The following is a 62,412-nucleotide window of genomic DNA, read 5'->3' on the forward strand; positions in this document are numbered from 1 at the left end:
CACGCGAGTAACAACACCGGTTACCTCACAAAACAGCGGCTTATATAGATATCACTCTAAAAATGCAAGAAGATAGTTTAGAAAGTTTATCTTGAGCGGAAATAATATATTTTGCGAATTCTTCTGTCGTTCGCGTCTTTTTATTACATTCCTTTCCTTTTCGCCACTTTCATATCAAAGATATAGGAACACATTATGTTTTATGCGTATCTACGAAGCTATAGTTATAACACAGCCATTTTCATTCACTATATAAAATAAACAATTCAAGCTGATCTTGCTGTAGGTAAGTTTCGGCGTTTACGAAGCCTGATAAATCGGTCGACGGGGACCAGGTAAAGACACCATCAGCACTACTGCCACCGCCGCACCATTATCATATACATCGTCAATACCGCCATCATTCCCTTCATCACAATGATAACAATCATCATTGTCGTCGTCGTGGACTGCAATTTGAGTTCAAAACTAAATTTCGATCAACATGCAACTTCTCTCTTCCTCGTCACGTGGAGCCAGTTTCATACTTCACGGCCTCAAAAACTCCCTCGGTGTTTTTTGAAAGCGAAGGCATAACGGTGTCCCTAGGCTATACTCATCAAACACTTTTTTGCTGATAGATCGTGTTTGCGTTCCTTTCTTCGTTTTATTTTCTTCGTCTTATGGCGCCCCCCGCTACATTCTTTACCTGATCTTATCCGGAGTTGTTGGCGCATCTTTGCAGTCGAATGCGCTTAGTTGGTACAGAAACTGCCGGTTCACCCGACGTAGATCTTCCCATCACGAGACACGGTGGGAATTGGATAGGCTGAGTGGCGGAACTTCACGCCCCTCTTTTTCTAGAATGAGTGGCCTCCGTGGCTGGGGTGCGCCTATTCTCCTGACGTGCCGTCACGTGCACCTCCTACCTATTGGCTCCGCCATCACGTGACCCACGACGCATGCATTAGCAACCCTTTAGTCAGCCAGAAAAGTGGAGCCGCCGTGGCGTCGTGGTAGGGTGCTCCTCTCGCATCCCGTACCCGTGGCGGGTTTGGTTCTCACCCAGGCCAAAATGTGCCAAATTTTATTTTCAAAGCAACCACTTTGCTTTGTTTACAGGAACCTGTATGAGAAATTTGACTCCAATTCACGCTTTTTTGTCGTGTTTGGACTCATTGCGCCGCCGGCCATTTTCGTAACCATCTGCTGTGGAAGGTCCACCAAGGCGCAGAGTTGCTTGCTTATGAGGAATTTTTTTCTAGTTTGTCTTTGGTTCGTTTTCAATAATTCCGTACTAAAAACGAACTTTTAGTTGCTTTGTGAAGCGTTCTTTGCTTGACAGAACAAAAATGTGTAGCAAACACACCACCAACCTTGAGACAATGAAGGTTTCACGTCTCCTGTAAAGCGTGCTTTGTCTGTAAGGTACTTCTGTTATGCAAAAAAAAAAAAAAAAAACACAGATTATCATCCCAAGGTGATAGGATCTACTGCGTCGAGAGTACAGGTATAGTTATATGATTACGATGATTCTCCCGGGTAAGTGAGTGAGTGAAGACTTCATTAAGAAGAGCTTCAGGGCTGATGATTGGGCGCCCGCCCGGTGGGGGGCTTCCTCTAGTCCGGGAAGCCCTGGTCCGCGCTGGCTGCCCTGAGAACCTCTACCAGGCTACGCTGGATTTTGTGGTCGGCGCTGGTCAGCTGGCCCGCCAACTGCTCGTACGTTGGGTGAGTATTAGGGGTAAGGGATGGGGTTTTCTGTCACTTCCATACCATGTGGTTCAGGGTGCCAGGTTCGGTACACAAATTACAGGTAGCGTAGTAGAGGGTGGGTCATGTAAGAGAGTGGCGAGGGAATAGGAATTCATGTGAAGTCGGCGAAAGGCAGTCGCCTCGTCTCTGGATAGATGGGGATAGGGTGGCGGGAACTGTGGTCGTTCATTGCGGTATTGGGCGAGGATGCCCGTGTATGAAGTAAGAGTAGTAGGCTTGCGAGAGCGACGGGGCTGCGTGTCTTCGCCTTCATGAGAAACGGCCCGATGGGTATGAGCGTGAAAAGCGGTTTGTGCCGCCTATTTCCCTCGAAGGACTCATGTTTGGCGGTCCAGATGATGTGCATTTCCGGGAGCTGGCGCACACTTTGCAGAATTTTGAGGGCCGCGGGTGATGTGCGACTTAGCAGGAAGTTGCGGCAGTCAGTCATTACAGTAAGGTAGTCGTTCCCAGTGGTGGCAGCCAAAGCGATGTAAAGTTCTTCTGCTGCTCCAATAAATATCGTGGGCAGGATTTCCAGGTCTTCAGAAGGAAAAGACGCCGGGAAAATGCCAAAAGTAGCCAAAAAATCGCCACCTTAAAGTGAATGTTTAAAAACGCCAGAAAAGGCGCCATCTTCGGAAAGGCGATACTAGTAAGTACCTTTTGATTACCTTTGCAGAAAAAAATGCAGAAATTCCGAGACCTGGGAAACACTACTAGAATTTTTGTTTGTTTGCTTTGGAGCGGGAAAGCGACAGCGGTTGACTACTGTCTACAAAAAAGTTAAAATATGCAGGTTTAGGTGAAGCATTCAAAGAATAAGAATGACTTGGAATGGGCGTTTGCTTCACACTATGGTTTACCAGTTTTACTTGGTCTTTACATTCCAGTGTCTATACAACATGATACACGCTTCCCACCATACTGCATGACATCTTACGCTCCCGTAAAGTACTGAGGCATTATACTTGAAACCCATGGCGTTGCTTGAAGATTCGGACACTCTTCATACGACAGCAAGCGCAGGACATTAAAAAGAGCAAAGCAAATTTCGATCTATTTTGTTAAGTAGCGCTGTACGGTGGTGTGTTTTAGTGGCTGAATTGTTAAGACCTATTCTAGACTTTGCCAGATAACAGCCATATACCTAAAAGTTTGTTCTGTTCTCTTTGTTCAGTTTGTCTCAACGGCTGAAATGCAATGTCAGGTCGTATAAGACTTCCTTTGCGGAAAGTGGGGCATCCGAAGGACCCGGAAATATATAAAATCACCGATGCGGAGTCAAAGGAGCCAGAAAGTTGCCAAGTCACCACACTGAAATTTTGGTGCACGGGTCTCGAAAATTCAGCAGTCTGGCGACAAATCGCCCGACCTGGCAACTGTGGTCGTGGGAACTGTAGCGGCCGTCATTTCTGCACCGTTGGGGTCGGTAAACATTTTTTGCCGGTCGACTTGAAGATAGGCCGTTTATATCAAGAAAAAATTCTGACTGTGCGAATGTGCCCCATGTGTAAATGTAGGCAATGACGTCCTATATTTGGTTTGCTGAAATTCGTGCAATGTTGGCGAGAATGAATATGGTGTTGATATGATGCACCAGTCCATGAGGATAACTGATGCACTGAGGACAATGTTGCACCAAAAAACCAGAAATTCAGAGAATTGTCTACTAATGAATAAGCATTCTTATCTGCTTCTCTTCATAGTGAGTTTTTATACCAATATCTTGCCACGAGTAGCCAAATAAGTTGGGTTCTGGTAGTTTTGCAACGAAGCTGTATATAGGTAACCTGTAGCGGTGGCCGATGCCCCTTCCGTATACGTATCGCGTCGACCCCCCCCCCCCCCCCCAAAAAAAAAAAAAAATGTTTCCAGTTTCTCCCGAATGCAGGAAACGAAATTTTTCTCTATCTTGACCTCATACCGGCATCCTGAAAACAAATCTTAATGAATCGGCGCCAAGACGACTCTATCATTACGCCGAGTTTCATTTACTTGGCACAAATAGTTAGCTCACTGTGAAGTTGGAACCGTCAAAAATTAAAACAAAATTCCCGTCTGCTGTCAATACATGGCCGTCAACGCAGGGAGTATGGTTAGAGGAAACGGCCGTAACTGTTGTTTCAGTAAAAGTATCTAGAAATAAAATTTATGAAAAATAGCCACTAGGAAAACTCTAACTGTACGCAGAGTTTCATTTACTTGTGATAATTAGTTATTTCACAGGGAAGTTGTAAATATTAGCGCATCCCCGTCTGCTGTCAACACATGGACTTCTACGGGAAAGAACGGACGGCCCCATGTATGTCCCGCAGAACAAAATTCTAGTTCTTCCCTGTTTTATTCCGCTAGTTAACTAGGAAGTATGCTCAACCTCAAATTACAAACAAACGAATTTTGTTCTGTGCATAGATGCGTCGATTGAGGTACAACACACCACAGCTTAGCTGCTCGTCCTTCACAGAGTGAGAGGGCTTACAAAATTTTTCCAGGGTTTTTTATTTTTGTCTTTGTTTTTTAGGGTGTGTTATGATGCACGTTATCATTTCGATAGCTCATTCTTATCATTTTCAAGCTTTCATATTTTTGTATTTCTTGTTTTTTTTTAACAATCAGCTTATACCAGATATCTCCATTTACGCTGTGATACACGATTAAGTGGGTTAAATTTTCCAATTATATATGTTTGTGGAACTGGAGTAGGTTACAAGGTTGGCCCGTTTACAAGACTTTTTGTTCATATTTATGGCCTGTTTCTCTGGGCCTTTTGTTACTTTTTGAGTTCGTTTTGTTTTGTTAGGGTTTATGTATTTTTAGTTTTTTATTTTCGCACTTTCATGAATTAAAAGTTCACTTCGGCCAATTATCTTCACTTATGGTATTAGAGTTATTAAATGCGTTAGCGCCAATTGTGCATTTTTGTGCATATGCAAGCCGTTACACGGTTTGTCCCTTTTAGCAATTTTTATTCGTATTTCGTTGTTCGTTTCGGTGCTTTCTTTTTCTGATTTTTGACTCCGTTTTGTGTGGGTGGTGCATGCGGGGCATAGGTTTGATTTTGTTTGTTTATTCTTATAATTTGTTCAGTTTTTCTATTCTTTGTATTTTTGGTTTTTCGAAGTTTTCTTCGACCAAATATCTCTATTTACGCTATTATAACGATAAAATGTGTTAAGTTGCGCCAATTTATGCATTTTTGCGCAAATTCAGGGCATTACACGGTTGGTGCTGTGGGTGTACTTGGCAAAGAATGCTACGCATTGAAACCGCACCCAGCGCTTATGCCCCATCAGGATCAAGCATACGGCGCACCTTGGAAACAATTTCTTCTTCACATTGTTGGCTCCGCCGCTTCACGCCTTGTAGCTTCTACAGTGCAGCAGGAAATCAGTGGAAGAGGAAATAAAAGCGCATTGACCTAGCCATTTTTGCTCCGTCCCCCGCGAGGATGTCATGACTGCCTGGGCTATGATCTGGAGCACAAACGGCATGCGTTTTACATCTAAGGTACCGTAAATGTCTCAGATGAAACCATTTTATGTGTCGTGTGTCATGCAAGGACTATGTCGTGTCTACGTCTAGCTCGCCACATGCGCTCAGCTACGTTGTTCACCAGGGGAACGCCCCTTTCTCTTTTTTTCCGCGTCGTCTCCACTACAAAAAATAAGAGAAAATAAAGGGTAGAACAACACCCGCTGCTGCAAAACTACGGCAAGTTTACAGCCGATTAAAAAAATTCTCTACGCCTTAAGTCTGCTTACGTGGTTTGAAGGCCAAAGACTATCGATTATGAGACTTTCTTGCTGCTACATCGCGTTTCTGTCTCTTTCTCCGCTTTCGTTTCTTCGTCTTTTGACGGGAATTACTCCGATAGGCAGACTGGCTGCAATTCACGCGGCAGGTTCCTCAATAGTAAGAGCTCTCGTCCGCATTCGCATGTCCTACTGACGTACCGCCACGTTCACCTCTAACGCGGCACGCGTCCGGATAATTCGTGTTACCCCTCTGGCAAGGGGCCTAAGTTAGTGCAGTGCTAACGCACTGGGTTCCTGTTCCGAACACCCGCTTCAAATCGCACATAAACCCAAATGTGCATTTAAATTTATTTATTTATTTATTTATTTATTTATTTATTTATTTATTTATTTATTTATTTATTTATTTGTTTGTTTGTTTGTTTGTTTGTTTGTTTGTTTGTTTGTTTGTTTGTTTGTTTGTTTGTTTGTTTGTTTGTTTGTTTGTTTGGAGCTGCTGCCATTTTGGTAGCGCTTGTTTTGACGGCGACGGCGACTACGGTCACTTTTCGTGTTTGATGAGACATCTGAGGCTTTCGCCTTAATAAAGAAAAACAAACTAAATGCGGTACATATAAACGATACTTTACAACGGTGGCGGAACCAATGTGGAGGGGGGAAGGCTCTCAACATACGTCATGCGACTTCCTTCCCTTTTCCCGGTCATGCTTCGTGGTTTCCTTCTCTTTACTCTGCCATGATTTTTCCCCAAAAAAGATCAGTCTAGATCCTCCCTCTGGATGAGATGACTTTAAAGGAAGGATTCAGGAAAGATGAATGTGAATGCATTTGAAGTTTAGGCACACCGCCGAGCAGTTACATAGCCGTTTAACATTGAGACTGATAATACTAAAACAGATGGCAGAGTACGATTATCTTCGAGAAATAGTCATTGGGCATGCATCTTAACAATTAGAAAGAATATCTTATAGAATAAGCATAAATTTGAATGAACTTAGAATCACTCGCAATATGCCGTCTGTGCGTACTTCGTATTCTTACGTAGGGCCCAAAGGGGGTTGGTTCAAGAACAACCTCGAAAAGAAGCTCCGCACAAAATCTGCACAATCAGCACAAAAATCTCCGAACAGAAATTAGATTGCTGTTGTACTTGGTAGTGAGAAAAAAGACTTAACTCTATAGGGGTCATTCGAGCTGAAGTTTAAAGAAGGAAATGGAGCTGGGATGATAAGTGACGTGGGTCACAGGTAGCAGGTCGGCCATAAAAGTGAAAAACATGAGCCGGGAAGGAGTTAGAGGCAAAATGGGGGCAGAAAACCAAGTGTAGGAATGAGCTATAGAAGAGTGGACTCGTCCGACAAGGGATAAGATGGGTGGGAAGTAACTGGGAGAGGCCTTCGTAATGTGGTGTACGCAAAAACAAAAAGAAAGGGGAAATAGTTTTTATAGTTACAATGGTACTCATTTGTGTACTTTGAATGCTGTTATCTGCATAGTAATCTCATGTATTGGTATGCTGATTACAAGTGTGTGGTACGTTGATTAGTTGCTTTCTTACGTGGCGTTGCGCGTAGTACCAGCATGTCGGCACGTATTCACGCGATCCTGGACACATACCCATGCCCTGTGCGTGTTTTGTGGGTTCGCCAGGACATGCTTCCTGCCCATATTGCGGCGGATCGCGCCTCTCGCCGTATAGACCTTCCACGGCCGCTACCACTTCTTCCGGTGTCCACCCTAGAAGAACTGCTGGTGGAAAAGGAGAACCTCCGCCGCGCCACGCGTACTTTACTTCCACCGCGTGGAACTGACCTCCCCAGTGGGCTCGCTCGCTGGGAGGAGGTCCTGCTGCGGAGGCTTCGAGTTGGGGTGGCCTTATCCACAGCAGTGACCCACGTTTGGCCTCCCCCTATCACGCACCGTTTGTGGACACCTGTCCCTTTTGTACGGTTCCTGCGTCCGAAGCCGACACCAGCCACCTTCTATGGACCTTCCCTGCCCTTCAAACCTCTCGCCTGCAACACCTCCGGGGCACAGGGCTCCATCCTGGGAGACCCCCTGATCTACAGCGGTGGATATGGGGCCCTCAGCACCGGTCTCTGCTGACGATTTTCCGTGAAACCAATGTGATGTTGTATATATAACTGTTATGCCGTAAGGAAAACTCTCGCAAATATATATATATATATATATATATATATATATATATATATATATATATATATATATATATATATATATATATATATATATATATATATATATATATATATATATTTGTGTTCATGCATTGTCTTGATTTTGAAATTATGGTATTGGATTCAGGTGGCCTAATATACGATCGCGCAAATGAAAATGCGTTTGACGAGGCCACTTCCTGAAGACACCACCAAGCCCTCCTTGATCGAAAAAGGATAGCCATGGCAACAACCAGGCATGCTTATCAGCTACCCTCCGTGTGGCTGGTAACGTTCTTAGAAATCTGATTTACTGATTGCATGGTCGATTTCGAAGAAGTTACGTAAACGAGCAATTAACACCAACCTACGCATCCGATAACTTCATATCGCTTTCTTAACTCCTTGCTTCGCAACAGATGCGGCTATTGGGTTCGCGGATACACCTTTGCGAACAGGCAGTTGATTTGCTGGAATTATAACGAGCGATTTGGAGACAACAATTGTGGCCCGTAGTCAGACCGGCTGCTAAGACGCATTTGAAGGGCAATATTAAGAGCCACAGAGGGCTAAGAATAAAAAGATATGCTCTTATATATCGCGAAGCTCTCGAGAATGACCTTGGTACACAATCTGCCCTGCGGCAACAGCCACGCCAGCTTTCCAGTTAGTGAAAATGCTTGGAGAGGCCTTGAGCGGCAGAAAAGTTCCGAGAAGGGCACTATCAGTGCCGACGAAAAAGAAAGCGGAAAAAGTACGAACCACTTTCTTCGTGGTGCCGGAAAGATGTCTTTTATCATGTGGAGTTAAATTTCTTCTTCCCTCGCGAGAAAACTGTGCCAAGGACGATCTTCGCCGGCGTCCTTTTGCAATACGTCATAGAGCGGGCTTTTTAGGACTCGCTCTTGTACGTCCCATTCGCACTTCACCCGGCGCCTGCTGCCGCGAAGAAGACCGGGAGCTCGCTGCTACTCACACCAGCGCCGTGACAATGCTCGTGTCAGGACGAGTGGTCCTCTGGACCTTGCTCGTTGGCTTTGCCTCCGCCACTCCGCAATGCGTCGAGTCGGGTACCTCCCGGGTCACGTACACCTGTTCAGGCTTTACGAGGCACACCGACTTCGATATCGTTCGTCGTGAGTTCACCCCGGACCGCTACAGGAGGGTAGACTTTGTCCTCCAGAACAGCAACCTTGACTACCTTCCCCCGTCAGCGTTCGCCGGCACCATGCCATCGTCCCTGGAGTTTCAAAATGTACGGGTGCACGGCACTGCTCCGGCCACACTAGCAGGTCTCCCTTTCGATGGCGTCACGCAGTGGGTCAAGCACGTGACGTTCAGCGACGGCAGCACGGCGCCCCCATCCTGGTCTTTACTCGCTCCACTAACCAAGCTAGAGGACCTGAACATCAAGAACATGCACTACTTTAACCTCTCTAATGACTTCAACCACCTCCCACAAGGGCTGAAGCACCTGCGGGTCCTAGACTCCACCATCGCAAACGTGGAAGCTGAGTGGCTTTCAAACCTGCCGAATCTGGAGTCGCTTCAAGTCGAGAACAGCAATCTCAACTATATCCTCCGCTCGATGCTGCCGACTCCAGCCCTGAACCTGACTTCTTTGACGCTCAGGTACGAAGCCGAACGAATCGGTGATCTTAGCGGTATGAGCGAAGTTATGAAGTTATGCAGCATTAAGATTGTTTTTACCTTTTAGGATGTTCTGAGTTCACCAGAAACGTTGCTAGGATCTTCCCTTACTCTACACAAACAAGCAAACAACCAATATAATACGTAACAATTACATACGCAGGCGGACTACACCAGTAAAGCGCGAAAATATCCCTTTTATTATCGGAATCGCAAGACCAAGGCCCAAGAGGCAAATGATGAGGCAAATTACAATTAAAGAGCCATCATCACACGTGCACAGACATTGGCCATTTCAATCTCTAAGCCTCAGACCGCTAAAATCAGGATTTATATTATTTTTTTTCTCAGGGCGTATATGAGAGGAAAGGTCGAGACTAGTTAACCAGGCGAGGCCTAGACAGATTTGAGGGAAGGCCTGCCCCCAGCAGAGCGCATGCCCTCCAGGTTTAAAACCATATCTACTTCCACCTCAATGGTCTATGCGAAAACGTAATTGTGTGTTACTTTGACTTTTCTTGTTTTACCAGTACTTACACAAAGTCATGGTTGTATATATTAAATCTCATTTTCCCCCTATCGTCCCAATCCCTTTTCACAGTTTAATTGGAAACACTTGTAAATTACAGTACGTGTTGCGACACCTGACTTCCCTCAACTGGTGGTACTGGACACACTGTAATTGCGGAAAAGCTATTTTTTAAGCGGTCAATGCAGTTTACCGTTGGCTTCATCGCGTTGTGATTGGGACGATTGTGACTTAGGTTCGAATGTTCCTTCCAAGAAGCGCTGGCTTGTATTGCGAATGAACGCAATGTGGGGTCAGTGCAAGAATTAACGCAAATATATGGTAGCTTGGTACAGGGAAAAGGAGCGTGACTACCGGTTGGACGACGCCAGGAGGAAGTTCACTGCTAAAATCACGTTGCCATCGGTATCGTGAAGGAAAAAAAATGAGGTTTTCATGCAGCCGTTCACGCAATTCGCTTGTAACGCAGTATCCGAGTGCCGAAAAGGATGCGGTTGAAATGTTGTTTGTACTTTCTACCAGTGGTCCTGCTCGTAGGCTGCTGTATCAGCACCAAAAATTTCGACTAAATTTTTCACCCCATAAATATCTTTAAAAATAAACATACACCAAAATATATGCCATTTTCCAAAGCCCGGTATTTGAGCCAGTTTTGGTTTGCGGTTTCGTGTGGCTGCATACGGGTACTACAATTGCTATACGAATGAACCCACGAATGCGGGCTCTATCTAGATGTGATCATTTTTTTACGACCAGGCCGACAGTTTCGCCAACACAACTGTGCACGCGCTGTCTTTCTGGCATCTTATTGCGCGGGCGCAAACACATTGCGTCAGAACTCCTGCCACAGTCATGAAGCTGCGGGATTTTATAATGGTTTTTTAATGAGGGCCCCTATGATGTGCGTGCCCCCGCGCAGGAACGCAAACCTGACGTCTCTGCCGTTGGACCTCACGGACGAGCTGCCCCATCTGAGAGAGCTCAATCTTCAGAACAACTCTATCCATCACTTCCGAAACGAGAGCTTTGCCCCCCTGCTCGCCAATTTCCCAAACGCTGCTGTGCATTTGGAAGGTAAGGCCAGCGTTTTGACACGCCAGCATAGCTGAGGCGTGTCAAGGTAAACGAAGAAAATGAACTGCGTACAGCTTTGCATGGTCGGAGAAACGTTTTCTTATTTCACAATGCTTAAAAAATGAAACCACGACTGACCTGACTAAATTCTAAAACGATGGTTTCCCAACCCCGACCCAGGAGGGCATTCTAAGTGAGCTGGGGTCGGTTGCCGACGCAAACATGCCCACGTGATCCCTGGTACTCCATTCGCTACCCTTGTGGTCCGATCAAATTACAGCGTTAAAGGTTAGCATAGCTCGGAAGGCAGTACTGTGATTAGAAGACGTAGTTGCCTTACCACGTTCTTCAATCACAGAGCTACGTTTTCGAGCTCTCACACAAACTCACGAATGCTCAATCTGGATTAAGAATAAGGGAACACAAACCTTGCTTATAACAAGACAAAAATTTGTCGCCATCCCGTCGTGCGAAAGTGTATTACAAGTAAAGCTCTTGTAAACAACTACAAATGGTGATGGAGGAAGGTACGAAACGTTTCTCGTCGTTTCGGAGGGCTTGTCGCTTGCGCTCCGCTAGTGTCACTAAATAAGGGTACAGAGAATAGGCACTCTTTTCTCCTATTGTTCCGTGCCGCCGCCGTGATCATTGGTCAGTTCGCTTTACGTGACATTTGTTTATACTGCGACGGTTCAAGGACGGCGCCATTTTGTTATTTATGCGTGTTAGTTGGCCAACTCTGGCAGGCTTAGAACGTCGTCCCTGCTCCGCGGCTGCGCGCGACTGACGTCGTTCCGAACGCGAATAAATGAATGAGAATAAAAATAAAAAAGCGTGTAACAGCATTTCAGCAGCAGAAGTCTGTCCAAACAGGCTGTTTTGCTGCATCTTCGGTAGTGTTGTTAACAAACGACCCGGATGAAATTAATGGCGATGCCGTAGATTCGGCAATCTCGCAACACTGATAAACGCCAAAATGACCGCCGTCGCTGATTTGCGTGCTTCAGTGGCGGTGCTCTAATACCGTATCTACTGACACTACGCTCGGCTTCTCTGGCGGCAAATGCTGGGTCATGCCTAGCCTGACGCATGTGCCTGGCGTCTTGGGCAAGAACTGCTCTATTTAGTGATATTAGTCCTGCCTAGCCTTCAAGATAATCTGCAAACATAATCTTTACCAGGAACATATGGTGGAGGGGGGGGGGGATGTCCCATTGTTCACAGGCGCCTTATCACCCATAATGCGGTTTCGATGTTTGCTTTGTGGCTTTCTTAAACGAATTCTGAGCTTCATACTTGATGTATGAATAGCCTGACGCATGCGCTCAGCGTCTTAGGCCTTGGCGTTCTTGCCCACGGAGATGAAACTGTTGGGCAGTAGAGGTATACCGCTTTGCTGTAAAACTGATTTGTAATTAAAAAATGCTGAAACCGCAAGTCGCCAATGAGACTTAAAATATGTTCCTCGGCTGCGTTTATGTACACGAAAGGCTTTGTAGCAGTGTTGTACACGTTCCTCCAAAACAGGAACGAAAGCTCGTTCCTCGTTCCTTGCCAATTTTGAAACGAGTTCCCGTTAAAAGTTCCTTTATTACGAAAGGAACGCGTTCCAGTTCCACTTCGAAAATTGGAACGTGTCGTTACATTAACGTTACAATTAGGTTTTTAAATTAAAATATAGTGTCGGATAATCCTGGGTCGAAATTAAGAGAGACATTTAGAACTCACATCGAACTACGTATATTATACGAATATTAACACCACCGGCAGCAGATTATCTGGAGATAAAGATAATCAAAAGAAACGCTCCTAGGCGAATTTTTTCAGGAGCACCGGACAAACTCCAGACGGCTCGAGGGCATTTCGGTGCAGGATATTTCGGTGCGGAAATTTCGGTGTACGGACATATCGGTGTACGGACATATCGGTGTACGGACATATCGGTGTACGGGCGTTTCGGTGCACGCACATTTCGGTGTACGGACATTTTGGTGTACGGACATTTCGGCGACCAAATTATCCGGTGCTTGCCTGTTTGCGACAGCCGTTATATTTTTATTTCCGCTTAACGTGGGTTATATGGACAACAATCTGGAGCAGTGAATTTATTTTTTTGATTGATGCCATGTTCGATCTTTGCCAGTTATTTTTAGAAATTGTACATTTATATATTTTTGTTTAATACCTCTTCCTGGGGACACCTGTTATGCAGCCGATTGAATTCTTTAGCACACGTTTTTTTTTTTTCATTTATGACAGGTTGTTAATTTATATTCGCTCTTTTTTAGCTAAGACAATTACCCGTGTTTACAATGGTCTACCGCCTATTTTGTATTTTTTTTAAATTACACACCCTCAAATTACATAAATTACATGCACACTCTCAATATCCAAAAAGTAACAAACATTAGCTAGCCCCCCAGAATGAAGAAAACCTTATGAAGAGTATTACGTAGGCTGGGCTGCCTTGCTAAAATGAATTCGCGAACACTGGTCTAGGATATTGTCGGGGAGGAAAAACGGGCCTTTTGGAAAACAGCCGCAGGTTCTAATGTCCTAAATGCTGATTAAGCGCGTACCGGTTGTGCATACAAATTCCACCCATTGTGTTCGGAACAACCAACCTTCGTTTAATGTTTACAAGCCTACATTTACCACATTTTATTTCTTTGTTCTAGCGCCCCCACCCCTCCCACCTCCCTCCTGTACGCTCGAATCTAGATTTCTTTTTCAGCCATATTATTTTCGGTTTCCCCTGAAAATCTTACTGGCGTGGTGGAGTTCACGGTCTCCGAAGCGTCACCGCAGTGATTTTTTATTTTTTATTTAGAACATACTGCTAGCCTCTTAGTGGAAGCTTTTGAAGGAATTGGGTGATACATTCAGAACAATGGCATAGCACACTTCGCGTTTAAAACAGAGAAAAAGCTTTACATTCACCATGGGCGCACGAAACCTCTATAATGTGACACAAAAAGCTACCCAAAAAGCCGCTGAGAACTCAATGGCCACTATCGTTTGCTGGCTATGCCCTTCCGCGCGTCGCGGTCATATCGACGGCGCCCCCACTCCAGGATTCGCTCTTTCTGCGCCTTCAGTCGCCCCCTTGGGAATTAACTCATCAAGTCGCGCATATCATGGACACCCCACGTATACATCGCTTCCTCCCATTATAAGGAGCAAAAAAAAAGGAATAGGCTAGTGTGACGAGAGCGGCAACAGTCGTCTTCAAGTTTTCGAAGTCCAGTCGACGCAATGGTGAAGCACAAGTGGCACCCCTCTCTCTCTACTTAGGGGGATGATTGCCGGCGGGGCTCAGCTTTCCCCTCCCCTATGTAACGCCACCGTAAGTGCGATCGTTGGTTCGTTAGTTTTTAGTAGAACCGACACCGAATGCAACGAAGGCGAGATTGATTGAGAGAATAATTAAAACGAAATGCACACGCGCCTAATCGACCTCGTTTTTCTGTTGTTTTTTCGCGGAAGTTTTGCTGGGGGGGGAGTAATAGACTAAAAGCAGCAGCGTCTTGCACCGCTGGGTGAAGTGAAAGGAAAGCGCTTTGGTAACACTTAAAGTATTAGGGTTGTTCACATGAATGTTAAAATAACAAAAAATGATTGAGCGGATCCAAATTAACAACGTTAATTTTTACCATCTGCTACAGAAATTGGGTTTCACGTGGCAATGCTCCGCCAGGATTTAGCGTTTGTTTCCACGAACGGCGGCGCAAGCACAAGTCTCGAACGTAAAACCATATCAAGTCACGAAATTACAACATTAAAGCTATAATGTTCAAAGAATGCCTGGGACATCCCCTCACTCAAAATGTCTGGGCCAAGACGTCATGCACCAAAATGTCCGTGCACAGAAATGTCCACACCGAAACGTCCTGGACCGAAATATCCGACACCGAAATGTCCGGATCCCGTTTAGCAGTCCGTCCGTTTCGTTGGCTACGTTGTTACGGGGTTGACCGGGACATGTCTGCTCCTGAGCGCGCGGAAGGGCGAGTAGGAAGGGTGCGGAGGCAGGGACATGGCGAAGGCAGGCCCGCGGAACTAATCCCCCTACCGCGACGAATGCCCAAGTGCCTAGCCGGGTCCTGGTCAACCCAGTAACAACGCATACGACAGAACGGACGGACTGCTAAAACTCTCTATTCTTTCCCAGCCAGGGAACAATTCTATCGGCCAGACGCGCATCCTGGCCTCCCCAGACAAACGATGAAGGGTGAAAAGCATTCTCGCGGCTACGCTATTCACCCGTCGAACGCCGCGTAAGCAACCACCATGAAAGCAAGCACAAGCTGTGGCCTGCTGCGTGGTTATTCTTCTGCATTTCACTTTCGAGTAAGCACGTACGGCTGAAGGGCGGGCAAACTGACCATCTTATAGGAAGAGAAACGCAGTAGCGCTTTGTGGATTTTTGTACTCGAGCCTTGGCATCAAAAACAGCCAAATCCTGGCGATGTAACGGCAGGAACGCTGTTCCTGCCGTTCCTTCAAAAACGTAACGAGTTACCGTTACAGTTCCACCGACCCTTAATGAAACGGTGGCGTTCCTCCGTTCCTCCAAAAAGGAACTAGTTCCAGGAACGCCGTTCCGTACAACACTGCTTTGTAGTTTCCCTAGGTCTTAAACCCAGTCACAACAGCGAGGAATCTGAACTACACCACCGTGCATAGCAGTGGAAATAAGCAGCCCATATACACCAACCCTCTGGGTTCACGAAACACGTAAATTTCCACGAACGGTTAGACAGAAGACAGCAGTCGACACCCTAAACCAAATTGCACGGCTAAATCTTTATGAAAACTCTTCGCTTTGCCTGAAGGCAGACTAAAGAAGGGAAAAACACAGCGTTGAAGTTTGTGTCGTTCTTGCATCTACTTCTCCTTGTCGCTATTCCGCTGCCACAAGACCGAGCCCTGCTGTATGCATCGGGTTAGAAGGGCACGTGGCAAGGTTACTTTACACCGTTGAAGGTGCAACATCACTCTACCCTGCGGCCGCGTAATGTACGCAGGTGCGCTTTCCTCCTTGGGCAAGGGGTACAGCAGGGAAAGCCATCTGCTCCAAAGCACCAACGTTCGAAGTCACGTTTTGTCGCGTGGTAAGCGTGGCCCGTCTCTTCGCTGTCGGTTGTTGTCAAGAGGGGGAACGGGAGAGAGAAGGCAAAAGCCAAAAAAAAAGGCAAGGGCGAGATTAGATTGGATGGGTAAAGTTGCCCAACCCGTCCAATGCAATTTGGAATTAACTATTGGAATTAGCAATTTGGAATTAGCAATTTGGAAGTAAGCAATTTGGAATTAACTAAATAATGCCAAATTCCTTGCTACGAATTTGGGTTGCCGGAGAGTACTAAGCAAAAGTAAAACCAACACAAAAACGTTGCGTTGTTACCGACGCATCGCATATACAGCAATCTTTGCCAGCAAAGCATTCGACATTTTTTAAAGCGAAGCTTTTTACCTCTACCCCGCAAGGGTTCTGTCGGGACCGTTGGTGTCAACAGAAAACTCCCGCGAACAAATAAAAGAATTTACTGGCATCGCCAGGAATCGAACCTGGAACAAATACAGAAACAGAGAGAGAGCCCGTTGTCTTACCGATTGAGCTACAAGCCCAAGCTTGTAGCAAGGGGCTTCTCGCAAGGGGCTGAGCAGAATAAAAGTCTCTCTCTCTCTCTCTCTCTCTCTCTCTCTCTCTCTCTCTCTCTCTCTCTCTCTCTCTCTCTCTCTCTCTCTCTCTCTCTCTCTCTCTCTCTCTCTCTCTCTCTCTCTCTCTCTCTCTCTCTCTCTCTCTCTCTCTCTCTCTCTCTCTCTCTCCTCAAGCGGAGACGGGAAGACAGACGGTGCGCTCAGCGAGCACATCTGCGGGTTTACCTCCCGCGTTCTCACTGAATGCCACGTCATAGCGTCCCGTGACCTCTCACGTCCCTGAGCTGCACCCACGGCGCGTGTAGCAGCCGTGTGTGCGCCTTGCGGACATGCTAGGAGTTAGCAAAGATTAAAAGAAGCTCACACCAACGCATGGTGTTTCACTTCTCCGTCTGTGCCGCCAATCTCGTCGCCTTTGTCGGCGGCGGTAGAGCCGGAAGAGTAGTGAGATCGTCTAATACCGGGTTCAAGCATTCTTTCATTTTATAAAAAAAGAGTTTCCAGTCATGTGCTTCACCAATACAACTCAACTAACCACCATTAATGGATAATGCATTGATTTGACCTTAGCAAAGAATATCTCTTTGAAGTAATAAAGGCTGTGGCTAAGTGCATTTCCCTTGTCTCTGGTTTCACTCCTGTAGAGCCACGTGTGTGAATTCTAGTGACGTCGCATAAGTAATCGTTGTGGGTGTCATTTACAGCTTCGCTTTCCAACCACCTTCACAGAGTTGATTGGCGCGCATTTTTTTGTGCGTGTCCTCGGTAGCTCTTACTGTGAAACTAAGAAATCGTGTTTGGCAGTAAGACGAAAACGTGCAGGCTACCGTGTGCCGTGTGAGCATAACTTACCAGAAGGTGTACTATGGTGACAGAAAGAAGAGACATTTAGGACAATCTTTTTTTTATTGCTGCTACTTTTATGTCAGCAAGGCTTTTATGCATTAGGGGCAGTGGGCGTGGATTGAGCACAAAATGCAAGCAGGAACAAAAAATCGTATCATTGCACATATTTTATTCGTTTATTCAAAGCTTTAGCCGATTATAAATAGCGTTAAAGAACGCTATCTAGCGCTAAAGAACGCTACCTAACTACAGCCAAACGAAGATACGAATGCGAGGCAATAACACAAGCGCTGGGTTATTGCCTCGTATATGTCTTTTGATCAGCGCTGTCGTTCAATTTCTGTTTACCGACGCGCCCAAGAATATAGGTTGCTTAACTTTATTTCTAGTCCACTGGTCTTCAATTTTTTGCGAAAGCACGCATACTTCAGTACGTCAGCGCTAGTGTTGTTGCCTCGTCTTTGTCGTTTCGCTCGTGCTGAAGTATGTTTTACCTCGATAATATGTTTCATCAACCTGCTCAATAATGTACTTCGGCAACGTGGTGACAGCTTTCTAGGACGATATCTTTAATTCATTTATACGTGGGCACCAAGTATAACGATTAAAGACACGTTGGATGGAAACAACGTCATTGAGCATGCGAAAATAAGAGGCGACGTGCACAGCGGCTGGCACGTCGTTTCCTTCTTCTGTCACGTTTTTTTTTTTCCGCTGTTGCGTGATAGCACCTACAGTATTTGTCAAAATTTTGTAGGCCACGGAGACCATGACCGGAGCAGGCTGGCGGCCGAGCAGGGGCACTGCGCTTGCCGCTGTCGGCTGGATGCGCGGCTAAAGAGAGTTGAGGGGAACTTTCGCTTTTGCTTTTGTAGTGTGTCCGACGCGACAAGTGCTGCGCAAAATGTCTGCACTGAAGTGAAGTGCACCCGCTACGAGAAACCGGCCGCGCTGCACTTATCGCGCCAGCCATACCCCGAAAGCAAGAGTGAAAGTCCCCGCGGCTCTCTTTAGCCGCGAAACCAGCCGACAGCGGCAAGCGTAGCGCCCCTGCTTGGCCGCGTGCCTGCTCCGGCCACGGTGTCCGTGCCCTGCAAAATTTTGACAAAGACTGACTCATCTACTCGCCCAACTACAAACCAAATTGACGTAAAACATTGCAGCATTAAACAAGAAAAAGTCCCCCGCATTTCCCCGAGGGGGAGAATGTGAAAGTGCGAATATACGGTTGTCGGCCCGCTTGCGGCGCTTGCGCTCGGCACCCGCAGCCCACCGCCTCGCCGCCTTCTCTTCCATCTCTTCCATCGGGTTTGTAGTATCACGTGTACACCACGCAGTTATCAAGCCGCTATACGCCTCGAGCGCGGCCTGTAGGGGCGCCACTGAAATCCCCCTAGCGGCCCGTTTCGAAAGCAGGCGCGGGAGTCCCCGGCCCGCTCCCCCCTGTCGCCGTTGCTTTTGGGGCTCGTTCAAGACAGCGATTTATCGTTTGTCCGCGTTCGGAATACCGAATAACGAGGAGCAGGCACTCTGTTTGCAAGCGTGGTGTGTTCACGAGAGTATAAACGTTTATGACGATCTTAGTGAGATGTATATGAGCGCCGAGCGTGTGTCACAGGCCGGCGTCCCGAAGCCAGCATTTGCATGCAGCTGATTGCAATTCCGCTGCCCTGAAATTTAGTGGCAGTGTCTCCGTAAGCAGCGTTTCCTCCGATGGTCATGTAGCGGCCATACACACTATGATGTCAATCGACTTTGCGCACTTAGAAAATCCAGCGGAGCACTCATACCTGACAGCACGCAAATTACGCCTGCCAATATCACATATCAGATTGATCAGTACCATGAACAAGCCAATGCGGCATAGATTTCACAAACATTGTACCAAAGAAGTACGATGGATAATGCAAAATTACACTCCGGAGTCAGCACACGAGGACAAATGTAATGCTGTGTCGTCTTGTCCCGAGGTGAGCGCTCGCAAAGGTTCATGGGTTACATTTACCCTCTACAGAAGCGCGAAGATGAGCTTATAGAGTAATCCGCGTCCGTGACCAAACTCTTCGTCAAAACATCGTCATATGACACAGGGAGACTGCAGAATCTAGCATAAACCGAAATCAGAGACTCTTATCAGATACGAAACTCTTCCAACGAGCCTGTGAGTACGAGGTTTCGGCGCACGTTAAGGATCTCCAGGTGGTCAAAATTAATCCGAAGCCCTCCACTACGGCGTGCCTCATCGTCTCCGTTTCGTCGGCGCGTTAAACCCTGCAATCAATCAATCAACTCTTCCAACGACACCTCGTATCGCTTGTGAACTGCCTACCCTGTATTCTTCAAAAAATGCGTCCGCCGAGTGATCAGCCGTTCGTTGAAGGCGAAAAACAAACGAAAAGTGAACACGAAGCTTGTGTGTGTGATTACTAAAACGTTCATTCGTTGATTTCGCTCCACATTTGGAAACAACGATAGTTGAGCGTCCTCCTCCTCACCCCCCCCCCCCTATGTCTAGCGAAATAGTGCATTTCGCATCTAGTCGGTCTGGTGAATACTGCACTCGTTTTTTTGTTTTCATTCCCGTACGACTATTATATTTATTCCTGACTTGCAGACCATTAATTTTCCTGTGGTTTCATTTACATATACCTTGGTTCTTACTATAAGGCATGAGTGGGCATATATCTGACAATGCACAGCCTTTGAATGTACTTAACATTTTCGCGTGGCTTATACTCCCATAAAAGGCACAAGTTTTTGTCAGCTATTGGGTTATCACATCCCCGAAACATATTTTTCTACGACGTACATATTCGAAATTCGAAGCAAAGCCGCATTTGTTGTCTGCGCTGCAAAACGAACCAACCTCTTACAGTGCCAATATCAGGTCTAAACGAGGCGACAATAAATAGAATTCACTTGTTCTGAAGTGTTCGAAGGTGACAGCGGTGATATGCTGCTGCCGTCGCCGACGCCCGCAAGAGCGGCCAAGAAGCGCGCAGAACCGCCTCCCCGGGCAGCTCTTGTTGGCGTTCGAGCGCTCTACCAAGACGCAGCTGTTTTTTTTAAGTGCCTTAAACGTGCAGTTAACTTACAGACGTCTCCATAACAAGTTGTTTAATGCGCGGAAAGGCAAAGAGAAGCGAAAGAGAACCAAAACACTGCATGACCACCTATCAGCAACGCAGCGCTAATCCCGCAAACGCCGCGGAGAAGCGGCGGCAGGCGGCGCAGCGATCGCGAATCTCGAGGCGTATAACGCCGCTGAGTCGCCAACGCAACGCCGCTGACGACGTAGTTTGAATGCGTTAAAGATATAAGGAGCGTTCCTAACTCTGAAATCAGCTGGCTTCCGTGGATTAGTCGGTAGAGCGTTGCGCTCCGGATTGATCCTCGGATCGAAACCGGGCGCCGGATGCTGTTATTTTTTTATATAGTGTAGTGGCCTGGCTGGCGCGCCGAGAGAGGGTGTTGCGAGCTGGAGAGTAGGCGAGGGGGGAGAGGAGGCGCTACGCGAGCGCCCTCACGCGTCGGAAATCCGGCGCCGTTGCTAGGCACGCTAGCTAGCTCCGTTGCTAGGCTGCGGACGGACGGACGGCGGTGGACGCGTGATTCAGGGTCGCTTAAGAAGTGCATTCGCACTTAAAATACGTAACGTATACCACAGGCACTATTTTAGGGCACCGGCTTCGGGAACAACACATATTAAATTTTTAAAAATTGACCACGTAGCTGCTCACTTCACTGCAAACGTTGTCGAAAGACGTTTTCAGCACCCCCCCCCCCCCCTCTCCAATGTGTTCCTGGTGAAGATAATGGTTCGTAGATTATCAAGGAAGGCTAGGCAGGACTAGTGTCACTAAATAGAGCAGTTCTTGTCCAAGACGCCGAGCGCATGCGTTAGGTTAGACAGGACCTAGCATTCCTAGAGTTTCTTAGTATACTAGAGAGGAAACTGCGCCTGGTAATCCATGTCATCGTGGGGGTTTATGGGAAGACCCCCCTTTTTGGCTTAGGCTTGGCATGACAATTGGATTCTTAAGCGGTTTTGGGGATTTGCTTTCTTCACTATGCATTAACACGCCTACAAGCTACGAGGAAGCCGAAATCCTTCCTGTTCTGTGGTAGCCGTATTCGGTGAAACAACAGGCAGTGCGTGATCGCACCTGACGTTGGTCATGCCGCCATCGGGGACGTATGACTGAGCGGGTAATATGCCGACGCGAAATTTGTAGCCGACGAAAAAATTCCCCCGCATTTCCCCGAAGGGGAGTATGAGGAAGTGCGAAGCACGGGGTGATGCTATGAGGGGGAGTTTGTTGAAGTTTGGTGGCATTTTGCCCGTTAGTTACATTAACACCCCCTCGTGATCACGTTCGGCTTAACACGCCTCGTTTGTCCCTCTGCGGAAATCTTGGTGAATTAACGTGTATGTTCGAGAGGAGGAGCGCACCGCACCGCAGCGCACCGCAGCTGCGAAGCGCCGACCGAAGTGAAGGGAGAGGAGGCGCAGTCACGTGAGAGAATGCAGAACTAGCGGGTTTGTAGTATCACGTGTACACCACGCAGTTATCAAGCCGCTATAACGCCGCTGAGTCGCCAACGCACGCCGCTGACGACGTAGTTTGTATGCGTTAAAGATATAAGGCGCGTTACTAACACAGATATCAGCGTCGCGTCCGTGGCTTAGTCTGGCTTATGCGGATGACATTGCTGTGTTCTGTGAAAACAAAGAGAGCATTTATAGAGTAGTCCAGGTCACAAAACGGTTCAGTACCACAACCGGAAGCATAGTAAATTGGGGAAAATGTCTTGGTTTCTGGCATGGCGAATGGCAATCCACCCCCAGCGTTTTTGCCAACGTGGCCTGGTCGACAACCCCAGTTAGGTATCTGGGAGCCCCCCTACAGTTTTATAGGGATAGCGAACCATATTGGCGAGAACAGACAAAAGAAACTCGCGCGAAAGCGGACAAATGGAAAGGGGCTTATTTGTCCACGTTTGCTAGGGCGACTGTGTGTAATTTGTTCTTAGTATGCAAATTGTGGTATGTGATGCAGGTGTTGCACTGCTCACGCACAAACGTGCAAAAGTTGCATTGTGTGTTCGCTGTTTTTGTTTGGGCCTCGAATTGGGAGAGGTGCAGTCGTAACAACCATTTTAGGCGTGTGAAAGATGGAGGAGTGGGGCTAGCGCATTTATTTGTGCGACAACTAGTAAATAGATTTCTTTTTTTGAGAGAAGTAAGGAACCCTTTTCTTCGTACAGTGTGTCAATTAAGGCTAGGCAGGGTTCTCCCCGATTTTGTGATTACGACTGAATACATGACGGGAGGTATCTTTGGATATTTTAAGGAGGTCGTGCCCAGCGTAAAGTTTTTAAACGCAAGATTTTCAAAAGAGTATTTAAGTACGGTTGCGCGTAAGAAATTGTACCATGATATTGTCGATGTTGTGTTCCCTGTTCCCATGTACAGGGCTATGTACTTTGGAAGGCCCGGCAGCGATGCGCTTAAGAGGGTTAAAAGAATGCAGATTCAACCAGGGGTAAAATCCTTTATGTTTAGGTTACACACAAGAACATTATTAGTACGAACATTTATGGAAGAAAGGGGGTTATTCGTACCATGGGGGACAGATTGTTTTAGTTGTAAATCCCCCGAGACAATAGATCATGTATTTTTGCATTGTTGGGAGGGAGTATATTTTTGGGATGTGCTACAGAGGACATTACACAAAGATTTTCCACTAGATCCTCACGGTATACGTTTCCTTGCAATCGACAATGAGGAAGGAGTGCCTTACGATTTAGTCATGGCACTGGGTCTCCATAGTATATGGCGCTCTCGTACAACAAGGTTGTACAATGATGTTGATGCGCGATGTGCAAGGGAGTATTTCAAAGAGAGCATTGGGCGATTTGTTGAAGTTATTAAGTTCCACCAGGAACTACCTGATTGGCTGTCGCAAATAGAGCAACTAATCAATATGAGGGCATTTTAAATGGACAAAGTTAGCCCTGTAGTGGCTGGCAACTCCACCTCTTGTATGTGTACATATTTGCAATGTTGAGATGTAATCTGTTGTGAATTGTCAAAGACAGGCAATAAATACAAAAAAAAAGCGTCCGTGGCTTAGTCGGTAGAGCGTCGCGCTGCGGCCGCAAAGTCCTCGGATCGAAACCTGGCGCCGGATGCTGTTTTTTTTAACGACGATAGTCTTTCTTGGGCTCCTTAAACCCAGAAATTTTGGTCTGTCTGTATGTCTGTCCGTCTGTCTGTCTGTGACTCGATTCAGCCACCCGGCCAAAGCAAAACAATGCCTGCCCATTAGTCTTATATAGTCACAGCTAAATCTACCCGTCTATGTCCGGTGTAAGGTTCATACTTGTCAACATTGTTGAAGAAGAACAAGACATTACGCAAATATGAGACAGCAAATCAATACAGAAGTGATATTTGCAGTGTTCCTTTATAAAAAATTCAAGCATGCTTGCTTTTGCGAAATTAAATACTTCATCAACTGCAGAAAAAGAATTCACTTCGCCGTCGCCTACTGTCGCCCGCGCCACTATAGCTTCTTGCGCCATTTTAAGAAATCAACCGGCAACAGTTACGAAAGGTTCCACTATATAGGTTCCACGTTCTGCTTGCAACGCACGTGGAGTAGGGAAACGCGGTTCTATAAACGTTGAAGTAGGGCGCCTCGATTAACGCGCGTCTCCGCCGTACAGCAGCGTTCGCATCGAGACACCCGGTTTGGAGCAGTGGAACGCGGGAAATTTAAATGATTTAAGCAAACCTTTGGCGTCTTTACCTTGGGAGGAGCGCGACGCAAGAGGAACAACATGAGAGGTGAGCGGCAAAGCGAAGGGAGGCATTTACTTCGCAATAGCCGATAAAGACTATCGTCTTTTGACGACATTTGCAACGAAAGGAGCAAGTCCTCGGATCGAAACCTGGCGCCGGATGCTGTTTTTTTTTTTATATAGTGTAGTGGCCTGGCTGGCGCGCCGAGAGAGGGTGTTGCGAGCTGGAGAGTAGTAAAGGGGCTTTAGGAGAGTAGGCGAGGGGGGAGAGGAGGCGCTATGCGAGCGCCCTCACACGTCGGAAATCCGGCGCCGTTGCTAGGCACGGTAGCTAGCTCCGTTGCTAGGCTGCGGACGGAGGACGGCGGTGGAAGCAGGAGTAGGCCCGACTAAGAAGTGCTTCGCACTTAAAAAATAAACCAAAGGTACTTCGACGAAGACAAGATACGACAGATACGGGCGCTTGAATCCGTCCTATCTTGTCATCGTCCACGACTGTTTAACGCCACGTTTTCTTTTTTCTTGTTAAACTGCAGCTGACGGTCGGTGCACCGGTTCACTAGGAAGGTGCCGTTTTCATAGCTATGCTGAAAAACTTTCCAAACTCTTCCAACAACTTATTATTTGAAATAATGGTAACGTTAATAAAATAAGAGTCTATAATGAGTTTCCCCGCCAAATATTAAGACTCTTCGTAACTACCACCTTGGCCTGCAGAATAGCAGGAACAAACGTTCCGGCAAAAGACACTTTACCTCCTTTTTTCTTAGTTTTAAAACAGCACGTTTTATTCTCCACTTAGATAATTACACACTATTTTTCGCGTTTTTGTGGAACTTTGTTTATATTTGCGGTCACCAAAACGTTTCAATCCAAGCCAATGATGAAATTTAGGCGAATGCATGATCTAATGGCGGCCTATGACGACACAGATGGCATTGATGTGAGCCGCATAGACGCTAGCGCCAGATTCCTCTCTAGTGTATGTTGTAAGAAACTCCATGCTAGCAGTTGCCGCCAGAGAAGCCGAGCGTAGTGTCTATAGATAATGTATTGGAGTACCGCCACTGAAGCACGCATATCAGTGACGGTGGTCATTTTGGAGTTTATCAGTGTTGCGAGATTGCCGCCTCTACGGCCTCGCCGTTAACTTCGTCCGGGTCGTTTGTTAACAACACTACCGAAGATGCAGCAAAACAGCCTCTCTGGACACACTTCTGCTGCTGAAATGCTGTTACACGCGTTATCTTTTATTCGCATTCGGAACGACGTCAGTAGTGCGCAGCCGCAGAGCAGGGAGGGCAAACTAAGCCTACCAGAGTTGGCCGACTAAAACGCTTAAACAACAAAATGGCGGCGCCCATACACCCTCGCAGTGTAAACAAATGTCACGTAATGCGATCTGACCAGTGATCATGGCGGTGGCGCGGAACAATAGGAGAGAAGAGAGCCGATACTCTGTACTCTTACCTAGTGACACTAACCGAGCACCAGCGACAACCCCGCCGAGACGGCGAAAAACATTTCATACCCTTCTCCATCACCATTTGATTGATTTGATTGATTGTAGTGTTTAACGCGCCGACGCAACGCAGGCGATGAGGCGCGCCGTAGTGGAGGGATCCGGTTTAGATTAATTGGAGTGCACGTTGCCAACGCAGAAAAAAATGTTCTTGTTCATCCTTTCTTCGTGACATACACACACGCACACGCGCACGCACGCGCAGACACGCACGCGCGCGCGCACACGCACGCGCGCGCGCACACACACACACACACACACACTTGCAGGATTAGTCAGGGATTGTGAGCTTTGAGTAGCTATGCGTCCGCTTCACAAAATTTACAAAACTACGATTTTCCCACGTAAATGTTGTAGAATAGTGCGTGCCGCGGGACACCTGAACGTGACAGTGGCACGTGAGTAGGACAGGTACACATCAGCCGCGCAAAACCCTGATTCTAGGAAAGCTGTGGCGTGCGCCAGTGTGCTTAATGACGTATTTCGGGCTTTAAGACTAACAAACGAAAGCGAAGAAATAGACGCATGCACGGTGTAGCAGAAAAGAAGGCGGGTGAAGTAATTCGCGCCTGCAGGAAAGTAGACGAAAGCGAAGAAAGCGACGCAAATGCGATGTTGCAGCAAAGAATAATAAGAATAGCCAGCCTTTCGTTTTCAAAGCACGTAAGTAGATTTAAGGGCCCCTAGGAATTTTAATTGACTGGTTATCTGATTGCCCTCTTGCACCGGCTTCCGATCAGTTCGAACTAACCAGGCTTACCAGATATCTGGCAATTTTTAAAGCAAAATTTTTACCTCTACCCCCAAGGGTTCTTTCGCGACCGTTGGTGTCAACAGAAAACTACCGCTAACAATAAAAGAATTTACTGGCGCCGCCAGGAATCGAACCTGGAACTAATAGAGGACCACAGCGAGAGCCCGTCGTCTTACCGATTTAGCTACGAGCCCACGCGGGGAGGGGGAAGGCAGGTGGTGCACTCACGGAGCGCATCTACGGGTTTACCCCCTGCATTCTCGCTGAATGCCACGTGATAGCGTCACGCGACCTCTCGCGCCGATGTGCGCTCCCAAAGGACGCTCACACCAACTGAAGGCATCTCACTTCTAGTACGCCAACGTCCTAAAGCCTGTGACCTCCAGTGTTCAGGTAAAAAATCACAGCTCCTTGTCGTCCGCCTTCACACCAAATGACACATCAAGGAACACATTCAAATACCCCTTGATGCCCAGCACAGAATGTAACTCCGCTTGATGTACTCCCGGATTATTGGCGACAAGAACTAAAGAGTCTCCCTTTGCTTAAAAATATGAACTCACACGACGGGGGTCGCGACAAGGACGGGCTCAAGCGCTAGACCCCATCCTCGGTGGGGATCATGAAGCTATCTACACAGACGCCTGCCGACATCGACAGCAGCAGTACGTCATCATCGTGGCTACCTCCAGAACCGAACTTCTTGCTTCTGTTGCACTCAACACCGAGGACATGACGGCAGCAGAAGAGGCAGCCATCGCCTTGGCTCTCACTCAACCAGGAGTACGTAAGGTAGTAACCGATTCCCAACAAGCCTACCGGAATTACCAGTCAGGATTGGTGTCCCTACCTGCACTGCGTGTGCTTAAAAACCACTCCCCCCATGGTTCCATTCAGCTCATCTGGAAACCCGCTCACGCTTTCATGAAGGGCAACGAATACGCCCACCAAACCTGCACTTTTACCCCCGTGCTACGGAGCTGCACGAGGACAGTAACCCGCTTGTCTCGTTCAAGGACACAACCCAGCATTATCGCCTTCTGAGACAGACACTACCTTCGCCTTGCCCTGACCTTTGCACAGAACAACAAACTACCCTACAGGTCATACAATCCGGCTCCTTCCCACAGCCTACACGTCTTCACTTAATGCACCCGAATCGCTACGACGATGAATGTAAATTTTGCTCAAAAGTAGGAACACTCTGCCACATACTCGGGCTGTGCGACTGTAGCCCTGAGCACCCTCCTCTCTTTCCGTCAACTACCGAACAAGAGCAATTGGAGATGCTGATGTCCATTCCCTCTCTGCCTACCCAGCTTCAGCTGGTAGACAGAGCACAGGTGGCGCGGACTGAATATGGGCTACAGGGAAGAAGGAACCACTCACCTAGGCCCCACTCTGGGCAGTTCAGAAATCTGAATAGGAGTATTTCCTCCTGCTCCTGCTCCTCCTCCTCCTCCAGCTCCTGCTCCCCCTTCGTCTCTGCCGCCTATCTCGTCGCCTCCGCCCGCCACGGCAGAGACAGAGAATTGAGATCGTCTAACACCGGGTTTGAGCTTTCCACTCATGTGCTACACCAGTAAAATTAAACCAAGCACCGTTCATGCATCATGCATTAATTTAACATTACCAAGAATATCTCTTTGAAGTAATAAAGGGTGTGGTTAAGTGCAGTTCACTTCTCTCTGGTTTCACTATTTGCAGAGCTTCGTGAGTGAGTCACATGAGTGATGTTTATGGGTGCCGTTTACAGCTTTGCTTTCCAACCACATTCACAGGGTGGATTGGCGCCTTTTTTTTTAATGCGTGGCGTTTCGAATTTCGCAGGGAACCCCCTGGATTGCGACTGCCAAGCGCGTTTCCTGAACCAGATTCCGCCGTCCTGGACGACACCGCCCTGCAACACGCCCCAGCGACTCAAGGGGCGATACGTGCCCAACATCGGAATCTCGCAGCTCCTCTGCGAGAATCAGGTTGCCAGCGGCGCCCGCAAATAAATGCAACTCGACTGGACTATTCACAGCTTCCTCTCTCACTAAAAGAATCTGACTGATTCGACCCCCGTCCCCCCATGCCCCGAGCGATTCCCAGCAGCAGCCAAGTGGGTAATGCAGCTGAAGGAGCCCCATGCATGGCGAGGGCCAGGTGTTCCCAAATTCGGAGCGTTACAGATAGTTGGGTAACAATGTTGGTGCCTGATCGTATCCATTCGTTCCCCTGCCGTTGGAAAAGCTACGCTTCTCGTTGGGCTTACTCGAGACAGAATGTGGTGGAAGTTAAACAAAAGCCAGGAGAAGCGCAGATGTGGCGCACGGGAAAATGTGTTCAGATTTTTGATCGTGAACGGAAGTATATTATGCAAGTAAGTTCTATGCCATCTTAGCGTTGGGTTTAGAGAATGCAGCGCCCTTTTCCCGTATTGGTTTGGGGTAACTGCACAACGGCCCCAGTAAACCCTGCAGACGATCATTCACAGCTTTCACCTTGTTCTAATAGAGGCGCATGCTGTAACGAAATAGGCTACTGATTTGCGCCACAAATGTACGGTTGTCAGAAAGATGCAACTATAAATGTGAGCCACCATGCACTGAGCTCCTGTCTGACGTGATTGCAATTTTGTTTTCTTCCCGAAAAAGCGTGTAACTGAGCGGTACGACATACTGTTTACTTACAAGTTTCGGGGTCAAATTGTTTTGATTGCCGCGTTTTTCGAGTCGCATTTTGGCATATTTTTTAAAGTAGAATTCTGCTTAGGGCGACCGTGAGGTGGCGAAAACACTACAGCATTGCCTACAAAGAATACAACATCATTAAAAATTTAAGCACGAACTGAAACAGGGACCTTTTCATCATCCATGGCGGACGCGCTTGGACGGATCTCCGCGAACTTTTACATTTTCGTCAGGAAATCTGCCCTGTAAGTTCTAATCCTTTCGCACGCCTCTTTCATACAGTTCTAGAGAACCTTTCTACCAAATTTTAACCTCCTAGCGCCAATAGTTTTACAGTTATAAACGTTTTCATTTTTTTTTTCGGCGTGGGGACCGCCGCACGCGTTGAGTCACACGCAAGTAAAACAGATCTAGATAACTTCCACGACAGAGTAACCGCTTGAAGGCCATACTCGCATTATCGCGTCACTGTTCCTGTTGCTGATAGTTGCTATACTATAGAGGAGCTCTCGGACATTAAGGGGGATATTATAATAGGGCTAAGTGAAGTTAGGAGGACAGGAGAAGGCTTCATGGAGCTCACTAGCGAGCATATCTATGCAACAGTCGACCCCAAAAGAAGAGAAAACAGGGGTGGGATTTTTAATCCACAGAGAAAAAGCAGGAAAGGTGGAGGAGTTTTTCAGCACTATCGAGAGAGTCACGGCTGCTGTGATAAAGCTAAACAAGCGAAAGAGTTTAAAGATAGTAACGGCCTATGCGCCAACAACCAGCTATGATGATGAATCCGTAGATAGATTCTACGAGGACGTCGAATCAGCAATGAAGGAGGTCACAACGCAGTTCTCGACTGTGATGGGAGACTTTAACGCAAAGGTCCGTAAAAAGCAAATGAGAGAAAGGTCAGTGGGAAACTCGGAATAGAGAATCGCAACCGTCGAGGAGACACACTGGTGGGATTTGCAGAGAGAAATAACCTGAGGTTGGTGAACACCTTCTTTCACAAATTAAAGAATAGGAAATGGACATGGAAAGTCCCGATGGTACAACAAAAAACGAAAGTGACTTCATTTTAAGTGACAAGCCAGGTATCGCGCAAGACGTACAGGTGCTAAGTAACATTCTGAGCAGCGGTAGTAGGATGGTTAGATGCAAGCTAAAGCTGAATCTCGAAAGAGAAAGGAGAAAACTCGTGAAAACTAAGAAACCCCGCATGAAGTCAGTGCCAGATCGGAGGAGTTTAAAATAGCTCTTCAAAACAAATTCGCGTTTTTAGAAGAGCAGAACAAGGTCCGTGTAGAAAGGCTAAATGACAACCTAACATCGGCAATCATTGAATCAGCAGCAGCTGTGGGAGAAGCAACATGTAGGGAACAAACTGGAAAGTTAACTAAGAAAATTAATGAATCAATTGCCAAACGTAAGAACATGAAAGTGTAAAGTGCGGCAGATGCTATTGAATTAGCCGAGCTATCGAAACTGATTAACAGAAGTAAAACGATCAACAATCGTGCATATAACATGAAAGTGATCCGGGAAACGCAGCAAATAGGGGGAAGCTTGAAAGAAACTAAGATAAAGCTAACCATCGGCAAAGGCACGACGTAGGCACGCAGAGACGAGCAGGGTAGCATTACGCACAATTTGGACGAAATAATAAAGGTATCAGAACAATTCTACACTAGGTTGTATGCCAGCGATGTTAGACCAGGGGCGACTACTGAGAGTACAAGCTCAACTTGCGATGTCTCCCTAGCAACTAGAGAGAAGGTAGGACAGGCTCTCAAATGCATGAAAAAAGGAAAAGGTACAGGTGACGACGGTATAACCGTGGATCGTTTGAAGGATGGAGGAGATATTGTACTCGAAAAGCTCGCTGTGCTATTTCCGGAACGCTTGAAGACTCAAACAGTGCCCATAGCCTGGAAAAACGCCAACATTATTCTGGTTCATAAGAAGGGAGATCCCAAAGACCTGAAGAATTACGGACCCATCAGCCTACTCTGGGTCTGTAATAGTCCATCAGCCTACTCTTGTTTTTTGGCGCTCTTTGCCCTGGCTGGCCTTGTGCCACAAAAATTCAACCACCACCCCCGCCGCCGCCGCCGCCACCGCCACCACCACCACCACCACCACCACCACCACCACCACCACCACCACCACCACCACCATCATCATCCTACTCTCAGTTTACAAACCGTTGACCAAAGTTATAGGCGACAGCCGGAATTTCCAACAACCCAGAGATCAGGCTGGGTTTAGGAAAATGTTCTCCACCATATGGATTACCTTCATGTTGTTAATCAAGTCATAGAAGAACCCACAAAATACACTAAACCCTTTTACATGGCATTTCTAGACTATAAGAAAGCGTTTGATTCTGTACTCACCACAGCCGTGCTAGAAGCAATAAAAGCCCAGGGAATACAAGAGATCTACTTAAGGCTTCTAGAAGACATATATAAGTAATGCACGGGCACGATACCCCTCCATAAACAACGCGATTAATTTCCGATCTGAAAGGGAGTAACAAGGGGATACCATTTCGCCAAAACTATTCACAGCATGTCTGGAGGGGTATTTAGAAACCTTGGGCGGGAAAAACGTAGGATTAAGGATAAACGGGGCCATTTGAGGTTTGTGGATGACATAGTCTTGCTTAGTGAGACTGCAGAACACCTGCAAACAATGCTTTAGGAACTACAATCAGAAATCACTGCCGTGGGGGCTAAAAATAAATACGAATAAATGAAAAGTAATGAAAAATAATCACGCTGAAAATGCCTTCTTCAGTTTAGGAAACGAAACGCTGGATGTAAAAGAACATAACTACCTTGGACAGATGGTTTGTGCTGCCCCCAATCATGAAAGAGAAATCCGGCGCAGAATAGGTATGTCTGGGTTGCACTCGGCAAGCACTTCCAAACAAGAAAAAGTAAGCGACCTATGTCACTGAAAAGAAAAATCTACAACCAGAGCATACTGCCGGTGATGACAAACGGAGCTTACTAAACAACTAGAAAGCGAACTTAGGTCGGCTCAACGGGCCATGGAACGATAATGGTAGGAGTAGCACTGAGGGAAAGGAAATGAGCTACACTCTAAACTTTTTTTCCACCCATATACTCCCTAGAGGTTCTTTTTCGCCTGTCCTCTAGTGATCCTCCTTGTAGGAGTTTTTTTACTACATGGAACAGGGAGGTTTTGTTTACCTCCTCAAAACAGGGTGTTTTTAGGTGATAGAAAGGAGGTAGTTAGGGAGTGTTAAGAAATGTTAGGGAGAATTTAAGGAGATCAAAATGGAGTATTCTTTACTTCCTCAAGGCGTTTTTAAGTGATGTTTATGGACTTTTTAGGCGGTTGAATAGGAGCCTATTATGGCTCCCTTGGGAAGTACTTATGTTATTTTAGGGGCGTTTTGAGGAGGTTCAAGGGAAGCATTTACTTCTTTTGCATGGAGTTTTACGTTTTGTAGGCCTCGCGAGGGGAGTTTTTAGGAGGTTCAAGGGAAGCATATATTTCTTTTGAATGGAGTTTTACAAAGTTGGGGCGGTTTTGTAGGCCTTCCGAAAGGAGTTTTTTCAAGGCCACAAGGGAGAGTTTCTAGTTCCCTGCGGGAGTACTGATTTCACACGGTTTTTCTCGGTTTCAGGTTTATTTCAAACGAGAGAGAGAGAGAGAAGGCTCTTTAATGTAAACTGGTGAGGTCAGCCCTGCTAGGGACAAGGCTTGCTACACCAGATGGTGGATGACTACGTTGATGAGTGATGAATATTAGACATTAGGGTTACAGCAGGAAGAAGACAAACAAGAAGCGTTGAAAAAAAAAAGGAAAGTAAAAACAAGAGAAATCTGCCAGCAGAGTCCGGACATAAAAATACAATTGAAAAGAGAATCGTTAATGTAAACACTGAAACAAAACGAAAAGTAAACGACGCGAAGAAAAAAAAAAGAGTAACACCAACCCAAGAAAAATAAATAGATGAACGCCAGTGACACCAACACAAGCAAAGTAAAAAGATGAACGCCACAGTGCGAAAGAGTACATATCACGACACACTTGCTCTGTCTGCTATCTAGAGAAATTTGTCTAGTTCAGTGTCTCGTAGGAACTGGAGTAGAACTTTTGTACCTAAGGTACTGTCACCAGTATTGGCCCAGGGCCCAAGAAAATGACAAAGTTCCAGACTGCCTCCATGGCGTACACGAGAGAGGGAGGTCGCTGCAGTTTTCCGCGCAGCGGCGAATCGAGGGCAGACACACAGCAAGTGATCGACAGTCTCACGCACAGCGCAAGTCCGGCACAGAGGGGAGTCGTCCCAACCTATCTTGAACTTAAAACTCCGAGTAAATGCTACATTCAGGCGTAGTCGGTGCAACACTCCTTCATACCGCTTGTTGATGCCGCGTGGAAAGCGGAACTTGCAGTGCGGGTCAATAGCCTGCAGTGGTAGATATCTGCGGTGAGGGTCCTGCCACTCCGACATTTGTGCAGTCCATCCATTTTCGAGGATAAGGGCGTTGCTGTCCTCTCGGGAGAAAGGAAGCTGGGTCGTACTGCTCATAAAGTGGCCTGCGCTGGCGGCTGCATTAGATCTAATATTGCCTTGTATGCCCGAGTGACCAGGCAGCCACTGAAGATAGATGTCATGACCCTCGCGCACTGCCATTGTGTGAATTTCGCCAATTTCACATACAAGCTGACTATGGTTGTTGTGAAGATTTCGGAGAGCTTGTAAGGCGCTGCGAGAGTCCAGGAATATTACCCATTGCTGAGCATGATGTCCGCTGATGTAGTGAAGAGCAGCTCTTACAGCTGCCAGTTCGGTAGCAGTCGAGGATGTTTCGTGGCTAAGTTTTCTTTGGATAGTGCACCGGGCAGCTGGGATCCACACGCCGATGGCGGATGAGCCCGGGCGAACCGAGCCATCCGCATAAACATGTGTGTAGCCTTTGTAGGTACTGTAGATATACTCGAGTGTGAAGAACTTGAGTGCGGCCGCGGGCATGGCGGACTTTTTGCTGATTCCGGGTATTGTTGTGCAAATTTTCCGTGGCGCCAGTATCCACGGTGCGACTATCGACTTTTGAGGGCTTTGAAAATTCGCTGGAAGCAGGTGTCTAAAATGCTGTGCTGAGATGTGTGCCAAAGGATGCGTGTGACATCGAGTCAAATGGCGCAAAGACGTTCGAAGGACCTCTTGGCGTTGTATCACTGTGGCGGAAAAGCACCGAGCTTCGCACAGAGTTCCAACCGTCGATGTGCATTTAGGCAGACCCAGGCAGGTGCGCATTGCTTTTGCCAGCACTGAGTCTATGACCTTCAGGCTTGTGGGCGATAGCTGATGTAGGGCCGGCAGGCTGTAACGCAGGAGGCCGACAAAAAGGGCTTTATATAGGCAAAAAAGGGAGGATACAGGGCAGCCCCACGAATTTCCACCGAGCATACGCAGAATGCGCACAAAACACAGAAGCCGCTCCTTCAGTCGCCGAATATGTGGGGCCCATGACATTGAGCGGTCAAACGTCACTCCGAGAAACTTGTTGGACTTGACATAAGGTATTGGAGTACCTTATACGGTGAGTGTATAACGAGAAACATCGCGCCGCGTGAATGCCATAGCAGCACACTTCTCAGGGGAAAAAATTAATCCACAGCATCTGAGATATTTTTTCATCTTCACAATTGCCTTCTGGAGTGCGGCGCGAATGTTTCGACGGTTCCTGCCTGAAGCCCAGATGCGGATGTCGTCTGCGTAGAGTGAAATCTTAACGTCTTTGGGCAGGACTGTTGGGAGGCGTATGAGACAGATGCTAAAAAGCGTCGGGCTCAAGACGCCGCCCTGAGGAACTCCTTGCGTGACGGGATGTCTGGCCGTTTCGCCATCACTGGTGGCCATGTAGACGTACCGGTCTTGCAAGTAGTCACATAGCCACTGGAACATGCGTCCTCGAAGCCCTATGCATGTCATCTCTCTTCGGATGGCTTCGTGTGCGACGCTGTCGAATGCTGCTTTGATGTCAAAAAAGACAGCTATAGTGATGTTTCCGGCTGATTTTTGCTGGGTAATATCTGACACCAAGGAAATAATGTTGTCTACGCTACTACGTCCTCTCCTGAATCCAGACATTTGCAATAGATAAATGTCTCGATTCTCCAGGTCCCAAACAAGCCGTTCCAGCACCATCTTCTCCATTACCTTGCCAATACAACTTAGTAGTGCAATTGGCCGATAAGCGTCTATATCCGTTGCCGGTTTGCCTGGTTTGAGGATCGCCACGATCCGGCCAATCTTCCAGCAGGCCTCAAGACGCCCGATCTGCCAGGATTGGTTGTAGAGGGAGAGCAACTTGGGGCCCAAATGGCGTAAAGCCAAATACGTGATTCCATCAGCGCCCGGAGAGGAAGACAAGTTGAGATTTCCCAACGCCGTGGGGAGCTCTTCAATGGTGAAGGGTTCATCCATCAGCGTTGCGTTCGCGGTGGAGTAGCAGAACGCGGACACCTCCGAAATTACCACGTTGCTGGGCGGAGTCGTGATTTTAGTGCAGAATTGCTCGGCAACGCTCACTTCACTGACGCCCTTCTGGAGAGCCACGGCTGAAAACGGGTGAAGTGGGCTTGGTGGTGTTCTCAAGGTGCGAAAAGTTTGCCAGATACGCGTGAGTGGTTTGCGCGGATCTAGTCGAGAGCAGAACTGACTCCAGCGCTGCTTAGCGAGCTTGCGAATGTGTTTTTGGACGTGTTTCTGCGCCCGTCTAGCGTCTCGAATATCATCCGGAGACGCCGTTTTTCGTGCTCGCCGCTCTGCTCTCCTGCGAATTGCCCGAAGTCGCTCATACTCGATGTCTACTGCTGATGCCTCCCGGGGAAGCAAACAGCGTCTTTCGGATGCAGCCCTCGCGTTCGAAACAGCGTCAGCAAACTTCTCGTGCGTGCTAAGAGTGGCACTGCTGTCCTCGAGAAAGTCTCTGAACTTCTCCCAATTTGTACCGTGCACCCTGAGTTTTTGTGGACCTCCACAGATTCCCTTGATGATTGTATATGTGGGCAAATGGTCACTTCCAAAGCTTTCTGCGTCAGGAAACCACGACGCAGATAACAGCAGGGATGTGGATATCAGCGTCACATCCAAGGCACTCGACGTTTTACCACGGACAAATGTGGCGCTGCCCGTGTTTAAGACGTCCAATCCAGCGTTGGTAGCGACGTTTAGAAGGCGGTTTCCCCGAGATGATGCGCTTCTGCTGCCCCAAGCCGGGTGATGCGCATTGAAGTCACCCGTCAGCACATGAGGTGGTGGCGTCTTGGCCAGAATAGAATGCAAACGCTTGGTGTCAAAGCGCGCTCGAGGAGGTATGTAGCCGTTTATGACGGTGAATTTTACGGCAAGGATTTCAAACGAACTTTCGCATACAAGTTTACATGGTACATGGTGTACACAAGGAGGCTCCGAAATAAAAACTTTGGGCGACCTCCTATAAGAAAGCAAAAATGGTAAATTGCTAAAAACACGCCAGTTAGGAATGGAAGACAGCAATAGAATGCTAGTTGAATAAACCGTAGAATTAATATTACTACAAGAACTGGAAATACGCGAAAAACAAAGATAGGCGCAAACATAACCACATGGTAAGTGAAATCATTATATAATAATAGCGGGTCGGGAACGCGTCAGTACTTATCAGAACTTATCAGAACGCATCAGCACTCAGTACAGAAAATGAAAAAAATGGTTGCAGTGGTTTACAACAAAAAAAAAAAATTCAGTTGGTGGTGAAATGAGCGATCTGTCTGCTAGTTGAACAAACTGTAGAAACAATATTACTACAAGAACTGGAAATACGCGAAAAACATATAGGCACAAACACAACGGCATGGTAAGTGACATCATTATATACTACTAGAGGAGTGAGAACGCGTGAGTACTTATCAGTGCGCATCAGTACTCAGTACACAAAGTGAAAAAAATGGTTGCAGTGGTTTACAACAAAAAAATTTTTCAGTTGGTGGTGAAATGAGCGAGAGCTGTGTAACGATTTGATATTGAAAGGTAACGAGTATTTTGTAGATGGTAAAGGCACAAGAGATAAATGATGTAGGAGACAGACAGCAATGAGATGGCTATGGATAAATGAGTAATATAAAGAACGAGAAATATGCTGCGGAAAATACCAGTGCGTTTTGATAAAGACACAAATGCGCCAAGAAAAGTGACCCAGTCTGAGGGGTTAATTGCAAGGATATAGAACAGAATGCGTGGTTTTGCGACAGCTTCTTCAGAGTGAGAAGAAAAAGCCATGTAATTCGTGTTTTTCCGATAATTTTGAGTTGATTCATTTGGCACCAGTTGCCAACATTATTTATATAAGTGTTTCAAGTTATATTAGTTGGTTAATATTATTGCTTCACTAAAAGATAGCTGTATTATCAGCATACTGAAGGGCCCATCACATATCCCCTGTTCAGTAAAAAAAAGAAAACGTCAGAAACATAATACGAAATTCTTTAAACTACTATCCAATGATTACAGGATTGAAAACAAATAAAATATTGGTGAGGGATATTGATGCGATAAAAGTTAATTAGTTCTAAATCCTTCACACGTGGTTTGGTGCTGGCAAAGGCATGTTCCACAAACGTTAGAGCTCTGTGTGCCTTCTTGGGATATTGAATGTTGAAAACCCAGAACGATGCAAACAGACTACACAGTCCTCCCAGTAAAGATGATGCAGTCAAGACACTCTGGCCATCGATGCGGAGGCTAATTTCCCCGTTCGCGGAATGCAGGCAGGGAGTCAAAGGAACATCTACCTGAAAAAGCAAAAAAGAAAAAAAAAGACCCACATGTAAAATTCAAAACAGACACTATGGTTAAATGAACTTAATAATTCGGTACAGTAATAAAATTGTTATGCCAGGTTCCCTCCGAAGATTCAGTACTTAAATTAGGAATGCAAAGGCTTCATAAAACCAAGTGCCAGTACATTAACCATCGTGGCTTTTGCAGCAATAAAAAAGATATTACTTCCGCACAATATTCTCGAGCACAACTTTAAATGTCAGTAAAGTTAAAATGCAAGTCTCTCTAGGTTGATAGATTAGCTCACGGAGAACACTATTATACCCCTCTTAAACCTGGCATTTTTTTTAAATAAGGTTGAAACTAGCAAAAACACGTTTTCACTGGAAGGGCTTAAGTGGCCTGACGCGCACAACTTCTTTCTTGGCTGCCGCTGGATGGTGCTACTCGTCCATACTTGGGGTGGCAGTACCGCTTTCCAAGGGAGCATGCGAGCTACGCATGAGAAAATCGTTCGACGCCAAAACTTGCGGGGCCTCAAAAGGCCAATGTTTTTCTTCAGTGAAGCGTAAATACTGATCACAGGTCCAATGGAGAAACACTTTGCTTAGTGGTCTCGAACGGCAAATGACAGGGGAGTTTGGGGAAGCATGAGCGATTTGACCAGAACTGACCAAACTGCTTGGTACGTGGTAATGTTGTATTCAGTTTCTTGTATACTGCTATTAATCACCGCTGCTTCACTTGCTTCCGGTTTATCCTGATGCAAACAGCGACTGCAGTCGTGTTTGCGTCACGTTTGATGAGCAGTTGAACAGCAATTTATCAGCACTTAAGGCATCTTGGCACTAAATCAATGCTGAAATGGCTATGCGGAGGTCCGACTTCCGTTTGAAATCAACTTGCTGGTTGTCTTCAATGACCCTTTAACAACAAGTTACCCTTATGCCTCATCACTGCAACCGATTGTTCCTCCGTGTGGTGCAAAGTGTGTTACTGTGAGTATTTTCAACGTGAAACGAACCGTTTCTGTGATTTGTAGGACTGATTCTGCTATTAATTACTGCAGTGACAACAAGCTATGAAAGAAAATCCCGCCATCTCCACGAAGTGAATGATGATGAGAGGGGCGAATCTAAAATGCTTATCAGCAGACAATGTGACGCATTAAGTGCAAGCTGCTTTCATAGTGTGTGCATTGACATTAGGATATGGCCCCTGGCAGAATGATGCGCTGCGCGAGATTTTGCCGTACCTGAAAGGACAGGCAACTCATTTTTACGGAGTATAGGATCTGTAAAAGGGTTGCGAGTTGGGCGAGTTGGTAATTACGCATTGCGAAAAATAAACTGCGCGCAAATTAACGAGGACAAGAACACATGAAGACGGCACAAGCGCACACTCGCAACTAGTTTATTATTGCACAATTCAAAGCTTTATATGCCCAAGCGCCCAATTGCCGCGCCCCCAATGCGTCACAGTTCTCGGCGCACTCAGCCGAAAATACTAAAAAACCGTAACAACAAAACCACAAAACGAACTTTGAGGCACAGGAAAGGCGAAAAATCAGCAAAGATAACCGCATCATACATGGATTAAGACCCCCCTCCCACCCCCAACACGCATTCCCAGAAGAAGCACCGAAATAGCGCTCAATGTGCGTCTAAATATGCGACTTCTCGATTAAGCAGGGCGATAGAGGGATGACTGATACATTCGGAACCAGCTTTTCTGATGTGGCTGGCTTCTACAATTTCTCGCGTTCGCTGGTTCTTATGTCGCAAAAGGATGGCTGTGCGCTCAAACACAGGGACACAATCAGGTCTGCATGCGCGGCAATGAGAAGATAAGTGGCTCAGGTCACGTTGAAAAATGAAAAAAAAAATACGGTACTTTTAGACGTCGTACGCTCGAGTTTGTGACAACGTACCCGTGTGCGGCTCTGTCCTGAAGTTCGGAGAAATGCAGGCGGGTTGTGTTATATTTCTCGTCTTGCATTACGCTTTCTTTTATATATCAGCACCCTCTTTCCCGATCTCTCTACCTTCCTTCCCGCTTCCGTCTGACTGCGCTGATTTTCGCCAGCACGAAGTAACCGTCACGTTGCTTTGAAACGACGCCGCGCGCGACAAACGATTTTATCTCGAATGCCCTGTTACAAACCGGCGTACAAAAGAATGCGAACGCATACCCCAAAACCCACAAACAAGTAAAATAATACGAGTGTGCGCTTTTTTCTTTGCCCGTGCGTGTATACGAGCTGTGAGCGGCACGGGTACCCGGGTACTTCGCTGTTAACCCTATCCAAACGTTTGACAAACGCATCGACTGGTGAAAGACCACTTACCAGCGAGCTGTCCACACCTGTCGACGTATCCAAATGCTGTTTGCGGCCGTTCCTCGTGTGACAGGGGCACATGAAAATCTTTCCACCAAATGGCACTACTAGTCCTTCACAAATAAGAAAAAACGACGGCCCAAGGCGAGGCTTGAAGCTCCGGCCGCGCCGAGTCACCGGCCGCGCTGCGTTGATAGTTGTTTACATCCGGGCAGCCAGTCGTGCCGCCAGGGCAAGTTGAGTCGCTGCAGTCGGGTGCGTTGGCGCGCTGGCACGAGAATTTAAATCGTCTATGTATGCGCAAGCAAGCGAAGCAGATGAACATTGCAATTGTTTGCAACGGCGAGAACTGCATCTTCGTTAGCAGCAAAGTTTGACAACACCTATCGCCAAAATAAACAGATTGAGACAACACGGCCGCGCTCTCTGCCTGTGATCGCGCTGGTTGAAGCATCTATACGGGTATACGTACGGTATTGGTTTTGTAGCTGCGTGCAACCGTCGCGTCCTGCTTACTCGATCTAATTAGCATTAGGCCACGGTTGAAGTGCTGGTGCACGGAGACAACAGAAGACTAACATGGCGACCGCCCGCTTGAGATTATTACCTCAGATAGGGCGTTTATTGTGGACGTGGTAGTATACAAGGAACGGAACGCCATCTCACAAATGGTGTTAAGTCGTTCTAAATCCTCCCTTTTGCTACCCGGATGGGCAACGGTTCTACCACGGAGGTTCGTCCACTTCTTTAGATCATGCCTAGGGAGTACATTTTTTGCTATAGGTACTTTTCAGGGCACATTACTTGATTAAAACTCCATTTCCGGCTAGTTTGCGTTTACAGTGTACCTGGACCATTAATCCGAGGGATGGATGAAATAGGGAAATTCGGGGGTAAACTGTGGACTCGAGTAGCGCACTACACGAGCGGTTGGAGGTCAATGGGAGAGGCCTTCGTTCTGCAGTGGACCTGAGTAGGCTGATGATGATAAAATAAAGAAAAAGTACAAGTGACAATGGACCAACTAGACCGTCTTTCCCTGTTACTTCAGAATACAACAACCACACCAAAATGCCTTACACGCAAGCACCGGTGAGATAATGTACAGATTTAAAGTTTTTTCAGTGTACAAGAAAGCTTAGGCATATATCGAAGCAGGAATGTCAATGAGGCCAATATTTTGTCCCTGAAATAGATTAGAATGGCCCGGCAATCGTTTGCGATAATTGGAGCCGTAAAAATAGATGTAGTGTTCTGTTTGTCGAAGAATCCGTTCCAATGCAGGTGCTCTATTGCATTTCAAACCGATTTATCGCCAGAAGTATAAGGCAACCAGCAAGTTGGTTTCAAAGGTCATTCTGACCTTCCCATACCCATTTTAGCGTTGATTCGGTGCTGAAAGATGCCTTAATTGTTGAGAAATCGCTAATCAAACGCTGACCAAACGTGACGCAAACCGAGGCTGCAGCCGCTGTTCCCGTCACGAAAAACGGGAAGCAAGCGAACAAGCGGTGATGTATAGCGGTATAGAAGCAACCGAATACAACGCTAGCACGTACCAGCGGTTTGGTGAGTTTCGGTCAAATCAGTCAAGCTTTCCCGTACTCCCACGTCCTTTGCAGCTTCGGAACCCTGAGCAAAATGTTCCTTCATGGGACCAGTGATCAGTATTAACGCTTTGTTGAAGAAAAACATATTGCCCTTTTGAGGCCCCGCGAATGTTGGCTTCAAACCAACCGCTCATGCGTAGCTCGCACGCTTCCTTGAAAAGCGGTACCGCCGCTCCAAGTATGGGTGAGCAGGGCCATCCAGCGGCAGCCAGGCAAGACTTTGCACGCCAGACGTTTTAACCTCTTCCGGCACAAGATGCGCGGATTGTCGGCGGCACCTGTCTTCACATTTTCGTTATTTTCTACAAAAAAAAAAAAAAGCTACGCGTAAAAGTGGTATATTCGTGTTCTCGATGAACTAACCTATCGATCTAGAACAACTTGTTTTTCGACTCGATTCAAACGAGACAAATTAACAACCAAGTTACGGAAAGTGATTGTTGCAATACTGATCCAATGTACGATTCGCCTCTCTTCAACGACATTCGGAATATCTGTTCGGCATTTTTTCCCTGACAAAAACAGCAGTTGTGAGTTGGGACATTGTTCGTGTGCATAAAAAAATACCGTAAAAACCCGCGTATAATACGAGGTTTTTTTCAAATTTTACTATGTAAAATTTGTGCCTCGTATTATATGCGGATCCTAAAGTTTTCAGCCGAAAATTTTCACTTTCGGTTTCGGTTTCAGCGGAGGTTGGGCCATCTTGCGGTGGCGTTAGCTGGCTGCTGCTTGTCTCAGCCGGCGCCATTTTGATTGTTTTGACCTCGCGAAGGATCGGCACGTTCACCGCAAGTCTATCACGATGTCGGGTACACGAAGGCAGTATTCAGCGGCAATAAAAGAAAAGTTATTTTATGTGCCGAGACCATCAGGAATTGCGCCGCAGGACGGCAGTTCGGCGTCACCGATGCAGCATTCGCGGGTGGAGAAAGCAACTGGTGCTTGACTGGATAAAGTCTGTGGTGTCGGCGGCCTGGAGCACTGTTGGGGGTTCCCGACAGTGCTCGTGTTGGACACCTTTCATGCCACCTGGCAGATTCCGTGAAGAAGTTGTTGCGCGAACCCCGCATCGAACTCATTGTCATTCCAGGAGGAATGACATCCCAGCTGCAACCGCTAGACGTTTGCATCAACAAGCCTTTCAAAGACTGCATCAGGTCCTGCTACCAAGAGTGGATGAGGTGAGGAGACCCGTAAGTGACAGCTACCGGATGGCTGACGCGGGCTTCTCCAGCGGTGCTTTGTGGCTGGATCGCGGATGCGTGGGCCAGTATCCCAGAGGAGCTCGTTAGTCGCTCTTTTAAATTAGTCGCTCGTTAGTCGCTCGTTAGTCGCTCGAACGCCCTTGATGGCACTGAGGACCACTTTCTGTGGCAAGACATTTCCAACAAGGCGACTTCAGGAGACAGCGGCAGCGAACCTGACGATTACTGAACGGACGTCGGGAGACCGTGCCAGCGAAAACTGACAATGACTGAAGGGTAACTGCAGTGCAAATAAATGTTTTCTGTGCTCTTTACCTCGTAGTATATGCGGATGAAAACTTTTTTTCTGATTTTGCTGTCCCCGAATTACACCTCGTATTATACGCGGGTCCGTATTATACGCGGGTTTTTACGGAAGAGACCCAATTGTTTGCCACACGCAACTTAGCCGGCATGATGAATGACGTAGCTTTTTAGTCTCTGAGATGAACTTGCCAACAGCAGCTCCAAGAGGTGATTGTTTTTAGGGTGAAACAACACTTCATTTGCGCTTTTATATTGCTTAGCAAGCTTGGCTTCCGGACGACGCAGCTGTGAGAACCCAGCCTACCACGTCCACTGATTGCTCTGACGGAATTTACTGGACGTGCTCTCATAAGAATTGTGGGCTATAAAAGAGAACGCCATTGAACTTTAGCTGCTGTATGCCTGCACTGAGATACACGGAGTAGTTTCCATGGGTATACACGCATGTTGTCGTTTTGACACCCCATAAAACAGAAACTAATTAGCGTCTCAACAAACTAAATGAAGCCACCAAAGATATAGGAAGCCAGAAAAGAAGCTAGTTTGGGGTGTGAGGCATGTCAACCCATAAATTAAAAAAGGCGCCATTATGATTACTTCATGTAGTAGCTGATAAGTGTAAGCTGTGAACCTCAGAAAAAGCTACCAAACAGCTTGACCATCGGATTTTTATAATTGAGTCCAAAACAGCCAAAAATTCTCGCCGTCCATGTTAAAAAACAACAATAGATGCATCACCAACCGACAGGTATGTTTAGTGACATCACCGAAATGGCAATTCAGGACACCAACGAACGTAATCCTGCAAACATTTGAATTTCTATCATACCGCAAGGGCTCTATGGTGCCAGAAGCCGCACCAGGCATCTACTTTTCTCAATCTGCAGTAACGTGTAAGCCGCGGCTTCCAGCGGGACCAACAAACAAATAGCTCCGACTTTCCCTTTTAGATTTATCGGTGTGCTTGGAGCAGAGCCCTATTTAGACACACCTTAAACGTCACAAAGTCGCAATGAGCGGCTGCGTATCTACATAATGTTCCGAACGATGCCGCGAATCGCTTGGTCAAGGCTGTCACCCTGCACTTTTAACGCCCATATCACAAGCTGTCGCTCCTCAGGGCCCACAACCATCTTGTGCGCCGCGTTGTGAAGACACAGCGGAGGCGATGCGTTCCCACCGCGCCGCTTCACGAGTCCAGTATCGCCCATTCACGTCGGCGGGTCGTCGTCGTCATAGGTCTCGACCAACTCCTCCTCGTGAGTTTCGGTGTTCTCGGCTGTGGTGCCGGACTCGTCCACGTTGCGGCGGCAGTCGGTCTCGCCCGTCGGGGAGGTCATGCTGCGCTCCTCTTCCTTGCGCGTCGTGGTCCGGTTGATGGTCGTCTTACCCTGGATGGTGCGCTTCTTCGTCATCTTGATCCGTCGATACGCTCCCATTTGCAGCGGAGGCCGCGTCGCACGCATCCCCGGTATGCTTGTGTTGTCCTGCGACAGCGCGGAGACGCCATGCAAAGGCGATGCAGAAGACTGCGTATTTTGTGCAAGCCAGGGAAGGCTTCGTATATGGAGTGAAAAAAAAAGTGAAGCACCATTTTTTCTTTACTCGCTTTATTAAGAGTCACCCGTGAAACACAAATAATTACGTAGTTAGAGGCGAAGTATTGAAGGTTACAGTAATATAACTGTAGCACGCTGCAGGCAGCAATACAGAAACGTGTGGAAGGTCTCAGAAACTGCTTTAACATACGGTAAAGCTCCAATAACCTCAATATATGCCGACTGTTTGGAACGCGGATTTCGCCACGACATGGGGCTAATGTCAAGCTGACGGTATGCAGACGACGATCATTCTACGCAGTAATCCGTTCTTTGTAATCATAATTTAATACTATTCGTGGGAGAGATGTGCCATAACGATCCCGAATGTCTAACTACAACGGCTAATGGAACAAATTTCGTGAACTCCGACAGCCAGCATACGATTCCACTCATGAATGTTGACTGTTCGGTAGCGAAAGGACCCAACATTTCACAATGGGTCTACCTGCTACAGCGCAGAAGGAAGTTGTTGAATTAGCACTTGTTCACAGTTATTGGTACTTCAGCTGCGTTGTGGCGAAACGACGCCCAGGGTATTTCTTCCACTCTCTTTTAGTAATACAAGAAATGTCTTGACAAATACTTAACGTAACCCCAAATCTGTGCTGGCATGTGAGCACGCGTGAGTGCACTGATGAACCTTCAGTTCATGTGGTAAAAATAAAAAACTAGTTTTCTAAGGTTGGGAGTTGAACAGTGGCGCCACCGTTTCAGAAGCGGGGTAGTAATTATAACCGCTGTCGCTTCTTTCGTGTTAGCAGCTTCAGTGCCAGAATTTATATGTACGTCCTATAGACTGTTAAAGTGTGCAGAAGCTATGCGCGATATTTATTCGTCTTGCATCGTATAAATTGCCTTCCCTGAAAAAGGCGCATTTGGGTATACATTGCAAAAACATCAGCAGGCTGTTGCTAAATATATCTAGAGGCTCATCTCTGGACTGAGACAGAACTTTTTCAGAACTTCCACGGGACTTTCTCGTAGGCCAGAAATATCGCCAGCACCAGTTCGATGTAGCCATATGAGCTGCACAGTTTGCTAGGAGTGCCGGCTGCAGAGTTGCCTGAAATGAACGAGCGTCAACGTTGTCATAGTAGTGTAGTGGCCTCGGTGTCGTCACGGATGGCCTCCTGCTTCGACTTTCCCATTTCTCGAGCGCAATGAAGACGCGTTTTCGAACACGCACTTGCTGCATTGTCAGCTTCTTGACTGCTTGCTGGCTTTTCTTTGAGCATTGTATAGACTGATTTCACAACACCGACTGCGCATGCATGTGGTGTCTGCGAAGGTCATGATGACGGTAGACGTCACCAATGCTTGGCCGAGCGGGGGTAAATAACTGGATGCCCGCTGTCATTATATATAGCTACCATGAACGTTGGAAACGCAGTAAAATTCCCACGGGCAATTCATGGAAACCGTAGTGAGTGAAATGGTCTATTGTGGACGAGCCATCAAAGACAGGCTTGCTCTTTCGTCTACTCATTTGCCTACATGGTGGCTTGCTTGCTTGCATGCTCGCTTACTTCCTTGCTGGCTTGCTTAGTCCGATGGCTCATCTTCGCATTTCGTGCAGTCGATCTGAGGAGAAGCTCGACCGCCATTCATTTACGTATAGTGTTGGGAAGCTCCACACCGTGTGTACAGCAAACGCATGTCTTCAAAGGGTCATCTCGTGGCAAAGCTCTTTGAATAAATGAAACAACTACCGAGAATGTGACGTGAGCATCAGCGTTCCCACAATAACAAAGCCACAGAAGGGACGTACGGTTCAAGTGCACCGTAATCCTTGCTATGTGGTGATAACCTTGGCGGGAGTAATGTTTGTTTGCGTTGAATGCAACCAAATCTATAGAGACAGCTTCCACAAGATCGTTGCTTTCCGTCTGTTGTCCTCCTCGTTTCAATTCGTCTACCACCTGTACCCTAACACTGAATTTGCTTTCATCCTCTGTCCTTTTCTTGGTAACACCTTAGTGCCACCGGAAAGGGAGGGGAGGGCGGCGGTGTTTAGAATGACACTATAGCGTAGAAACAAGTTGGCCTCTCTTGGTAAAGGCCAAAATGCCACTCGCAGCAGATACCGTTCGTTATTAACGCGAAAAATGCCAAAATCATAAAAACGGGTATTGCTGCCGAATACGTATAACCGTATACAATTTCTGACCTCCGAAATCGGGGATCGGATTGGTGGCACCCGCGGAAAATGCGTGCAGGAATTTCTTAAGAGCACTTGTTTTGAAGGCGTGTCTTTCTATATAAACTGAACCAATAAACCCGTACGCACGTCACCTATGCTCGATGTGTCGCACTTCTGTCGCATGCGAAAATGCTAATAATAAAAGGCCGCAAGGCCTTTATATTTTTATGACTTATTATATTCACGCTAAAATGTCTTCCCAGCAGTGCAGTTGTGATAGACGCGAAGTAAACTTTAAAGGGACTTAGTGTACAACGGCTCAAATTGATACATGGGGTATTAGAAGATATTTGATACAGGCCGCTAGGGCCTTCATTCTTGCAAGTCCCATTTTCACCACAATTTTTCTGAATGACAAATCGAAGTGATTGAGTGTTATGATTTGGTGAACGACGAGGCCCGGCATACGATTTTACTAATAAAAAAAACGGATATGGGGAGGGACTACACGTAAGGAGTGCATGACTCAGCATCTTGTGATGTTTCCACAAACATGCAATTTTTCAAACTGAATGCTGGGCCGCGTCATTCGCCGAATTCGCACACCGACCACATTTTTTTCTCTCTCTCGAGTCCAGCAGTTTGTTTTCCTTTTAGTAAAGAAGGGGGGAGCCGCAAAAAGCAGCTGTTGAAGGCGGCTTGACGAGGAGACTGCCCCTTATTGGTTGGATATTCTAAAGCATTGAGGTGAAAACAACCTACGGGAGACTCCTTAGGTTGTTCATACTATGATATCAGAACCCTATATTTCCCCTGTAAAATTGTCTTTTCATGAAACCTTTTGTGTGTAGTAGTGAAGCCGACTTTTAAAACGATTCCTATTCTGGGCACACCCCAGGCCCACGAAGGCTGTCATTTATAGCTTATTCCGGATTACTATCGAGCACCGGAGAACGCGACGTGTGCCTCGCCGCTGCGAGGGATTTTTACGCACGTTCGTACGCACTCACAAAGGCACGTCGAGAAGTTACTCCACCTCACCATTATTTCCCTCCATATGCTCTTCTTGGTGCTGTAGCAGGTAAGGCCAGAAAGCATAGCAGATTGCAGATGTATTTCGCTGCTGCACAAGTTTCTTATGTCTCCCGCTTTCGCCGCTGGTGTGCATGCACGTTACTGAAGGTGAGAATTTTATCTCAGCCATCACATTCTGTGCTCTGATCAACTTCTTCTTCACAAAAAAAAAAAAAAAAACGCACATCGCCTTGGTTCGCAGCAAATGTCGTCTGAAGGCGACAGCAAATGTCGTCTGAAGGCGACAGAAGGCGTAACGCCTTCGCCCTTCTCCAACCCACCCTTCAAACTCTTCCCCTTCTCCCCTCTCGCTCCTCCCATGATAAACGCGAGCGAGGTTTGCTCAGCTCCATTCAATTTTCGACCGTTCACACTACAAGCACGCTATCTAGCTGTTCGACCTATTGCTTCTTTTGTATACTTGGCGCGGTTCGAACTCGGGCTATTTTGTTTGGGTGTTTGCTTTTGTCTCGGCTATCTTCGACACCGCCTTTAACGCGTGTTTATTTTCATGTGCTACCGTACAAACGAAACAAGCGTTCATTACTTAGTTTATAAGAACGCTGATACCTTTGGTTATGTAGTCATATTTTGCCTTAGATATGCCGGACATTTGTTTTGCGCTGAATATTCTGGACATGTATGAGCCATGGCAGCATTTATAGTAGTTATAGTATAGTAATGATCTTGCCTATACATACTTCGTGTTCAAGCGTTATTTCAAGTGTTTTCTTGGTGGTACTTGAATCGAGTGATCAACAGACACGAAATTTTTCGCGTTGGATAGCCAAAAAAAGCTTTTTTTTTTTTTTTAGAAAAAGAATTAGCCCGTAACCTTTTCTTTCTTTCTAGGGAATGAGGCAGTCGCAGTGTTTGAGAGCCGCGAGTGAATTCCCTTTAAGTTAGAGCATTCATGCTTGTTCCCCCCTTTCTCCACTGCCTTTTTCTTTGCGCTGTTTCTACGTTTTAAGGTACCCGATACTGCTGATGCGTTTGAGAAACGCGGACCCCGCCGCGTGTTTCCAAAGGAAGAGCCGCCCACCTGGAACGAAGACTTCTTGCACTGGCTTTCGGCGACGCGCCTTCGCTGCTCGCCGTCAATTTTGCGGGTGTAGGCCTGGTCGTTGTCGATGGTCTCCTCTTCGACCCTCTTTTCGATGCCAATATTCACCTCGGTCACGTGGTTCTGGTCCAGGAAGCGGTCACCTGGCGTCCGCTTCAGGGTCGAGGGAAGCCTGCGAGGGGGGACACCGGTGCGTCAGCAGCCGCATTTGTTCGGAAAGAACATTCAGAAGCGCCAAACGGAGAAGGCAAACTTCTAGAAGGCAAACCCCTAATTTGGTGTCAGCTTTCAAATTTCTAGCATTTGTGGTGGAAGCCCTCACTACATTAATCACGCGTGCTTGGACTGGCCTGGATAGACCGTTGCATTTCTAGACAAAACTCCACCCACTGTGACTTTCTTCAGCGGGAACGCAAATAGGCACCGTGCCATAAACAAACATCGAAGCCAGCCACCCCTGGACACATTTGTTTTGGCACTTCTTGTAGCATTTTTTTCTGAAAAACTTACGTCTTCCATCTGACGAATTTTTTCCTGAAAAAGGTCACGTCTTCCTTGTGACGAATTCCGGACGTACCTTATCCATTCCCAGATTAGCTATGCCTTGGCTATTTCTTAACGACTCCCCTTCCATAACGGCAGGTTCTGACCCCCTCAAGGGCTGTGTCGAATGCATTTAAAAGGCTAGCTTCTACGCGTTTGCTCCTGCGAAACATTCTGTTCGGAAACTGCGGCTTGGAATCGGAACGTGCATTCACTAGCTCCCCATAGCTTCGCTAAAGCCGTGAGGCTATGACTGTAAGGAATGCGGTTACAGTGGATGTGATAACCATTAGGCAAAAGGAAGGAATGAGTTTTGCAGATGGATTTCTTTTGGACAGCTTGGGGTTCACGTATCTGCGTTTGAGAGCTATTTATGGAGGTTCATCGACTGCGTTTATCTCTAAACATCCGCTGTCATGTACTCCGTATTGTCCTAGAAAATTCCTCCTAGCAACTGTATTAGCTCGACCTCTGAGCCATCTGTTTTCAGGATATTACGCAGAAGTGTTCGTTACGTCTTCTGTTTACATGAGGGTGTTTGTCTGTGATACTACAGCGCAAGCGCCGAACTGCGAATAGCGCAGGGTTAGGACTGCGGTGGTTGTCTGGCACCGCTGATGTGCTAGCGCATGCCCTTATTTATGCTCGGGATGCCGTGGTTTGTTTTTAATAGTACAGCGCCAACGTCGAACGGGGGACTGCGCATAAGGAGCGCGATGCTGCTCTCGCGCCGTAGCTCGGCTTTCAAATTCCTACATGTAAGCCGCTTAAAAGTGTCTCTGCGGAAACGAGAAGATTAATGTTGTGCGGCTGATTCCAGGGCCGGATATCTCTTTCTGTCGCTCGCAACTCACCGATTTGGGCACGGCTAAAACGTCAACATGGGAATAAGTTGCCGGAGGTGCACGGGTCAACGATAACTTGTAGCTTACCGTGAACAAGTCAGGAGGTAGCGGGCGACTTACTGACACTAAATTTCTGCAATGTTGAAGATATCAGTCTTAAAGACATTTATTTTTTGATTAGCTTTTAACGCTTCAAATTCTATGAAAAAAAAAAAAAACATTTTGCAATAATACGCAGGCATCACACCATAACTGTGTCAAATATCGGTGTATTCATTACGTCGAGTAATTAAGAACTTGGGAATGGATCCTTTTGCCAACACTGCAAGGTAAGGCAACAGTGCAGTGCTGGCAATTTGTGACGTTGTTAGCCCGTCTGCTTCTTTTTGTTCAACCGTTAAGTGGTGGACGTGCCACAGATGTTTTAGTTCATTGAGTGCCGTCTCGATTCTTGCGCTAAACAAGAAAAAGGTATATTTTCTTAATCGCCGCACAGGCTGCTTCCTTGACACATAGTGGTGTAAAGCAAATAAACAAGATTTCAAAGCCAACGGCACAGCAAGTCCTACCGGCCTACGACTTCATACGCTGCGCTCATATAGGGCGGTCGCTCCCGGTAGCTGAAGTACTTGTTTCGGCCAATGATATGAAGTGTACGTAGTACTTTAAAGGTACTTTTCCCCTATTGTTTACTTACCAGAATTTTGCGCAGAACGAATTAACGAAACGTTAGTGACGTGTCATGGTCTGTATGTTTTTGGCTTCCCACTACCGAACGCGTCCCCTATCGAACGCATGTCAGCGCCAAGCACACCGCCGACTCCCATTCCAGGGTGGTACTCACCTATGCACAGAGTCCTTGATGTTGGGGAAGGCGGTGTCGTACTTGCGCAGGAGCATGTCGGTGTTGTCGCCTTCGTGTGGGCGCGACTTGTTCACCGTGTCGATGAGGGCCCTGAGGTCGGAATTTTCCAACACGAACGTCATGTTGGGCTCGGAGACAACCTTGGAGGCATTCTTGTCGTCCCGCGCACCATCCATTGGGCGCCTCGGGTGCGCCGTCCGCTTGCAAGCGCCAGGTAGGACGCCGGCACCGCTGCCGCGGTCACATGCCGGCGAGTCTTCGTCCTTGTCACCGACCCGAGCACCGGCCGAAGCCCTGCCGGCCAGCCGCGATATTTGCTGCCTCTGGCGATGGGGCTGCTGCCGCTCTGTCCCTGGCTGCACGATTGCTCACCCTCGGTCTCACTCTCCCCGACTTCCCACAGCTGCTCACTGTGAACTGCTTTCGTTCCCACTCTGCGCATAAGTAATGAGCTCGTATTTATCGCTGCCCCGTAACATTGATTCAAGCTATTTTTTTTTAATATTCCATTTTTATTTTAATATAGATGTGGTTAGCAGTAAAATAAAAGTTTTGTCGAATGGATTTTCCTGTTGCGTTACCTATCTACACATAGCTGCTATAGGTTCATCCATACCCACTGAGGGATATTGGCCACCCTTTCCATGTTTATATTTTAAATCCACTTCCTCCCATAGGCGATGACTGAAGAGCTGCGTTTTCTATTTTGAGTTTTTCATTCATCTGTTTCACAGCTCTGAGGTATTGTCTACCTGAGATATTTTTAGGCGAGTGACACCTCACCGCAAGAGGGTTGGCATACGAGGCAGTCGATTTACTTCGTATCCAAGACCCGCTTCAGCGCATTTGTCTCACGGACTTCCCCTCTTACATTCTTTTACTGTCCTTCAGAAGCCCATGTTTGACACCGTTTTAACCAGAACTAAGGCAAGAGGTGCGTTTGGAACCCACAATAAGCTAAAGAACGCACCTCAGTATAGTTTTGCTTCAAACATCTTAAAAGAATGAATAAACTCGCCTTGGTGTGAGGCATTCTTCTGCTGCACACAATATCGCGGGTTATATGCTTCTAGGCCACGGCAATATATGCGATCTTTGAAAATAACATGTTACTGCTCACCGCCAAGAACTTTAACATGACCGTGCCTTCTCAGTATGCCTCTTGTCAGCTGTGTCAGGGCACTGTACTGAACGCCGGTTGCCTTCTCCTGCGCGCTGCAGTGGGGTGGTGGCGGATTCCGATGTACCCGAAACGGCAGTATGATAGTACCTCTTCATCTGCTTCCTCCTCCGGCCCATGGACATGTGTCCAGAACACGACCCGCTGCACCGACGCGGGCGACCCAGATAAGCTGCTGCCCTGGCGCACTCAACCATCCTTCGCCTCACTTCCTTGAAAGGAAGAAGGACGGTGGTTGCACGCAAACACATTTTCGACACTATAGGGAGTTGTTTCCCGACTACTGGAAAGTGTGTACGCTCGAACCCTTTCGTGTTTCTTGGTCTGCGTTCAAGTGATATAGAAAGCTTGCGGCGCGTAGTACAAACCTTCTCGGTTAACAACTCTGCATGTCATGTTGTAAACTGCTAACTTTTTCTGCCTTCGTTTGCCTGTGGTTTATTCGACCAGCTGGAGCTACTCTCAAGCCATCGGCTAATGGCTCCGAGGAAGCGCAAAGACCCTTCGGATCATGATGGGATCAAAATAAGCACCCGCATGTTATATTTAGGGGAAGATTAAGCACCTCAGGTGGCCCAGATTATTCGTAGTGCTTCACTCAGACCAGCCTAGTAGCCCATTTAAAATTTGCCTTGTTGGACGGGAATCCTGCGACAATGAGTGAGTGAATGAATGAATGAATGAATGAATGAATGAATGAATGAATGAATGAATGAAAGAACCGTCCGATTTTTTTTTCCTGGTCACATTCTGCTTCGTGCGAATAAGAAAAAAAAATTCCCCAACTTTTCGCAAATCGAGTGCAAAGTCAACGGTAGTAGCTGAATCAAGTTCATGGTACGGCGCGGCCTCTCTGATGTCGAAGATAAGACACGCAGGATATGTATCGTTTAAAGGAGCCATGAAGACAAAATACAAGTTTATTTTATTCTAAAGATTTCGTGTTTTATAGTGTCCCCAGCGCTTGTCCGGATGCAAGCGACGTTTTATTCCCTGAGAACTGAATTAAGCTACGTTAGAATTTTGATTTTCCTGCTAAATCGTGTTTGCGTGGTCTGCAATGACATCACAGGAGCCGACCGCTCTTCAGCCGATTGGAAAGCCTTGTTTAGCGTTAGTGAACCTAGATGGCGCCACCATACCGTGGCAAGCCGTTTTCTGCCTCTGGTTTGTTTTTGACCGTATTTGAACCTGGCTTGTTTTTGTTCAGGGAGAAAATAATCATTTCGTGAAACATGGTGCTTTCTCGACAAATATGGCCACGTAAGACACCGTCGCTTGCATCAATCGGCCACTGTCGTCTGAGACAACACCAAAGCCCCGCAGTGCTGTGCGTCTAAACCAAGCATAGTGCGCGCAGTACCAACAGCAGTATGCGCATCGCTACTCCTATGTTTCCGTGTGCTTTCGTAACTTATACTGTTTGTCCCACTATTCTTACTGATATAAAAAGAATGTGCTCGAAATTTAAGCGCAAATAGCTCGTTCGGCAAGCTTATAAGCTCTGCCTAATTTGCGTTTGCTGCCTGCCCTCCGCCAATCGCAGAGCTGGCTGGTTCGACATCATACGTTCTGTTGCGGGAAATGAGCGAGTGTGTCGCATGGCCATTCGATTTTTCCCTAATGATACAGCTTATTTGAGCAAAGTTTACGCTAAAAGTGGTGTCAGCATGATTCTAACGAGGCAATCTTTTGAATGAACCAAACTTGCATTTTGTCTTCATGCCCCCTTTAAGCGCTGCCTTTGTGCGCGTGCGCGAGTATGTGTGTGTGTGCGCGCGCGCGCGTGTGTGTGTGTGTGCGTGCGTGCGTGTGTGCGCAGAGGTTATTATAGTTCAAATAAAAAAAAGGAATGGGCTTCAGCTCGACATGTATTGAGACAACATAACCGGTGGACCAACAGGGTAACACAGTTGATACTGAGACACAGGAATCGAAGCAAGGGGAGGCCATTACTCGAGGGACAAAATAAGGAAATTCCGTGGCAAAGATACGACTCGGGCAGCGCCGGACACGAGCGGTTGGAGGTCAGTGGGAGAGGACTTCGTCCTTCAGTGGACTTTCATAGGCTGATGGTGACGATGATGATGAGCACTTGTGGCAACGCTCGTATGACAACATTGCATAACGTAAAGGAAAGCTTTGGCATATTTGATGCTAAACATAAGTTCAGAACCAAGAATTACAGCGGTATTTAAATTTAAAAAATTATACCATCTTCCCGTGGGGAACCCTGAGGAGATGCGAAGCATCATGGGGGTTCGGTGTGATTCCATTGTGTTGTTTCATTTATCGGAGCACGAATGGGAACGTAATGTGCACCCCAATGATGCTTCACATCCACGCTGACGGGACTGTTGGTTCCGGTCGAACTCATCATACAACGACGTAGCAGAACCGACGCAGGCGATCTCTCCGAGAAGACTGAACGAGCGCGCCGCGCGCTTCTGCTTTATTCGCTGGCGAGGGATGGAGGGGGGGAGAGGGCGCGCGCAGCGCGCAGCTGCTTTATCGCTGGCGAGGGAGAGGACAGAGGGAGAGGGCGCGTGCAGCGCGCACCTGCTTATCGCTGGCGAGGGAGAATGAGAGAGGAGGAGAGGCGCTGCGGACTGGGCCCACAGGAGTGACATACCCCCGAGCAAGGGCCCTATTCTCGACTGCACAAATTGCCGGCAATTTAGGCAATTTTCCGGAAGTCTTTTCTGATTGGCTTTCAATTTTGGTCACGTGCTTCCGGCTGACAAAGCGGTTGTGTGTGGTGTCGTCATTTTGACGTTTCATGTCGTCAACGGACACCAGTTCTAAAGTTTGCCTTATTTCTCGTTAGTAAGGCGCATAATTCTTGGCCGGCAATGAAAAACCAGACAAAATGCGGCGGACATGACAACGTAAGCCTGTCTTTGCTATTCAACAACAATACTGCTTGTAATACACACCCCCTCTGTGATTGGCTGAGAAGGCGTGACGTAATTTAAACAGTTGGCGGGAACGATTACGTCATGCATTGTCAACTTCAGCCTGCGTAAAAGTGACGTAATGCTACGTAACAGCATGAAAATGGCGGTTGTTTTTGTCGCAAAATACAAGCAAAATAGGGCACAATATTGCCCCGGCTTACGGCGCCGCGAAATGTGCGGCAATTTGCAGCAGGCGCAGTTTCGCATGCGCGCTGTTTAAAGCATGTTTCCTACCGAAACAAATTATAGTTTCAACTGCTTCCAAGTCAGCGATCATGCGACATACAAATAACATGCAGTATTTTGCTTTTATGTTTGGCAATGAAATAAAAAATATTTGTTTGGCGTAACCGCAACATAAGAGGGCAGTACAAGCCTCTCCATGACAAAGAGAACCCAATGCATGGCATTTGTCCATACTTGTCCTAGTAAGCTGTTGGGTCACATGATCGAACTCAAGAGAAAAATAACAATGAAAAGTGACTATTTAGTTCATTACAGCGCTGATTGCAGTCGAGCTTGACGAATGAGTGAATCGGTGACATCGGTGTGCTCCGCGGTTATCAGGCGTAGCGCTTCGCTGCTCTTATGTGTCATAGAAGCGATAGTCGCGGCCGTCTTTTTCTGTGATCACGCCATAAACTTGTAACATAGCAGCAGACGATGGCGTGGCGGCGGTGGCGGCAGGGAAGGTGATAACGCAACAAAGCTTGCATTGAAGCAGAGAGCCCAGCTATGTTAATAAAAGCGATTGAAAGAAATAAATAGATACGGTAAAAAAATTGTGTGATGTTCTTTAGCTCGACATCCGCCTTTCGCTCGCTTTTGGATCAACGTTACTCGATCGCCTTGTGGTGTTGGCGCCAAGTCTGACCTCCAGAAATGTGTTTTTCTTGTCAGCCTCAGCTACCGTCTTAATTTTTATAGTACATGCCAAGTGTTTTTATATCTTTCTTGCACAATATTTGATACCTTGGTAGCGATCGTTATGAGTGACTCGTCAAATTACACTGCATGTCGTCATAGCTATAGGTGCAGCACGTCACTGATTGCTTACGTCGTGCTTACGCAAAAAAACATGGGCGAAATGCCGGCAATTTGTGCAGTCGAGAATAGGGCCCCAAGAGATGCTCTGCATCTAAAATACCCGTTTCTTTTTACAACACGGCGTCCAAAAGAAGCCGAATAAAACTTTAGCTGCTTGTATGCAAATGTCATTAAAAGACGATTCTTCTGCCATGCAGGCTAAGTAATACCCTCTTCTCTTTCCCACCCCTCTCGCTCTTCCCGTGATGAATGCAATGGAGGTTTGCTGAAATCAATTAAATGTTTCCGTGGTTTTCGTGCGCCATCTGTTGGGAAGTTGTTTTTTTTTTTCTGGTAGGCTGGAGAGGAGTTAAGAGCAAAATAATATAGAATGTCTTGGGCTTTCACCTCGGAGTAACACGTGTTGGTGGCGCAGAAACACTCTCGCAACGTCGGCGTAGAGTGCACACGCCGAGTGCGCGGGAGCAAGAGGAAATGGAAGGTCTGGTACTCCCGCTGCGTGGGTGTACGTAGCGCGGCATGCAGGAAGTGCGCACGCGCCAAGTGTGAGGCAGCAAATGGACAGGGATCGTTGCGTACAAAGAACGGTACCGCGAGCAGAGCCCGCAGTCCGCCCGCCGCTGCCGTGTCGCCAACGCGATAGAAGATCGGGTCCGCGGCGCCGAGAGCAATCGTCAATCTCGGGTAGACCCTGCAGCCTCTTCATTGATGGTGGTTAATCACGCTCGCATTCAACTTCGAACTACTGCTATAGTATCAAAGTAGATATGAAAATAGCATTATACTAACGCTAGAAGTAAACAAAAGTGTCATTTCTCTTCTGAAGGAATCAGTGCGAACAAGCTAGCAGGCGGCGCGTGTAATCACGATGCCCCTCTCTTCATCATCATCATCACTGCCCCTGTCATCCAGAAGGACAATGATCTTCAAGGCGGGACCGTCTTTTTGCGCTCTACTGTTCCCACTCTGTCTCGCACAAGAACGAGACTACAGATTCGCCCCTCGTTCAGACACACCCACGTGTCACTGAAGAACGCTGTGATCCGTAGCTGTTATGAGGAGGAACATCATGACCCTTCTCCTCAATTTGTTCTTCAGGAAGAGTAGAACACCCCCAGTGAATGAGGAGCGGGCCGTAGGGATTACGACGGCTATTGGTTATGACGTACGCAGTGAGGACAATTTTCTTACTTGGAGCCGCGTATGCATCACATTGAACGAAACAACTGAGAGAGAGAGAGAGAGAGAGAGAGAGAGAGAGAGAGAGAGAGAGAGAGAGAGAGAGAGAGAGAGAGAGAGAGAGAGAGAGAGAGAGAGAGAGAGAGAGAGAGAGAGAGAGAGAGAGAGAGAGAGAGATCTTTAATGGGCAGGCGAGGTCAGCCAGGCTAGCCACCCGTTTTGCTACACCAGATGGGAGTGAAGGTGAGATAAAAATATATAAGAACTCTCACTAACAGATGGCTGCTCGGAGAGCAGACTTCTCAGCCGATATTCCGAGGTCACGTTCCGCCAGAAAAGTTGCCATTGACTTAATTGCCCTTTGAAGCCTTGCGCGCAAAATCCGCCGGTTGCTTCCTGAGTACCAAATGCCGTCAGCATAAAGGGAAATTTGAACCGATGCCGGAAAACACTGCTCGATTCCAATCAGGCAAATTTTTAATAATCTCGGGGTGAAAATTTCTCTCTGGGGGACACCTCGACGCACAGTGTGAAGAGCTCTGTCACCGTCCTTTGTTGACATGTGCAATGGACCTCCCGGATAGATAATTGCAGAGTCATACATACATTCGGTCTCGAACTCCGATAGACTTACAGGCTGTCTGGATGGATTCATGCGACACAGAATCAAACGTTGATTTAACATCGACGAACACAGCAATGGTGATGCGACGCAAGGCTCTGGCTCGCTTGACATGACTCACGAGGGCCAAGACATTGTCAATGTTGCTCCTGCCTTTTCTGAAACCAGTCATCTGCTGAGGATGTGTGTGTCTGTTCGTCAAGTCCCAATCCAGGCGTAGGTGCACCATTTTGTCTATGAGCTTTATGGGAGGCTTTAACCATTTTCTCTATGGGAGGCTTTAAGGAGACGTACTGTTAAAAGCGAACCTCATTACTTCGAAAGCCTTCTGATGGAGGCGAAAAGATAAAACGCCCATGTGTTCGAGATTTCGGTGCACGTTAAAGATCCCCAGGCGGTCAAAATTATTCCGGAGCCCACCACTACGGCGCGCCTCATCGCCTTTGTAGCGTCGGCACGTTGAACCCCCCAATCAATAAATTACTTCGAAAGCCTCGTCGTCAGTCTCGACACGGTACGTGTCGAACTCCTAAATACACTGCCTTGACTTGATACCATACGCCACATCCTTTTTTACCCCGCCCGTGCTCACATTAGTTCTCACTACATTCGCTGCACTAAAGGTCTAACAATTCGCGCTCCTCGTAACACTTATTTCGGTACTCGTACCCTGGGTTAGGATTCTCGTTTCATTCCCCTCATGTTTTCTCTCCACAATTCTCGTTAAACTGCTCATCCTATTTTCCTACATGCTCTTTCATATTTCTCGTCGACTATTTCTCTATGTCCTATTTTTTTATACTCCCTCACATTTTTCGTTACACACCTCCCTGTACTGCACCCATACTGCGCGATAAACTACTTTGCGCATTTTGTCTCTTGGCTGTGCCCACTTCGAATTCATAGTCGAACTTTGCGTTGAACACTAAGTAAATGTACTGGTCCAACTCCCACCCATACTCCTAGTCTAACTAATCGTTGGATTTTTTGGCAAATTCTTCGTCCCACGTTCCTTTCCGTTTCTCGCCAAACTCCACGTTACCACTCCGCGTTGCTCTTCTGGTCGCAATCGTAGTTGAACTCATCACAGCCGTGCACAAATTATTGGCCCTGTACTACTCGTCGAACTCCAGAGCCCACTAGCCACTGGACTTCCTGTCACATTTATCGCCGGATTTGTGGTTATGGAATATAGCACGATATCGCAGGGGCCCAATACGAGATGCGCATTGCCCTTTCCTTCCATTTCATCTTCCTGTATCTGTTCGTCTCATTAATAATTTTGCTCACGGTCGTAATCATCGCAGAACTTGCTGTCATCTCCATACTCCCAGTCCCCTTCTATTTCCCTGCTGATTTCTCTGCCGAAATACGTGACACTTCCTGTCGAACTGCAGATACCGTTATAAACGAGGCATTGGTGTGGAATGACACTGTGCTATCTCCGCACGCGTGTCAAACATATGTGCATTCAGCCGACTGCGAAGACATTCTTCTTTAAAATCCATGCGTCAACCCTTCGGGTTAAAACGTGGCAACATTCTAAGGAATTTGTTGCACTGTGGTTGTGTAATCAATTTGAAACTGTGGACCATTGTTTTGTACTGAGTAGAGACGCAGTGTTCTTCTGGGACATTCTACGACGGAAGGCATAGGCATCTCCCCGCAAGTTATTCGAATTCTTCCAGTGGACAGAGACACTGCAGTTCCATGTGATCTCTTCCTACTTACGGGGCTGTTAAGTTTGTGGAAGTGCCGCATGATTGATCGCCATGCGGACCCCTCGTTCAACGAAATCAGTCCTTCGGAAACAATTTGCGTGGGCACGAAGTATGTACGCTGCCTGAAGTGAGGCCCCACAATTGTTCTACCTTCCTGATGCGTGTCTGTGCTTTCCGGACTTCGAACTTTTGACTTGTTCCCCTTCTTAAAGAGTGAATGTTTTTAGGCTGCTTATAGAGTGCACCTTGTAAGCGCACAAAATTCGTACTACTACCATTTAATAAAGAAAAAAGTGGCTATAATCTTGTATCTGCCTTGCATGGTAGCCAATAGTGTCGGAGTCATCGCCTGCACTGGTAATTGTGGAAATTTATTAATTCTTTACTATCACATGAGCATTTGTTTAAGAATCGGAGGCCAGGAATTATGCAATATGCAAGAAACCGCTATGATCTGCCTATACTTTCATGGTGGGACTTATTTCAGCAAGACGTGAAAGTCACTGCTATTGAAAGGTGTACAGTAATGGCGTTTGAGGGCGAAAAAACCATAAATCATAAATTGGACAATCAAATAGGTTGTCTAAAGAACTTTATGAACTTGAAAGCCGATATTCTGGTCAATATATGGATGACATTTGGAACGTGAAGGCACAGCTACAGGCGTTTGATCTTGACAAATACCGGGGACCTCTAGTGCGGCCGCGATCACAGCGCTTTGCTGAAGTGAACCCGTGTCGCCGGTCTCTAGGGGACGAGCGCCATCATGCCATGCCTAAACAAGTACTTGAAGTACTAGTACGATGAATTCCTTAGTAAGTACTTGAAGTTTAGTACAAGGGAAAATTACTGTGAAACTAATGTGATAATGATGGCCTTTGTGGATTATTATATAACCCCATTTAAAGCTCCAAAAAAGTGGCATGTTAGGAGTCTATTGACAAATTCATTAGTAGTAGGACGAATGTTATTGTATTGGCCAGGAGATTGGCACACATTAATTGGTGTCTAGCATTGAATCATTGGTGACAGGCAAAACTCCATTACCTGATGGTCTCAGTGCAGAATTTTACCACATGTTCTGTTCTTTGAAGGCTTCATTTTTACTTGAGGTTTATCGGGAGGCTTATAAGATTGGATATATTCCACCTACGCTGGATGAAGGCCACACTAGTAACGATCCTGACTAACTGCGTAAAGTAGAGGGATATCGTCCCATTTCTTTGTTTAATAGAGATTATAAACCATTTATTAAGATTTTGGCCAACCATCTTCAAAATGTAATTGAGCTCCTAGTTGGTGACCATCAGACATGTGGCATTCGCGGCCGATCTATTCAAACTAACATTCACATTGCAAGGTGTATACTTGAGTGTTTTTCGGGTACTTCAGCCCAAGTACACGTGGATTTGGCAAAGGCTCAATCATGTCATTCCCCAATTCCTGTTTTGTGCTCTACAGCACGTGAACGTAAGATCATGGCTTACCGGTGGTATTCGAATACGTAATGCCAATGTCTCTACAAGGGTGATAGTCAACAATCGATTAACCCAACCAATTCACCTTCTTGCACCGATTTCTCGAAGGTGCCCTCTAGCACCACTCCTGTTTTGCTTATACCTGGAACCATTATATATGCACATAATACAGGACAATGGTTTACGCTATCGTCGTTTTAGGTGAAAATCTTAGCATACGCCGATGATGCAACTTTATTTTGTAGTGGTGCTTTCGCGAGTGTTGAGCGGGGCTCACGGCGCGTCGGGCTCGCACTCACACTCGCCAGTCCAAAAACATGGCGAGACTCACTCACCACTCACTCATGAGTGGTGTGTGCGTGTGTGTGAGTGCACTCGTGAGTGAGCCTGCTGACCTATGGGTTTGACTGTGTCGGGAACGTCGATGTCTTCAAGAGGAGAAATCACTGGGACTAGTGCGCTATGTTGAAAAATAAGCTCGCAGTTAGAGAGCCACGAGAGCTACCTCGCGTCGTGGATTTGATTCGGGATGAAGTTTGCGAATATAATCTCAACAGCGAACAACGAACGAGCGGAGCTCTTGATACAAAGCGCGTTCAACACGCTACTAGAAGGATCGTGTCTACTGGAAGCAAAGCTCCCGC

General features: G+C 47.0%; 2 protein-coding genes across 2 annotated transcripts; one reads left to right on the forward strand and one right to left on the reverse strand.

The window, feature by feature from the left end:
• The first annotated feature begins 8,571 nt into the window (after positions 1-8,571).
• On the forward strand, positions 8,572-28,531 carry LOC144154986 (toll-like receptor 9). Its single transcript, XM_077686150.1, has 3 exons — positions 8,572-9,301; positions 10,768-10,922; positions 28,343-28,531. Exons 1-3 carry the CDS (start codon positions 8,661-8,663, stop codon positions 28,510-28,512), a joined length of 966 nt encoding a protein of 321 aa, XP_077542276.1. The 5' UTR covers positions 8,572-8,660; the 3' UTR covers positions 28,513-28,531.
• Positions 28,532-44,258: 15,727 nt separating this feature from the next.
• On the reverse strand, positions 44,259-52,009 carry LOC144170880 (uncharacterized). The gene is made up of 3 exons (XM_077700905.1): positions 51,564-52,009; positions 49,311-49,503; positions 44,259-44,940 (listed from the first exon to the last, which is right to left on the reverse strand). Exons 1-3 carry the CDS (start codon positions 51,758-51,760, stop codon positions 44,665-44,667), a joined length of 666 nt encoding a protein of 221 aa, XP_077557031.1. The 5' UTR covers positions 51,761-52,009; the 3' UTR covers positions 44,259-44,664.
• Positions 52,010-62,412: the final 10,403 nt, after the last annotated feature.

This window comes from Haemaphysalis longicornis, unplaced genomic scaffold (genome assembly GCF_048455015.1).
Source record: "Haemaphysalis longicornis isolate Haplotype H1 unplaced genomic scaffold, Haemaphysalis longicornis Haplotype H1 scaffold_1, whole genome shotgun sequence".
NCBI classification, from domain to species: domain Eukaryota; kingdom Metazoa; phylum Arthropoda; class Arachnida; order Ixodida; family Ixodidae; genus Haemaphysalis; species Haemaphysalis longicornis.

Bases quoted from the DNA above. Each gene is read 5' to 3' on its own strand.
- LOC144154986 (XM_077686150.1), top strand. From the start codon at position 8,661: ATGCTCGTGTCAGGACGAGTGGTCCTCTGGACCTTGCTCGTTGGCTTT. The intron at 9,302-10,767 runs GTACGAAGCCGA...GCCCCCGCGCAG, and splicing joins CTGACTTCTTTGACGCTCAG to GAACGCAAACCTGACGTCTC. The intron at 10,923-28,342 runs GTAAGGCCAGCG...CGAATTTCGCAG, and splicing joins CGCTGCTGTGCATTTGGAAG to GGAACCCCCTGGATTGCGAC.
- LOC144170880 (XM_077700905.1), bottom strand. From the start codon at position 51,760: ATGGATGGTGCGCGGGACGACAAGAATGCCTCCAAGGTTGTCTCCGAG. The intron at 49,504-51,563 runs GTGAGTACCACC...CCCCCCTCGCAG, and splicing joins ATCAAGGACTCTGTGCATAG to GCTTCCCTCGACCCTGAAGC. The intron at 44,941-49,310 runs GTGGGCGGCTCT...GCGCTGTCGCAG, and splicing joins GCAAGAAGTCTTCGTTCCAG to GACAACACAAGCATACCGGG.